The 72,089-nt window shown below is 44.0% G+C and overlaps 2 protein-coding genes, 2 long non-coding RNA genes, 1 other non-coding gene and 1 pseudogene across 5 annotated transcripts; 4 read left to right on the top strand and 2 right to left on the bottom strand.

Moving 5' to 3' along the window:
- Positions 1–20,743: 20,743 nt before the first annotated feature.
- LOC136478667 (small nucleolar RNA R71) lies at positions 20,744–20,852 on the top strand. Its single transcript, XR_010764385.1, has one exon. It is a non-coding gene; the product is annotated as a small nucleolar RNA R71 (small nucleolar RNA).
- Positions 20,853–40,627: 19,775 nt separating this feature from the next.
- On the bottom strand, positions 40,628–42,870 carry LOC136470483 (protein FAR1-RELATED SEQUENCE 5-like; annotated as a pseudogene).
- A 98-nt stretch (positions 42,871–42,968) lies between these two features.
- LOC136474539 (uncharacterized) lies at positions 42,969–44,697 on the bottom strand. Its single transcript, XR_010762936.1, has 4 exons — positions 44,560–44,697; positions 43,744–43,831; positions 43,188–43,328; positions 42,969–43,108 (listed from the first exon to the last, which is right to left on the bottom strand). It is a non-coding gene; the product is annotated as an uncharacterized lncRNA (long non-coding RNA).
- Positions 44,698–49,823: 5,126 nt separating this feature from the next.
- Positions 49,824–52,217, top strand: LOC136470482 (uncharacterized). The gene is made up of 6 exons (XM_066468318.1): positions 49,824–50,192; positions 50,821–51,186; positions 51,704–51,795; positions 51,895–51,938; positions 52,013–52,074; positions 52,179–52,217. The coding sequence occupies exons 1-6, from the start codon at positions 49,911–49,913 to the stop codon at positions 52,215–52,217; spliced, it is 885 nt and encodes a 294-aa protein (XP_066324415.1). The 5' UTR covers positions 49,824–49,910.
- Positions 52,218–53,244: 1,027 nt separating this feature from the next.
- On the top strand, positions 53,245–58,873 carry LOC136477902 (uncharacterized). The gene is made up of 3 exons (XR_010764137.1): positions 53,245–53,684; positions 58,102–58,476; positions 58,560–58,873. It is a non-coding gene; the product is annotated as an uncharacterized lncRNA (long non-coding RNA).
- Positions 58,874–68,850: 9,977 nt separating this feature from the next.
- On the top strand, positions 68,851–69,261 carry LOC136470481 (uncharacterized). The gene has a single exon (XM_066468317.1). The coding sequence runs from the start codon at positions 68,851–68,853 to the stop codon at positions 69,259–69,261; it is 411 nt and encodes a 136-aa protein (XP_066324414.1).
- Positions 69,262–72,089: the final 2,828 nt, after the last annotated feature.

Genomic DNA, 72,089 nt, shown 5'->3' with positions numbered 1-72,089 from the left:
CTCTAGTTGCAAGTGTTTGAAGTTTAATGTCAAAATCTGTCCAAGTCTGGACAGATTTGTTTCTTCGTGTTGTTTGGTCTTATTAAATGTTGAATCATCTTGAGATGATAATAAAAAAGTTATAGATAACTTAATAAGTTTTCTATAAAGTTAAGAATCATGTTTGTCGGATGAATAGAACTCTAGATAGGCATCTCTGAAGTTTATGTCAGTTTTATGTCCTTGTTTGTGCAGTTCTGCTTTATTGTGGTTTTCAACCCTATTAACTCTTGAATCAGCCCTGGGTGTAAATAATAAAGTTGTATACAATTTCTTTAGCTTCCCAGAAAGTCTAGGATCACCCTTGTTGGATGCCTATAACTCCAGTTATGGTTGAAACAGTGATTGTTGAGCTGCAGTCCTGAGAATGCTAGTTAAGCTTGATTGCCTTGCCTTGGTTGTTAATATGTTTGCTAATGTGGCTCATGACTTTGATGTTGTTGAGTTACACTACCTGAGCAGCCTTGTAGCTTGGTGTAGTAATAAGCAACTAAATATATGAGGATCTACTTATAGAACTATGTAGTCATGTATGCATGATGCCTTAAAATGCTTTATGTATATATAGTGTATGACTTTCATCATGCTTGTTCTGACTTGGTGGGCATGAGATGTTTAACCCAAAAATGAAATATCTTAATCACCTTTATCTTGCGGGTTATATGTTGTTATTGCTTAGGTTGATCTGGTGTATGCTTCCATATGGCTTAAGTTGACCTTCCGTGCTCTCTGTTGTGGTCTTGTCTGGTAGTTGCTAATGCTAGGTGCGGCATGTGCTTATGTGGCTAGTTGGATGACTATGTTAGTTTGAGTAATAGCAGCCCTAGTTCTTCTTTCGTGATGCTAGGTTTAGTTAGTTCTTGTTTAATGAATGCTTGCTATAGCTGAACATAAGTTAATTTGTATGCCATGCTTGATATGCTCCTATCTCTCTATAATAGATTGTGTGATGTTTAGTTAAATAACTTACTCTCTAGCGCTTAGGTATATCTGGTGTAACCTTGTGCTTGTCTTAAATGCTTTTATGTGATGCATCTTATGTTGCCATTCTTTGCATTCATGCACTTGCACTGATGCATCTCATCTAGGTACGCTAGATGCCCGACGCGAGGAACTAAAGGACGTGATGATGGAGCCAAACCAGAAGACGGTTTTGGTGGACCAGTCCAAAAGATGGTGTACTGGTGGGCCAATCCTGAAGATGGAAGGACCCACTGGAGTGCATGCCTGGAGTGGAGATGTTTCCCCAAGCCGGTGCAAACTAACTGACCTAACATCGTGTCAAACCCCAGGCAAGCCCCGGACCATTCTTAAGCCTCCTATCTCTCTTTTAAAAATCCAATTGAGTATATCTTTTTGTATGACGCATTAGGTTGATAGGAGTTGGATGAAACCGTTGTTGCATAAACTACCTTGTCCACAATATATATACATACATGTACCCTTACTAGTATGAGTAGGCCGTTCTATGCTTAGCCATGCCTTGACCTGTAGAAGTCAAGTGATTACTGTCACCTGCAAGATAGGTGGCTACTTATGCTACCCTGACACGGTTGTCTATATTTGCTATCGTGGAGAATAACCATGTGAGGATGGATACATCGAGACCGGGCAGGATCTGGTGATTGAGAGGCAGCAGGACATAGAGGTCTTGTGTGCATGTTTCATCCCGCCTGTGTCGGTTAAGGACCATACCATTGTTGGCACTTTTGTCGAGATTGAACACAACCTTTCACATAGCTGGCTAGATAAGTCGTTCCGACCGTGAAGCGAAGTAGCTCAATTCGGGCTGGGAGTTGTGATGTATTGCGCGCACACTAGGGGGTAGGATGTATGTGCTGGGACACGAATGGACCTTGGGCAGACCGTTGTCTGAACATCCAGGCTTCCAGTTGGTCTCTGAGTGTGCGGTTCAGCTCAAACCCAAGACTGTTCCCGAATTGTACCAAAGATGACCTAAGGCTGCCTTCACGCGGTTTGCCTAGGTTTGTGTTATGGATTCCTGCCCAGCTGGTTGCAACTGATTCGAATCGCCGTCTCTCTCGGATAGTGAGAAACTCGACTAGCTTCAACATCGTAGTAACACTTGATGGAACATGATGGTTATGCTGATTATGATGATAAACTAGATATGGTTACTATTGTGATGCTCATTAATCAAGTGATTTCTATAGAACAGGCGCAAATTTAGTTCTAAATAGCTCTACTCAAATTGATGCTAAAATATTGATAAAATATTGAAAATAAGGATTTATGATAGTAATGCTCTTTTGTAAAGTTATGCTATCCAGCTAGCTCCACCAAGTAATCCTTGCATATCCTTGAGAGTCTTTTTATTTCTCTCCTGTCGGGTAAGTCTAGCTGAGTACATTCGAGTACTCAGGGTTTATCCTACCATGTTGCAGGTGAAGTTCTCGGCCTGCTAAAGATGGTGGCTAAGTGCCGGTGGGCTCGGCTTCTCCGTATATGTTTCTCATCTACATGCTTTTGTTGTAGAATGTCATTTAAGCTAGCAATGTATTTTAACTTATGTTATTGTAACCATTTCAAAGCTATGTTGTTTTCGCTAATCAGATTTGAATTCATTATTGTATTAATTATTTGTGAACTCAATTGTAATATTATTTCCGCTGCAAACTCTATGTATGTGATGTGTATTTGCTTAATCATGCGATCTTGGTTGTGATGTGGATTTACCGAGATCATTCGTGATACTCGGCGGACTATCAGGTTTATATAAGTGAAAGTGTGTGCGTGTCAACGCGTTAAGCGGGGCCGGCCGTACTTGATCTTATATAAATTGGATGGTTCTGTCACACAGTTGAATTTGAGTTGATCTTGTATTAATTTTCTACAATTTCTGTTGTGGTAGATGGCTTAATCTGCAACTTCACAAAAATGTTGCAGGCAAGCGGCGATCGACCAGTCATGAGTTATGTTTTCAAGATATTTCATTAACCCACTGATTCACTCCTTGATTTTTTGCTAGGCTTTGAATTGAATATATTTCTAAATCTAGGAGAAAGCTAGCTGCATAGGAATACATTATTCAGTGCAGGTATGTGATGAAGTTCCTTCCTGGACCTCCGAATTGTCTCTATATTTCTGTGCAGGTAGCTTTCTCCTAGATTTAGAAATATATTCAATTATTATATTAAGCTATTATATTAGAGAAGTACTAATCCCTTCTGTTAGAAACTAATCACTAACAACCTCCATTCAATGTAGTATGTAACTGTAGCCAGAGAGTTGTTAGAGCAGCTAGGAGCAGAGGCTACACCAAAATGGAGGCCAAGGTGTATTTTTGCGATGGCATAGAATTGAAAGTGTTTTTGGAATTATCACATGAATATATAAATGTTTTCCCATCCTAATGCACGGGCATGGAATCATCGTGTGTTATTGCCACTGCCGGTCGCCAAGCACCCCTTCAGGGATCTGGGATTGTCGCTTTGTAGAGGAAACATGATGGTGGGAAATACTCCCTTCATCCCAAATTGTAAGTCATTCCAAGAATCTTGGAGAGTCAAAGTTTTTCAAGTTTGACCAAATTTATATAACAAAATAATAATATTTATCATACCAAGTAAGTATCATTAGATTCTTCATTAGTTATATTTTCATATTATACCTATTTGATGTCATCAATCTTTGTGTTTCTCTCTATAATTTTAGTCAAACTTGAAAAAGTTTGACTCTCCAAGATTCTTGGAATGACTTACAATTTGGGATGGAGGGAGTATCTGGTAAGATCGATGCAGAACCAGTAGGAAGGACCGTCGGGATGGTGATCGGTGACTGCTTTGCTGCCGCACCAGGATGTGAAAATAGAAGGGTACATTGATGAGAGCCCTATGATCAAAGTTAGGCATAGATGAATAATCAAAGGATATGGCTTGATATTTTTTGTTGTTGCCGCCCCTTGACTTGCTATCTTTCTTGCCACCCTTGGGAGCTTGGTAAGAGATGTCATCATCCCCATCTTCGGTGCTACTTGATTCTTCTTCACTTGAGGGGACCTTGCTTGCTTTCTCCTCCTCTTGCTTCTTCTTCAATTCTTCTCTTCTCTTTTAGATCTTCGGGCTTCTTTTCTTTTCGTCTTCTCAGCCCTTCTTTGCTTCTTTTCTTCTTCTTCTTTCTTTCTTTTTCTTTCTTCTCTTCTCAATCTTCTTTCTTCTTTTATTCTTGCTTTTTCGCCTTCGGACATAATGCCTGGTGGGAGAGTAGTGTTACTTGCTGTGAAGCAAGTCTCACTACTGTTGTCCATGGTACGCAAATTCACATCTTGTGGATCAACCTCTTGCAGTTGCACTCCACTTGTTTCTTCCCCTTCCTGAGCCATTACTCACGCGGTTAAGCGTCCAATGAGTAACCTGCTCTGATACCACTTGTAAGAATCCCTGCTAAGCCTAGAGGGAGGGGTGAATAGGCCTGTTAAAACAAAAACTCGAACTTACTGTTAGATTCTGCGTGGCACTGCTGCTTAGTGCCCTAGCACTGCCACTCGAGCAGCATTGCTGGTCACACGCGCAACGCTGCCGCGTGCACAGACACACTCGAGTTGACAATTAAAAATCTACCCAAGAAAATTTAGATTGGGTAAATTACTGAGCTTCCTGGGGTAGTGTTGAATCTATTCCACCGCTTGATTTGAGTCGGAAGCTTATGCATGAGTAGATCAAAACCAAACCCTAAAAACAACAACAAACAAGAGTAGCACAACACAAATTGCAAGAACACGAGAGTTCAGCTCGCCACAAAGGCTTACCTACCTCCACGTTGTTGAGAAAGCCACAAAGGCTTGGGTTTTGCAAACCTTATCCTCGTTCTCAAGTCAAGAGAGCAAGTTTCTTGAGATGAGGGGTTCTTACTAGATGTAGAGGGTGATTACAAACGTCCCGGAGCAGCCACAAGAGTTGGAAGCTTCCGAGCCTTGCCTAGCCGGCTAGGAGCCTAGCTCCAAGAGTAATAAACATAATCCACCGGCTTGAACGTGAACCACGTGCTCTAGAAGTTGAAGATAAGGTTGAGCAGCTCTCTAATGGAGTTTGGAGGCTCAGTTCCTCAAAGATTTGTAAGGGAATCAAAGGAGATAAGCTTGGGAGCTTTCAATGGAGAAGAGAGAGGTGCTCTAGTTGTTGTTTTGTGTGGAATGGTTGAGATGACCGTTGGGGTGACGAGGGAGATGTAAAATATCCCCTAGCACCTAACGGTCAGATTAAGTCGCGGCAGTGCCGCGTGACATGCAGTAGTGCCGCTCAGCCTAGACAGCCAAAGAGTAGGAATGAAATGTTTGTTGCCTTGGCTAAGTGAGTGAGGATATTTTTGGTGGGTATTTGAGCACATGGTTGCACATTGAAGCTTGTGCATTGTATCCCCTTTATAGTACTACTTTTCCTAAACTCAAATTTGAAATATAAAAGAATTTAAATGCCTTTGAGTCGGCCACCATGTCCTTTTGTAATTGAGGGCTCCACCAACACATGTATTATCCTCCTTTGCAATTTATCTACTTGTCATCTTGATAAATCTCATTAGTCCTCTAATCATGTGGTCATTATCACCAAAACCCACAATTAGGGCTTGATTGCACTTACAACTGGAAATTGAAAAATCGCCGAAATTCTCGATGAGATCTTCCAGCGTGTCTTGGCGAAGAGCTAGAGTTGCTTGATCCATGGTAGTCTCCATGAAGTGACTTTGGAGTATGTCAGAGTCGTCCACCATGTAGACCTAGGAGCCGAAGATGAAAGTCGATCCTACGGGGAATGTCATGTCGATCTTGAGGTCCATCGAGCTTCCTATCGTTTTTTTGTCGAAAGCCCCTAGCTGGCGCGCCAGCTGTCGTTGTCTGATGACCGGCATCCTTGCTACGGGGTTACCCAGAGTGAGGATTGGTGGGCTTCGGCGTAAGCTAAATTCGATGGTGAACGCAAAGTCAACGATTTATACAGGTTCAAGCCGCTGAATAGCGTAATACCCTATGTCCTGTGTAGCATGTTGCCTTACGTTGGATTGCTTTGTATGATTGATGTTACAAGGGGGGTGCCCCTGCCTCTCTTTATGTGGTCCAAAGGGCAGGTGCATAATTCTAGTCCTAGTCAGTTACAACAGAAGAGTTCTAATCTTATTACAGAGATAAACTTTCCTATAATTCGACAAGGTCGGTTGTTCTTGCCTTGGAGAGCACACCGCCTTGTTCAGCACCTTCCAGGCAAAATGTGGGCTGGCCCATCTCCTTGCTGGATAGTTGGCCCTATAGGGAACTCTTAGGATCTTGGTCCATTAGTCTCAAACTATAAAATTACTCATTTGGGTCCCTAATAATCTATTAAAGAGCTACAATCCCAGTCCAAAACAATGTCTTGGCACAATTTGTCAATATGGTTGGATCGGGGGACGCTGTTGTGGGCATTGTCGTGAAGTGTGTGCCAAGATATCTCACACAGTCATGGTGATATGGAACAAATGGCCAGCAACAACTTCCCAGGTATGCTGGCCAGTTGTTCCATGTCACTGTGAGCAAGTGACTTTTAGCACACACTTGACGATAATGCCCACTAATATGTCCTCGGTCTAACCATACTGTCGGATGGCGTCAAGACATTGCTCGATCTCCAAGATAAGGTGAAAAGAAGATGACAAGAAGTTCAATAACAAGCAAAGGCTCATAAGCCTATCTGTATCTAGCAATTCACACAACGATGAATGGAGCATGGAGAGGTTGCTTTAGACTGGGATTGTAGTACATTGATAGATGAGGGTCTCAGATGAATAATTTTATAGTTTGGGACCTAGATAAGAATCACATAATAATTTAGAGATCGTTCCTATAATTATGAGCTATGGACCCACATGTCGGTTCTATGTCGGATCATCAAGTCACCTAATGGACTGTGATGTGTCTTTTTGGACCAGGATTGTATACTTAAATAGTTTAGGATTCAGATATGCAATTGTTTGGTTGGTGCTGTAGTTTGCCATGCCTCGGCAAACTGTGGCTGCCAAAGAAAGTGTGGCGAGCAAAATCGAAGCCACATTTGTGGCAAAGTTTGGCACAAAAATAAGTCTATGACATGTGGAACAGGGTGCTAAGAAAGTGTGGCATGCCATAGTTGTGGCAGTGAACCAAACAATTACCAAAAAAACCTGTGGCACGACCCACCTTTGGCGTGGCACCTATCGTTGATCATGGGCCGAGATTGCTATACAGTTCCACCTCTCTGATCCTTGGCAAAATATGTAGTGTAAACTCATTGCCAGGTGCAAACCTGCAAACTTGAATCCTAGACAATCGGATCTAGAACATGCGCTGTGAGATGACCACGGTACCTTTTGCAGTTTACCGGCCGCACTGGCTTAGAACATTTTATAATCAGATCCTTGCAAATACACCGCCTATCCATTTTAACTGCGGGATCCCCGATCCCCAAATTTCCACTCAACCAGCGGCTCCATGATCCTGGTGGCTACCAGCTCCACCGGTGAGCTATGCCCCTGCTCCATTCTTCAAACCTTCTTCTCCATTTGATTTGAAGGTGCTACCCTATGGATTTCGGATTCCTCCCAACTATAGACGAGCGGTGCCGCTCGGTGGAAGTCCCACGGAGGTTCGACAGTGAGAAAATTGCAATTTTGCCCTTATGCTAGATGGGTTTCACTCAAATGGCATCGAAGTTGTGGGCTTCGCCAAAATGCCTCTATGAAACTGGTACTTCATGTTGTTTTGCCATTTTGTGATTTTAGACAACTTTGAAGTTTTTTAGCGTAACTTTTCACATTATGTGACCATTTTACCCTTGGCTCCATTTACCTCATCCTCTCCTCTCTCATGGGAGCACCAGCGGCCACTCTGCTGCCCCCTGCATGAGCCCCTAGCTCCCGGCCACGCCGCCCACAGGCTAGGACGCACGGTCGTAGGCCAGGACACACATCACCAGGCACGGCAGCACCCACACCTAGCCCTAGCCTCATCGTCGTCGTCCGCCCCCGAGCCAGGCTAGGCCTATAGGCACCGCATCCTGGCCTGCGTGCGCAGTGGCCTAGGGCGGCGCGGCCTGGCCACTGGCCAGCGATGCGAGTAGGGGGCCAAGAGGCATGGGCTGTGGCATCGCGCAGGAGGCGGTGGGGTGGCCTAGGGAGGAGCGACAGGGGAGGTGCCCGCTGGCGTCGGGCGGGCTCCCACATGGAGCTTGGTCATCCTCTATGCCGGTGAATGAGGATAGGTGGGAGCACTTGCTCTGCGCACGCGCCGGTATGATGAGCACGGGCGGCGGCACCGGGCGCGGCGACACGGGCGCCGACCACGCGTGGTCACTGCTGCTCCTAGAGAAGGACTCCGAGGAGCTCTAGCTGATGGGCGCCACACAGACCGCCGCTCCTAGGACCGCCAGCCCATGCGGGATGGAGGCATCGAAGATGTGGGGGCTCGCGCAGGGGAACGCTAGCTGGTGTGGGACGGAGCTACGGGGGCTCATGTAGGGGCGATGGGGTGGCCTACCGTGATGGAGATGAGAGGGAATGAGGGGATAAGGTAAATGGAGGCTGGGGTAAAACGGTCACAAAAGGTAAAAAGTTGGGCTGAATTTTTTTAAAGTTGCTTAAAATCACGAAGTGGCAAAATAGCATGAAGCACCTGTTTCACAGAGGCATTCTGGCGAAGCCCACAACTTCGATGGCATTTGAGCGAAACCCATCCGGCATGAGGGCAAAATTCCAATTTTCTCTGCGGCAGTAGAGCACGACCTCCTCCTATGCCTGGCAATATGCAACTAAGCATCTCCGTGTCTTGAGGAATGGCAATGTTGTCTCCTGTCTCCTCTTCCCTATTCTTTCTCCATCTAATGTAGATGTAGAAGCATCCTATGGCCCCTCATCAGCTTTTGTAGATTGAATGGTACGTTGCATGCCCTTTCTCGATCTAGAAATGGCTCTCAAATTATAAGACTATTTTTAATTGGTGCTGAGTATAAATCAATTGGCAGGAATAACCAAATGCAACTTGAAACAAGTGTTCAGTTCCAGTCAGCAAGCAGATCGAACGAACTGTATAGGCGCATTAGACATGTTTATTTCAATCTTCCATTGCCTGGTCCTTTTCTTTCATTTCTGCAAATGAAAACATGTAAATTTTTGCATTATCTATGCCCTCCATGTCCTTCTGCTGCATGATTTGTGTATCTATTTCTAATTCATGGAGCTAAAAATTCTAGAAAGGCTCAACTAAAAAATATATGCTGAGTATTGATAGACCTCTATAACTCTTGTGCTTATCTAGAGTAGTTGGTGGCTGTGTCAGCACCCATATCTTCTTATCCTGCTTTTAGCATCTACTTTAGTAGTTGGAATATGCTGTGATCCTTTCTTAAGGACCAAGTATGATACTCTATATGCATCCAATCCGGCCATGGTTTGTGGTATGGCTAAGTAATAGAAAATATCTAGCCCTAAAACATGTGCCTTATCTCTAACAAATGGTATCAGAGCCTAGTTCTTCCCTGGGCCTTCTGTTCCCCATCCCAACTCAGCGCCATGGCAAGTCATCCCCATTCCCACTCCTCCGCTACTACACCCAGCGACGGTCGACAGATGTAGGGGGCGTCGATGCACCAGTGCTAGGAGCCCTAGACACAAAAGCCACGCAGGCGCAGCGCAAGGCGAACACGCGCGCAGTGGCCCAGACCATGGTGGACCGGCTCAAGGAGGAGGCAATGGCGCAGGCGACATCGGTGGAGCAGGAGGCCTAGCTCGTGGCCACGGAGATGGCTGCAGCATGCGTGGCTGAAACTGCATGCCTGGCCACGGTTACAGCCAAGGAAGTGGCAGCGGCTGCTGCTGCACTTTAGACAAACGCGCGTGAGCAGGATGCCGACGATGCAGATGAGCGGGAGCGAGCTACGGTGGCCGAGCGGGAGGAGATGCGAGTGGCGCAGGAGCAGCGGGCGTAGGATGGATGCAGCCTAGGCGGACGTGACCTAGATGGCTAGGAGTAGGGCGGACTGGACTCTGGCGCGCATAGCCCTCATAGGTTGTGTGCCTCCCCTTCCCCAGATCGGCGCCGCAGCCACCATGGCCGGTGCGGTTCTCCTCTCGCCATCCACACCGTCTTCAAGGACTCTGCCGTCAGTGGCGGGTGGCCCATGCTCACTAAGACCAACTACAATGAGTGGTCCATGGTGATGAAGGTTAAGATGTAGGAGCGGCAGATGTGGGAGGCTGTGCGGTACGATGATGCTGACTTCACCAAGGATCAGCGGGCATTGGAGGCCTTTCTTGTTGCTGTTTTGCTAGAGATGTAGCCCACCCTCATAGACAAGGAGACCGCTAAGGATGCCTGGGATGCCATCATCGTGGCACGCATCGGTAGCGACCATGCCCGCAGAGCCATGCAGTAGAAGCTACGTCAAGAGTGGGATTGCATGGCTTTCAAGCCGGGCAAGGACGTCGATGACTTCGCTCTCTATCTCTCCACCCTAATGCAGCAGATGGCGAGGTATGGTGACGATGACGAGGAGAGAGCCATAGAGAAGTTCCTCCGTGCCATCCCCAAGAAGTACATGCAGGTCGCCTTGGTGATGGAGACGTTGATGGACCTTTCCAAGCTGATGATCAAGGACGTCACGGGTTGCCTCAAGGCCCTTGATAACCGCAAGCAATTACCTCCCTCAGAGCCAGTCACCATCGGTGGCAAGCTTCTCTTCACCGAGGGGCAGTAGTAGTGGCTTGCCTGCCAGTGGGAGAGAAAGAAGGGGGAGGCTTCAGGTTTGCCGAGCAGCCGCAAGCGCTGACTGTGGAAGCAGGACAAGGTTCCCTAGGCACGTGGTGGTGCTCCTGACGGCGTCGACGGCGAGCACAAGGCTACCCGCGACAACATCTGCAAGAAATGCGGCAAGACCTACCACTGGATCAAGGACTGCCAGTAGGCGAAGTGTGAAGGCCAGGCACACATCGCGCAAGCATAGCAGGGTGATGAGCTGGCTCTGTCCCTCATACACAGGAGCATCGAGCTACACTCCCCTCTCGCACCAGCCGCCATCGTGCTCCTCTGCCTCGATGAGCCATGGGCCCACGTCTTCCTTGGCCATAGGTCCAGCGGTGATGAGATTGACGGCTGGTACCTTGACATCGGCGCCACCCACCACATGACCGAGCGGCGGGAGTTCTTCTCTGAGTTCAACTCTAGTGTTTGATGCTTCATTAGGTTCGGGGTCATCTCCACCGTGGAGATCAAGGGCGTTGGCTCTGTCATCTTCACCGCCAAGATTGGCGACATCGGCTGCTCACCGACATCTACTACATCCCCGCGTTGAGGAACTCCATCATCAGCTTGGGGTAGCTGGATGAGAATGGCTCGCGCATGGAGATCGAGCATGAGGTCATGCGTATCTAGTAGCACCATTGCTGCCTTCTCGCCAAGGTGAATAGAGGGAGCAATGGCCTTTATGTCCTTCATGTGCAGGTGGTGTGGCCCCTTTGTCTTGCAGCTCACCACGACGACGACGCCTGGCGGTGGCATGAGTGCTTTAGGCACCTCAACTTCGAGGCCCTAAAGCAGCTCAGCAACAAGGAGATGGTGCAGGGCATGTCGCACATCGACCACGTGGAGCAGTTCTGTGACACCTGCATCCTCACCAAGCAGCGGTGGCTCCCCTTCCCTCGCCAGGCGAGCTTCCATGCCAAGGAGAAGCTAGAGCTCATGCATGGCGACCTCTGTGGCCTTGTGACACTGGCTACCCCTAGAGGTCGGCGCTTCTTCCTCCTCCTCATCGGCGACGTGTCTCGCTACATGTGGACGGTCCTGCTTGACACCAAGGCAGTCGTGGTGGATGCCATCCAGTGCCATCAAGCTGTTGTGGAGGAGTGCGGCCGCAAGCTTCGGGTGCTGCACACAGACAATGATGGTGAATTTTCGGAGGCTGAGTTCACGGCGTACTGCACCAACGAGGGGATCCAGCGCCACTTCTTTGGGCTGTACACCCACAATAGAATGGCATCATCGAGCGGCACAACCAGATGGTGGAGGCCACCACGTGTGCCTTCCTCAAGCAGAGGGGGATGCCAATGATCTACTAGGGGGAGGCGGTGATGACTGCCATCCATCTCCTCAACCGCTCGTCCATCAAAGCCCTTAATGGCAAGATGTCGTAGGAGGCCTAGAACAGGCGCAAACTGATGGTCAACCACCTCCACATCTTTGGCTGCCTAGCGTTCGCCAAAGAGCTCAACCATGTCAGCAAGCTCGATGACCGGAGCATGCCAGGGGTCTTCATCAGTTACACAGAGGGTGTCAAGGCCTACCACATCATCGACCCCACAACACAGCGCGTCCGCATCTCGTGTGACATTGTGTTCGACGAAGGGCGAGGCTAGGCGTGGGACAAGGCGATGGATGATGGCTCGACTTCAACTCACAGAGACTTCGTCATTGACTATGTCCACTTCGGGGGAGCGGGAGGAGCTAGCAGCTCATCTTCACCGAGCTCGCCTACTCAGCACTTGGCTCACCATCAGCTCTGGCGAGTCCTCCACCGCCTACACCACCAGCGAGTCCTCCACCACCTACACCACCGGCTATGCCCTGCTTTCCAGCACCGGCCACGCCCCACTCTCTTGCACTCGCGCCCACACCTCCAAGATTGGCATCGACAACTTTGGTTCATGACGAGCAGTGCACGGTGGGGTTCACCACTCTGCTGTCTAACGACGAGGACCACATCGATGCCTACCATGACGACAAGCCTCTACGCTACTGCACCATGGACAACATCCTCGGGGAGCAGCCCATCCTGGACTAGCAATGCATGACTTTGAGGTAGAGTTGCACCTGGCGCATGATGATGGTGAGCCCTGCTCCTTTGCTGAGGTGGAGGGAGATGCGTCGTGGCACACCGTGATGTAGTAGGAGATGGATGCCGTTGAGAGGAACTAGATGTGGGAGCTGGCGGATCTTCCTGTTAGCCACCGTGCCATCACCCTCAAGTGGGTCTTCAAGCTCAAGAAGGATAAGGCTAGGGCGGTGATCAAGCACAAGGCGCGTCCGATGGTACATGGGCTCGTTCAGCAGGAGGGAGTCGAGTTCGACAACGCCTTCACGCCCATCGCATAGATGGAGTCCATCCATGTCCTCCTCACACTAGCAGCCCAGGAGGGCTGGCATGTGCACCACATGGACATCAAGTCTGCCTTCCTCAATGGTGACTTGAAGAAGGAGGTCTATGTCCGCCAGCCGCTGGGATCCATCATCCTTGGCAAGGAGAACAAGGTTCTCTGCCTGTGCAAGGCCCTCTACGGCTTACGACAGGTGCTGCGAGCATGGAACACCAAGCTAGACTCCATCCTCAAGCAGGATGGGGTTTCGGCAAAGCCCTCACAAGGCTGCTGTCTACTGGTGGGGTAAGGGAGGCAATGCCCTACTGGTAGGTGCCTACATCGATGACTTGGTGATCATTGGCACAAGGAAGAAGAGGTGGAGGCGTTCAAGGCTGAGATGAAGGCCGCCTTCTAGATGAGGACTTGGGGCTCCTCTCCTTCTACCTAGGGATTGAGGTCCACTAGGATAGCTCTAGCATCTCCATTTGCCAGACCGCCTATGCCAAGCGCAGTATTAAGCTAGGCGGGCTCACCGACTGCAACCTAGCCCACACTCCCAGGGAGGAGAGGTTGAAGCTGAGCCACGATAGCACGGCGGAGGAGGTTGACGCCATGCAGTACTAGCACATTGTGGGCAGCCTTCGCTACCTCGTCCACACGCGGCTGCACCTAGCATTCGTCTTTGGCTACGTCAGTCGGTTCATGTAGCAACCGACAATGGAGCATCAGCAGGCCATCAAGAGGATCCTACGCTACGTCGCTGGTACCTCCGACTATGACTTGCACTACCCGTGGTGCCCCGGCGTGGCACACTTCATCGGGTACAGCGACAACGACCACACAGGCGACATTAACACAAGCAAGAGCACCAGCGGGACGCTGTTGGTATTTCTTAACTTCACTACTAAAGATGTAATCTTCAGCAATGACCCCAAGAAATACTTATGGTATTTTAATGTGACTTAGAAAGATATGGAATTCTGCAAGAGCACAGATATGCCATTGTAGCATTTCACCGGGAGTATTCCAGGTATTGTTATTTATATTTTTACCACAGGGAAGGACTGGCAAAGATATATTGATAACTTATTCTTATGATGAATCTATGAACCAAACACTTACTCTTAAACAGGGGTAAACCAAGAGATCGAATAATATATGAATGATAAATGTAACACTCAGAGTACTCCATAAGATAGCAGTAGCAAGTCTAAGTAGATACAAGAGAAAGATTAATTCCTAAGTTACTCCTAGTCACAAGTCAAAGCATACATTGATGTGCAATATATACTTAGTAAAAGCAAGAGATTAACTTCTATCTATGCATAAGGGACATTACTAATGAAGAGCAAGAACAGAACTTGACTACTACCCTCGCAACCGGGTCTAACTTGGCCTACAGACGGGAGGTGGACTACAAAGGACTCAACGAGGCTGTCACCCTCGCGATCTACCACATGATCTGGAATGTAGGTTGCATCCATAGGTAAACAACGTATAAGCACCACGCTTATACAATGTCGACCACTCACCCTGTTCGAACATAAGAGTGAGCGCTTTGCGATCCTATGCATAAACATAATGTTAACTCCAACTACACTAAGCATATAATTAAAGTAAACAATGAACATGATAACTATGAATATGATAAATATGAAGAACAATGCCATATCAAATGTATAAGTAATGAAGGATACAAGGCTATACCAAGCCACACTCTGGACAAGATCAGGAATCCAAGCATGAAGCATGACTCTCTCTAGGTCTAACTTAGCTAGCTATGCCTATGAATATTTGTGTAGGGAGCTCTGAGGTTGTGGTTTCTCTTCTTGGTTAATCCTTCTAAATGATCTCTAGATGCCTCTTGGAGGAGGTATGGGGGTCCTTTTATAGGGGGGGATGGAGTAGCGGGCAAGTCAGTGCCATGTCATCGATCCGCGTCAATCCCTTTGATCACCGTTGGATAAACCGACTCAAAACTGCCTTAGAATCAAAGGTCTAGATCATAGAAACATGCATGAGGTGATGGAGGGCGAATGGGCCCAGCCACAGGCTGGCCAGCCTCACCATGGGGCCGGCTGGCCTCCCCAATGACAGGTGGACCTCCTCTTTGGTGAGGTGGGTCTACGCTCCGTCTTGAGTTGTCTTTCATAGTTTTCGCCAGTTGAATCATTTGTTGATGTCGGTTTGCTTGTTTGGAGTGTATGACGGTGGGCCCTAGGACCTATTTTCTGGATAAATCCTCCTACAGATATGAAATCACCAAAACTCATGGAATTCATTAGTTTAAACCTTTAAACCTATGTTGATGATCATATTCATTTATTTTTACAAGTTATATTGCCGATTTATGATGAACATTAACTACCGTCAACAAACTCTCCTAAGCTTAACCTTTGCTCGTCCCTGAGCAAGGCTGAACTCAGTAATGGATCAGGAGTTGCATCAATGCTTTCACTCCTCAAAAGTACACATGTGTTCAATCAAAAATTCTCCTCCGGATTAGAATAATCTGATCTGATTTTCAAACTCACCCATATTACCTTCAACTTCAATGGGGCTTCTTAGCCTTCACTTGGGTATTGAGTAATTGAAAGACAGAACGATCAAGTCAAGCACTATATCTCAAGTTCTTTGTTCCACCACTGTTCTGGAGTTTTTTTTATAAGTTTTCAAAATAAAACTTAGAGATTCCATTATATGACACTCTCAAGTCTCTCAATATATGTGGTATTTGTGGATCCTTACCAAAGCAAAAATGATGATGTTGTGCATTTTCTCTTCCTACAACTAAGGCTTATGTGGACCTCATAGGTGTGGAAACAGCGCATACATACTTGCATAGCATATAGTCAAACCTCGGATCTAAAGAGAAATTAGTCATACAATCAAATCAAGATGTGCATGTGTGTGGATATATCTAGTGGATATATATATATATGGTGGAAACATAATTCTACTTTGCTCCTTGAAAACATATCTCTCTCTTAAAACTTTGAAACATTTTTACAAGAACAGGGGCTATCTTTATTCTTTCTCTCTCTTTCTTCTTCTTTTTTAGGCGGGTATCTTTGTACCCATTGTTTTCAATATTTCGGACATCTTTGTGTCCATTTTTTTCTCCCTCTTTTTTTCTTTCAATATTTTTGCATAGCCCATGTCTTTTTTTTGCAACAAAACTTTTCAGAGAGATAGCAACAAGAACTTAGAGAATTTATTTGGTGGATGGAAAACCTATCAAGCATATTTTTGTTTACTCTCAGTGTAGGAGTAAAATATTTTTGAGTGGATCTAAATGGAATGACATGTTTTTGCGCCTACCCCTAGTATAGGAGTAGTGCATATTTGGGTGGTATGTATGTGATCTTAATTTTAAGAGCATGATAAATTTCTCATAAGGGTTAACAAAGCTTGACAAAACTCAATGCAAAACAAGCAGCATAAATATAGAAGTTTTCTAGCCTAAATAACATGTATGTCTATGGTAGGAATTCAAGCTTTGTCATACAGGAACGCATCATATAGCTTTTTTATGTTTTTGAAAAAGTGAATCTCCAGAACTCTAGTGTCACTTAGAACAAGATAAACAACAGCTCAGACATTCTCATATCATATCCATCAACTACCTAGACTTAGATCGAGCATATGCTACCCACGAGTTTCAAGTTCAGAGTAAATCTTCATATCAAAACAATTTTATCCAAAACTCAGGAGAATTCAAGGCCGACAACTAGGTATTTGAAAGGAATTATAATAGAGTAACTATTCATCATTTCCATTCTCAGAGATTATGTAGAGTCCTATTTATTTATTCAGCTCCTAAAACAAATAGTAAAGCAAATTACAAACACACTCTTTTTATTTTGTTTTTAGTTTTTATTATTACTATAGAGATAACTATTTATTTTGCTTTTATTATATTTTTTATTATTATGAAAAGAAACTAAAAAATAATAAAATAAGGAAAAAGAAATACTTAGCTGGATACTTAGGGGTGCCTTTCTCCCAAACTGGTTGTTGACGTGGTATTCAATGCGGTGGAAAGTCTCCTGAGAGTCATGGTCCTTACAGCCAGAGAAGGACATCTGTCCTCCATGTCAGAGCCTGCACGAAATGATGAAGACATGCTTCTCACAGTGTGGGAAGACGATGATCAGAAGATCCTGTTCTTCCATATTCTGCAAAAATCGAATAACACAAGTCGTGGAACGGATTAGAAATAAAAAGAGTTAGCTGTTTAGCCGTCCATAAGGGCACGTACAACGCGTGTCTCCGGCCCGTCTCCACGATGTGAATTTTGCGCAAAACACCCCGCCGACGCCAGGAGACGGGCTCGCCGTCGTCTCGTGAGGCGACGGGGAAATCCCGTGGCCCGAGGCCAAGACGCCGTCTCTAGCAGCGTTGTATGGGTAGCTGGCGTCCCCAACCCGAGGGCGTGGATCCAGTGCGCGCAAGCGGTCGTGGCCTTCCATCCTTCAACGCCGGCGCCGGTGTCCGCTCCCGTCGTAGGCCGCCGCTGAGCCCTGCGCCGCCGCGGCCCTCGTCAGGCCCCAGCGCATCCGTACGTTGCTCGGCGTCTACATGTTGCCTGCCTAGCTTCTTGCGCCCACGTGGGCAGCATGCTGCAGATCAGGCCCGTCTCCGCTCCCAGGGAAGGCCCCCGGCTGCAGATGGCACCTATGTCGTCCGTCGTGCCTCGTGTCCTGGAGAAGAGGAACTGCTGCTTCATAAGCAAACCCACTGCTCGTAACCTTATTCAGTTTGGCGGATTCAGGGAACCGTGTTCAGTTTTTCAATTTGCTAGTTGTGATTCAAGGAACCATGTTCAGTTTTTCAATTTGCTGGTTGTGATTGTGTTCACAGGAAAGAATCTCCAAATTGGTGGGATGCAGGCTTCTCAATTTTGCTGTGATCTGAGCCATCAACTCAGGCAGATTCTGTCCAGGTGACAGGATGCATTCCTGCAGATTTATCAATCTTGACAAACCTACATCATGGGTTTCATATAAGGCTGAAATTCAGAAGTTATTACTAACAATCAGTATACAAAAACACTGAAACAGAGTGTCTGATATTATTTCAAAAAAAAGAGTGTCTGATCTACTAAAGTTCTCGTAGATGAAGCTTTTTCCATGGCCTGTACAGTTGTTCCCTTTGGCTTTCAGTTAGCTTCTAATTATGCATCTGCTTTATTTAGATGAGGTATGGACTATGGGAATATGTTGCTGCCAGTATGTTGTTTAAGTTCTGAAAATTACGGGTTAAAAGTATGTTGATTGCAATTTTGGCTTCAAGTGACAGCAGCATCCTTGTGTACGTCTCGGTGCGAACTAGCTTATGTACATCTTGCTGACAGCATCCTCGTAAGAAATGATATTCATGAATGATCTTAGCAACACAATGGTATACAAAATGATATTCATGAATGATCTTAGCTACATGCAAAGCATTAAACAGTTTGCGGATGACTCCTTGTCTGTGGGTTGTACGATCTATCTTTCTAACTGTCTGTACATCAAATTCGAGGCCCTTACAGATGACCTCCCGTCTGTGGATTGTACATGCCCTAAGTTAGTCGTCCTTGTGGTTGATATTTTCTTTTTCTAAGCAGAATTTTAGCAGAATCTCTAATTTATATAATTTCCACAGCACTTTTATTTGTGGATTTTCTAAACTTCATAGGAAGATTTTGAACTGGGAAGGCTAGCGGCTGAAATTAAAATGTGAGTGAAGAGAGTTGCAGCCTGAAGGTTCGAATTTATAGGCAGAAGGAGCAGCAGGTTGGCCGACCAAGTGGTGTGGCCCAAGTGTCTCCTGTGGGTTCGTAAGCCTGTATTTCCTTTGTATACATTTGTATATACGTGCTATGCAGAAAATATTTTATGATGCAATAAAACATTACTAGATACATATATGTTACTTTTATTTTTGTGCCACCACAGTGAGTATTCTTATGAGTTATTACACACCACAAGATTATTCACATGGGGTTTAAGTTTTTTATAGTGCAGAAATAAACTTTTTATTTTCTAAATGCAATGCAATGCAGAAAAGTAAACATGCTAAAGGAAAAATAAATCATGCAATTTAAAAAATAAATATGGATAACTACCGATTTTACCTCCCGACGAGGATTCAGTATTTTGAAATCTGCCGAACCAGACTTCTCTAGTCTTGTTCATTCTTTGGGTGCATCAACTGGTCCCAGAGATAGAGACTGTGATGGTTGCACCTCTTTCTTGCGCTACACCGGCTGTAATTGTTTTATCTCCTGAGGTTCTTGTGCCGGTGGTGCAATCTTTGACTTTCTTTTGTTTTTCTGGACCTGTTCTTCTTCTTTTTCTTGGTTGTTGTGTCCTCAGTTAGAGTCTGTACCTGTGGATGGCTAGGAGAATGCAATACACGATTCTTGAAAGAGAACCACTCTTTTTTGTATTTTATTTGGAAGCAAATTTTGGCACTTTCGATGTAGATGATGGCTTTGGTAGTGCTTAAGAAGGGACGACCCAAAATAATGGGTGCCCTTATATCTCGACCGGTGTCCAAAACCACGAAGTCCATGGGTACGTATAAGCATCCGACGCATATACAGACGTCATCAAGAATTCCTTCGGGGTAGCAGATTGATTGATCTGCAAGATGTAAACGCATGGATGTATATAGCAAAGGTCCACCATGAATCTTTTCATAAATTACCATTGGCATGATATTGACACTCGCTCCGAGGTCGCAGACAACTTCTCGGAACTGATGGGGTCTAATCCATATGGGGATGACGGGGCATCCAGGATCGCCTTTCTTGATGGGCAATGATTCATCTCGCCATCCTCCAGTTGATGGTTCTTTGTAAAATCCTGCATTGTGAATCTCGATAAGGTTTGTAGTTTCGGGATCTTTCGGTTGCCCCAGAATCTTACCTTTTTCAGTCGAAGGAACAGCAACCGTCAGCTGAGCTATTTGTGATTCTATCATTTTATTAAAGCTATGCTAGTTTTTAATGGCCGAAGAAAAACTATTCATTTTATTATTTAAATTTTCTAAGACTTTGTTAGTGGAAGCTAGTTTTCTAGATAAACCTTCTATAATTTTAGTTCGTCCATAGACTAAATCTTTTAAGGATGGTTGATTATTGTTGGAATTATTGTAATTGTTACCTTGATAATTACCTTGGTAATTTGGTCTTTGTTGTTGTCCCCATCCCTGATTCTGTTGAGGGCGATAATTGTTGTTGTTGATGAAGTTCACATCTTCTTGGGTTTTGGGACAGTTGTTTCCTGAATGCTCAGTGTTTTCACATTCTTCACATGTCATGCGAGAGTCATAAATGCGCATAACATCGTGCTTCTCATTAGCTTGATCTTCAAGTCTCTTCATTAGCAGATCCATCTTGGCAGACAGCATATCTACCTCCTTTAGTTGATGCATACCTCCACCTCTCTTGCAGGATTGAAGACGTTCTTCAGACCACCCTTGGTTGGAGGCCATCTTCTCAACAAGAGAAATTGCTTGTGAAATTGTAAGTGATAAGAATGATCCTCCAGCAGCAACATCCATATTTTCACGGGTGCTGTTAGTCAACCCATGGTAGAAAATCTGCATGAGTAGCCAATTCTCCATCCCATGATGAGGACATTCTGATATGTAATCTTGATAACGTTCTCATGCCTCAGGGACAGATTCATCATGTTGTTGCTGAAAGCTTGAAATTCTCCCACGTAGAGCATTGGTTTTGCCCATGGGGAAGAACTTTGATAGGAAAGCATTGGAGCGATTTGCCCATGTGTTGATGTTTTCTTTATTGGCGTAAAACCATTGCTTTCCTTTCTCCAAAAGTGAAAATGGGAAGAGACAAAGTAATATGGCATCCTAGGTGACTCCTTTGATGGTGAAAGTGCTGCAAATCGCCAGAAAGTGTTGGAGATGAGCACTCGCATCTTCATGTGCCTTTCCACAAAACTGGCTGGCTTGTACCAAGTTGATGAGAGCTGGCTTAAGTTCAAATGCATTATCTCCGATGTTGACCATTGGTCCAGTGCGGATGTTGGCCGCATTTGGAGCAAAGAATTCACAGAGGGTCTTGTCAGCCATGGCCTCAAAAACTGGTGTTAAGATGCGCCTTGTCTAGTTATCTTCCGCTTCTGAAGCTAGAACTTTCTTGAGTTTAGATTTGGTCTTTCTAAATAATGCTTCTGGATTTTCAACGTAGTTTTCCGGAAGGGCAAACCTAGACATACATTACCTTGCATAAGATACAAAATAGACAAAACAAGGGTAAGCCTGCTTAAGCAGAGGTAAATGGTTTTTTGATCACATCTATAAGTAAAAGTTTATCAATACTCTTTTGATTGCCTAGCTACCTTCCACGGCAACGGTGTCAGAAATGTTTGTTGGTATTTCTTAACTTCACTACTAAAGATGTAATCTTCAGCAATGACCCCAAGAAATACTTATGGTATTTTAATGTGACTTAGAAAGATATGGAATTCTACAAGCGCACATATATACCATTGTAGCATTTCACCGGGAGTATTCCAGGTATCATTATTTATATTTTTATCATAGAGAAGGACTGGCAAAGATATATTGATAACTTATACTTATGATGAATCTATGAACCAAACACTTACTCTTAAATAGGTGTAAACCAAGAGATAGAATAATATATGAATGATAAATGTAACACTCAGAGTACTCCATAAGATAGCAGTAGCAAGTCTAAGTAGATACAAGAGAAAGATTAATTTCTAAGTTACTCCTAGTCACAAGTCAAAGCATACATTGATGTGCAATATATACTTAGTAAAAGCAAGAGATTAACTTATATCTATGCATAAGGGACATTACTAATGAAGAGCAAGAACAGAGCTTGACTACTTCCCTCGCAACCGGGTCCAACTTGGCCTACAGATGGGAGGTGGACTACAAAGGACTCCATGATGCTGGCACCCTCGTGATCTACCACACGATCCGGAATGTAGGGTGCATCCGTAGGTAAATAACATATAAGCACCATGCTTACACAATGTCGACCACTCACCCCTGAAAGGTCCTAATATGGCTAGAGGGGGGTGAATAGCATATTTACAAATCGCCTCGTAGAGAAGTGAACCAATCACAACATGAAGACAAACTCAATTACCGGGAGAATACCAAAGGGCAATAGACAACCAATTTTCTCCCGAGGTTCACATGCTTGCCAACACGCTACGTTCCCGTTGTGTCGACCAACACTTGGTGGTTCGGTGGCTAAGAGGTGTTGCACGAACCTCGTCCACACAATTGGACACCACAAGAACCTACCTACAAGTGAGGTAACTCAATGACATGAGCAATCCACTAGGGTTACCTTTTGGTGCTCCACCGGGGAAGGCACAAGTCCCTTCACAATCACCGGAGATGGCCACGAATAATCACCAACTCGTGCCAATCCTCCTCCGCTGCACCAAGCTGTTTAGGTGGTGGCAACCACCAAGAGGAACAAGCGAATTCCACAGCGAAACACGAACATCAAGTGTCTCTAGATGCAATCACTCAAGCAAGGCACTTGGATTCTCTCCCACTCTCACAAAGATGTTGAATTAATGATGGAGATGACTGGGACGCTTTGGCTAAGCTCACAAGGTTGCTATGTCAATGCAAATGGCCAAGAGAGTGAGCTAAAGTCGGCCAAATGGTATTTATAGACACCCAAAGAATAGAGTTGTTGGCTCAATTATTGGGCAGACCGCATCGACCGGGCACGTAGGTCGTGTGCACCGGACGCATCGATCGTGTATACTGAATGCGTCCGGTGTGGCGACCGAACACGTGTCCCATTTTAAATGAAGTAGCCATTGCTGCCATGAGTCCCATGCGACTGGACACGTCCGGTGTGGATAACCGGACGTAGGACGGGCAGCGTCCGGTCGAGTCTAGAGAGCTCCCAGAGCCGCTCTGGGCCGACCGAACGCGTCCGGTCACACTGGACCAGATGCAGGAGACTCAACGTTTGGTCGAGTCCAGAGAGCTCCTAGAGCCGCTCTGGGCCGATCGGACGCATCCAGTCACACTGGACCGAACGCTCCCAGAGTCCGATCAATTTTAGTTCTAAAACCCGACTAGCTGGTTTATACTGGACGCGCCCGGTATGATGACCAGACGTGTTCGGTCGCTTCTCTGCAAACCTGAACCGAGCTAAGTCACTTTGACTGGACACTAAAATAGTAACTCTTCACTGTCCGATCACTCCACGGAGCTAGAGTCCGGTCGTTAATACCGGACGCATCCGGTCTCCATACCGGATGCATCCTGTCACTTAGTGACCAGCGCGACCAACTCCTTTTCAACTCTATCTTCTTTACACTTGCACAAATGTGCCAACCACCAAGTGTATCACCTTGTGCACATGTGTTAGCATATTTTCACAAATGTTTTCAAGGGTATTAGCACTCCACTAGGTCCTAAATGCATATGCAAATGAGTTAGAGCATCTAGTGGCACTTTGATAACTGCATTTCGATGCAAGTTTCACCCCTCTTAATAGTACGGCTATCGATCCTAAATGTGATCACACTCTCTAAGTGTCTCGATCACTAAACCAAAAAGGTCCTATCAATTTCACCTTTGCCTTGAGCTTTTTGTTTTTCTTTCTTTTATTCCAAGTCCAAGCATGTTATCATCATCATAGCATCACCATCATCATGTTATGATCTTCATTTGTTTCACCACTTGGAATGTGCCACCTATCTCATAATCACTTTGATAAACTAGGTTAGCACTTAGGGTTTCATCAATTCACCAAAACCAAACTAGAGTTTTCAATCTCTCCCTTTTTGGTAATTGATGACAACCCTTACACAAAGATATGAATTGAATTTTAATTGAATCCATGTTGCTTGCCCAAGCATATTTACCATGTGTAAAAGGATATGGACAAGTTTCATGAATCCCAAATGGTAGCAATTGCTCCTCCTATATATGTGCTAAGAGTTTGAATTGTAGCTTGCACATATGCTTAGATAGGAAATATAGGAGACAATGTCTACCAAATGATGCTAAGGTATAAGAGATGGACCTTTAAAGCATGATACCAATCGTAGTGTACCAATATATCATCCTTAGCACCATTAGTAACTAGACATACACAAAAACTAGAATACCCCATGAGATCAACATTAGAAGCAAGGGTCTAGTTTCCATGAAATGAACATAAAGTCTAGTTACTTAACCTCTATATGCTAGTTTTTCATTTCATCATTCAAACCTATAACTAGCATACACCACACAAGCATGGATATTGAAATTTAAAACTTGTTCCATGCAAGCAAATATATGAAATGCACATTCAAAATGCAACATACAAGTTTATGAGCTTGCTCCCCCTACTTGTGTGCAATTTTTTATTGATCCCCTTACAATGTCATTTCATTAGTTTGCTCCCCCTATCTTACTATCTTTGTGAATTTCTCTCCCCCTTTGTTAATAATTAACACAAAAGGCAAGTTTAAATTTTAGATAGGTTGGGGTGAAACCATGTGAAGTGAGGATCATTTTTCTAATTTGGTTCAATCTAGATCACTTGCAAAAGATATTTAACTCGGTTTGATCCAAGGACAAGCTTCTTCATACCTCCAAATAAGGGTTATCTTGTACCATGTTGAGTTAAACACTTAGAGCTCATTTTTGATATCAAACACTAGGTTTACAAGCCCACAACCATGTCATATGCTACCACTAGTTCATTTCAAGCATACAAGCAATAGTGGTACCATACAAGCATCAAATTAATTTGATTTTCATGAATGAGCCTAGGACATGATAGGAATGACTAGATGCACTAAACAAATCCTTAGCAATGGATGAATGACATGTCAATCAATTTTACCTTGCTCTGCTCGAAGGAGTGGCATGTCATATAATGGGGGGTGCATCAACACATATTTGAGAAGTCAAGTATGTTCAATTTATTCCTTAGCTTGTAAAACCTCTTTTCATCAAGTGGCTTGGTGAAGATATCGGCAAGTTGATCTTTGATGCCCACACTCTCAATGCAAATGTCCCCTTTTTGTTGGTGATCTCGTATGAAATGATGGTGATCAATGTGCTTTGTTCTTGCATGTTGAACCGGATTGTTGGTTAACTTGATTGCACTCTCATTGTCACATAGGAATGACACTTTTTTGAACTTGATTCCAAAGTCATTCAAAGTAGCCTTCATCCAAAGTAATTGAGCACAACAACTACTGGCCGAAATATACTCCGCTTTGGCGGTTGAAAGTGCTACACTATTTTGCTTCTTTAATGATCAAGACACAAGTGATCTTCCCAATAGTTGACATGTGCCCGATGTGCTCTTTCTCTCAACTTTGCATCCCGCATAATTGGAGTCCAAATATCCAATCAACTCAAATCTTGCTCCTTTGGGATACCACAATCTAATATTTTGTGTATGCTTCGAGTATCTCAATATTCTCTTTGTTGCCTTCAAATGACTTTCTCTTGGTGAGGCTTGAAATCTAGCACACATGCATACACTAAACATCACATCCGGTCGTGATGCGGTTACATAGAGTAGGCTTCCAATCATAGACCGATATATCTTTTGATCCACCATGTTGCCACTAGCATCACTATCCAAGCTTTTATTTATCCCTATTGGTGTACTAATAGCTTTAGCATCATCTATTCCAAACTTCTTGAGCATGTCCTTGATATACTTGCCTTGACTCACAAATGTGCCATTCTTCATTTGCTTGATTTGAAGACCAAGGAAGTAACTAAGCTCTCCAATCATGGACATCTCAAACTCACTTGCCATCATCTTGCCAAACTCCTCACAAAAATCTTGATTTGTTGACCCAAATATGATATCATCAACATAGATTCGCATTACAAACAAGTCATTTCCAAGCTTCTTGATGAAGAGAGTGGTGTCTATCTTTCCCATCTTGAATCCCTTAGAGAGTAGGAAATCCTTCAATCTCTCATACCATGCTCTTGGTGCTTGTTTCAATCCATACAAAGCCTTTCTCAACTTGAAAACATGGTTGGGTTTCTTTTTATTTTTAAAATCGAGAGGTTGCTCAACATACACAAGCTCATTGATGTACCCATTGAGAAATGCACTCTTCACATTCATTTGGTACAACTTGATGTTGTGGGCACAATCATAGGCTAATAAGATCCTAATTGCTTCCAATCTTACAACCGGGGCATATGTTTCTCTAAAGTCAAGACCTTCAACTTGAGTGTAACCTTGAGCTACTAATCTTGCTTTGTTCCTTATTACTATCCCATCTTGATCTTGCTTGTTCTGAAAGACCCACTTGGTTCCAATTACATTATGATCCATAGGCCTCTCAACTAATTCTCATACTTGATTTCTCTTGAAGTTGTTTAGCTCTTCATGCATAGCATTGACCTAATCAACATCCTTCAAAGCATCATCTATCTTCTTAGGTTTAATGGATGACACAAATGAGAAATGTTCACAAAATGATGCCAATTTAGATCTTGTATGTACACCTCTAAAAATATCACCAATTATAGAGTCCAAAGGATGATCTCTTGCAACATTGGTTAGTTGGAGCACTTGCATTTGATTGCTTGCATTTGATTGATTATTTGGTTGAGATGATGAACTAGCCACTTGTTGTTGATCTTTTACTTTGTCGTCACTAGTACTTGCTTGAACTTGATCATGAGAACCACTAGCTTGCACATTTGAGTTAGAGAGCACTTGATTCTTGTCATCTTCAACATCAATCACCTCTCTAGGCCTTATATCACCAATGTCCATGTTCTTCATTGCATTGACCAATTGAGTGCCTCTTGCATCATCTAGATTCTCATCTTCCTCTTGGGAACCATTTGTTTCATCAAATTCCACATCATGAACCTCCTCAAGAGTACCACTAGCCAAATTCCAAACTCTATATGCCTTGCTAGTAGTGGAGTAACCAAGCAAGAAACCTTTATCACATTTCTTTTCAAACTTGATCAATCTAGTGCCTTTCTTCAATATGTAGCATTTACAACCAAAAACCTGAAAGTATGCTATATTGAGCTTTCTTCCATTCAATAGCTCATAAGGAGTCTTTTCTATCATGGGGTGACAATAGAGTCGGTTGCTATAATAGCAAGCCGTGTTGATTACTTTGGCCCGAAATGAATGACTCACATTGTACTCACTCAACATTGATCTTGTCATGTCAATGGGTGTTCTATTTTTCCTCTCAACAAGACCATTTGATTGTGGAGTATAATTGGCCAAAAATTGATGTCTAATTCCAAATTCATCACATAAATCATCCACTCTTGTGTTCTTGAACTCATTTCCATTGTCATTTCTCACTCTCTTGATGGTTGATTCAAACTCGTTGTGAATGCCCTTGACAAATAATTTGAATGTTGCAAACACATCACTCTTGTCAACAAGAAAGAACACCCATGTGTATCTAGTAAAATTATCCACAATCACAAATCCGTATTTGTTTCCACCAATGCTAGTGTATGTGGTTGGTCCAAACAAGTCCATGTGCACCAACTCAAATGCCTTGGATGTGCTCATCATGCTCTTCTTAGGATGTGTGTCACCAACTTGCTTTCTGGCTTGATATACACTACATAGTTTATCCTTCTCAAATGTGACATCTTTTAAGCCTCTAACTAAGTCATGCTTGATCAACTTGTTTAATTGTTTCATTCCAACATGACCAAGCCTTCTATGCCATAACCAACTCATGCTAGACTTAGTGATCAAATATGTTGACAATTGAGCTTCTCTAGCATTGAAATCAACCAAGTATAGATTCCCATATCTAAATCATTTGAATACCAAGTTAGAGCCATCTACACTTATGATCTCTACATCATCCACACCAAATATGCACTTGAAACGAAGATCACACAATTGAGCTACGGACAATAGATTAAAGTTCAAGCTCTCTACAAGTAGCACATTGGAAATGCTCAAGTCATTGGATATTGCAATCTTACCAAGCCCTTTGATCTTGCCTTTGCCATTGTCACCAAATTGGTACTATCAATCTCATTGCTCTTATTTTCATTGATTGAATTGAACATTCTTGGATCACCGGTCATGTGTTTTGTGCACCCACTATCAAGCACCCAATGCCTTCCTCCGGCTTTATAATTGACCTACAAAAGGAGATCAATTTCTTTTAGGTACCCAAACTTGCTTGGGTCCTTAAAGGTTAGTTACCAAGGTCTTTGGTACCCAAATGGCCTTCTTCTTTGGGCCCACAATTGGTGTACCAATGAACTTACCCTTCACACCATTGGCACCATTAACAAGCATGTAACAAGAATCAAATCTAATTGAGGATACATTAGGTAGCTTGTTCTCGTTAGTCTTGCAATATTGCTCTATATGCCCAACTTGCTTGCATCTATTGCAAAACCGACCATTGCCCTTCACAAAGCTAATTTTGGGAGTGACAAAGGCCACCTTGCCTTTCTTGGGGGTATAGCCTAATCCCTCTTTATTGAGAGAAAACCTTTGGCTACTCAAGCACTTTAGCAAGCGGGCATCTCCACCATAGGCATTGCCTAAGGCACGAGTGAGCTCATTCACCTCCTTATTGAGGGTCTCATTTTCCACCATTAGTGAGGCATCGCAAGTGGAACCATCATTCAAAGGTGAAGTTGAAGTGGAAGTGCTACAATAAGTATTAGTGGGGGCAACTACAATGGGTTTATAAAAAGATTCATCAATAATATCACATGTTAGTCCCACATCATAAGATATAATCACTTGCTCCTTCTTGGCTTCCTCCATTTTGATTTGCTCGATGAGAGAGAAGTGAGCCTTTTCAAGCTTAGAGTGAGCTTTGACAAGCTTCTCATGGGCTTCCATTAGCCTCTCATGAGTGGCATTGAGCTCATCAAGAGATTGCTCAAGAAATTTGACTTTCTTGTGCAATTCTTTGCACTCTTTTCTCTTCATCTCAAAGCAAGTGTGCACGTGCTCACACATATCCATGAGCTCCATCTTGGTGTACTCCTCATTATCATCATAACTCCTACAAGCATCACTTTCACATTCACCATCATCACTCACATCATATTTTACCTTGGTAGGCTTTGCCATGAGGCATGCCGATGAAGTGTCGAAGATGGAGGGCTTATTGTTGATGGCAATGCTTGCTAGTGCTTTCTCGATAGATTTCTTGCCATCATCACTAGAGTCATCACTATCCGAAGAGCTATCACTATCCCAAGTGACCATATAGCCTCCACCCTTCTTCTTCTTTTGTAAGGTCATCATGTTCTCCTTCTTTTCCTTCTTGTACTTCTTCTTATCCTCATCATTATCACTATTGTAGGGACAATCCGCTACAATGTGATCGGGGCTCATGCAATTGTAGCATCTCACATATTCTTTGCTCTTGGTGTGATCTCTTCTCTTTCTTGCACCATAGCCCTTCTTCTTCATGAATTTGCCTATCTTGCGCACAAATAGAGCCATAGCTTCATCATCAATATCACTAAGATCATCATCATCACTTGATTCTTTCTTGGACTTGTCCTTGTTCTTGGATGATGAGCTAGCCTTGAATGCTACACTCTTCTTCTTCTTGTCTTCATCTTCCTTCTTGTCATGTTTTCAACCCCCTCCCTTTCCACACGGTATGTCTCTTGTATCATGACATCACCTAGTACTTGGTTAGGGGTAATCTCTGTCAATCCTCCTCTTATGATAAGTAATCTCAACATCTCAAATCTTGGAGGTAGGCACATCAAGAACCGGTGAGAGACATCATCGTCATTGATCTTTTCTCCCAATGCCTTCAAATCATTGACAATCACTTGCAATCTATGAAACATCTCTGGAATGCTCTCATGTTCCTTCATCTTGAACCTTGTCAATTTGTCCTTGAGAATATACAACTTGGCACTCTTCACCACCGGTGTGCCCTCATATGTTTCCTCCAATCTCCTCCATACCTCATTAGCTCTCTCACAATCCTTGATTTGTTCAAACACCCTAGAATCAATGGCATTGTATATGGTGTTGAGAGCCATTGTATTGCATTGCTTGTTGGTCTTGTCTTGGTTGGTGAGATTGTCGGGATCAATGATGGCATAGTGATTTTCGGTCACATCCCATACTTGATCATTGATTGAACCAAGATACATCCTCATCTTTCTTTTCTAATAATCATAGCTTGTGCCATCAAAGAACGGTGGTTTACCCCCCACATGGTTGAACACTACTTGAGCCATAATTTGACACTGAGGTTGTTAAGCCTTCAATCAAACGATGACCACGGCTCCGATACCACTTGAAAGGTCCTAATATGGCTAGAGGGGGGTGAATAGCCTATTTACAAATTGCCGCATAGAGGAGTGAACCAATCACAAGATGAAGACAAACTCAATCACCAGGAGAATACCAAAGGGCAATAGACAACCAATTTTCTCCCGAGGTTCATGTACTTGCCAACACGCTATGTCCCTATTGTGTCTACCAACACTTGGTGGTTCGGCGGCTAAGAGGTGTTGCACGAACCTCATCCACACAATTGGACACCGTAAGAATCTACCCACAAGTGAGGTAACTCAATGACACGAGCAATCCACTAGGGTTACCTTTCGGCGCTCCGCCGAGGAAGGTACAAGTCCCCTCACAATCACCGAAGATAGCCACGAACAATCACCAACTCATGCCAATCCTCCTCCGCTGCACCAAGCCGTCTAGGTGGCGGCAACCACCAAGAGCAACAAGTGAATTCCATAGTGAAACACGAACACCAAGTGCCTCTAGATGCAATCACTCAAGCAATGCACTTGGATTCTCTCCCAATCTCACAAAGATATTGAATCAATGATGGAGATGAGTGGGAGGACTTTGGCTAAGCTCACATGGTTGCTATGTCAATGCAAATGGCCAAGAAAGTGAGCTAGAGCCGACCAAACGGTATTTATAGACACCCCCAAAGAATAGAGCCATTGGCCCAATTATTGGGTAGACTGCGCATCGACCGGACGCGTAGGTCGTGTGCACCGGATGCACCGATCGTGTATACCAAAAGCGTCTGGTGTGGCGACCGGACGCGTCCGGTCACTGCCTAACCGCCACATGTCCCATTTTAAATGAAGTAGCCGTTGCTGCCACGAGTCCCATGTGACCAGACACGTCCGGTGTGGACGACCGGACATAGGACGGGCAGTGTCCGATCGAGTCCAGAGAGCTCCCAGAGCTGCTTTGGGTCAACTGGATGTAGGAGACTCAGCGTCCAGTCGAGTCTAGAGAGCTTCCAGAGCCGCTCTAGGCCGACCGGACGTGTCCGGTCACACTGACGCTCCCAGAGTTCGATCAATTTTAGTTCTAAAACCTGACTAGCTGGTTCATACCATCGCTTCTCTACAAACCTAAACCAAGCTAAGTCACTTTGATCGGACACTAAAACAGTAACTCTTCAGCGTCCGATCACTCCACTAAGCCAGAGTCTAGTCATTAATACCGTACGCGTCCGATCTCCATACCGGACGCGTCCGGTCACTTAGTGACCAGCGCGACCAACTCTTTTTCTACTCTATCTTCTTTACCCTTGCTCAAATGTGCCAACCACCAAGTGTATCACCTTATGCACATGTGTTAGCATATTTTCACAAATGTTTTCAAGGGTGTTAGCACTCCACTAGATCCTAAATGCATATGCAAATGAGTTAGAGCATCTAGTGGCACTTTGATAACCGCATTTCGATATGAGTTTCACCCCTCTTAATAGTATGGCTATCGATCCTAAATGTGACCACACTCTATAAGTGTCTCGATCACTAAACCGAAAAGCTCCTATCAATTGCCTTGAGCTTTTTGTTTTTTTGTCTTTTATTCCAAGTCCAAGCATGTGATCATCATCATGGCATCACCATCATCATGTTATGATCTTCATTTGTTTCACCACTTGGAATGTGCCAGCTATCTCATAATTACTTTGATAAACTAGGTTAGCACTTAGGGTTTCATCAATTCACCAAAACTAAACTAGAGCTTTCAACCCCGTTCGAACATAAGAGTGAGTGCTTTGCGATCCTATGCATAAACATAATGATAACTCCAACTACACTAAGCATATAATTAAAGTAAACAATGAACATGACAACTATGAATATGATAAATATAATTAGCTGGCAGTCGGTCAAGCAGTAGGTGGTGGCACTATCTAGTTGTGAGGTGGAGTACATCACTGCCACTTTCGCTTTGACTGAGGCTCTCTGGCTAGCTCGGCTGCTGGGTGATCTCCTTGGTAGAGACGCAGAAGCAGTGGAGCTCATGGTGGACAGCAAGTCCGCCTTGGCCTTGGCAAAGAACCCCGTCTTCCATGAGCGCAGCAAGCATATCCAGGTCAAGTACCACTTCATCAGAAGCTGCTTGGATGAGGGGAGTGTCCAGGCCAATTACATCAACACCCAGGATTAGCTCGCCAACTTTCTCACCAAGTCACTTGGGAGAGTCAAGTTCTAGGAGCTTCTCGCCAGAATTGGGATGGCTCAAATTCCCCAGAAGGCGCCACACAAGACTTAGGGGGAGAATGATAGACCTCTAAAACTCTTGTGCTTATCTAGAGAAGTTGGTGGTTGTGTCAACACCCTTATCTTCTTATCCTACTTTTAGCATCTACTTTAATAGTTGGAATATGCTGTTATCCTTTCTTAAGGACCAAGTATGTGTTGGCACAAAAATGTGGCAATGCAACCAACACACAGCAAGTCGGACGATCTGAATGGAAATGAGGCTGGAGATCTTGTTGGCTTCAACACAGGACCAGTCGATTCTAAAAACCTAACGTCGTGCCAGTCAATTTGACCTACAATTGACAAGGAGAGAAAGTCTTATCAGTAATTTTAGGTGAAATATGTCGGTGTTGTTCCAGACAGTTCCAAATATGCGGTTGAAACAACCGATTCGATAGGGCTATCGACTAAATAGTCGATATCCAACACACCAGTAAAGCAAGGGTCGCTGAATTGAGAATTATCGGCTAATATCAATGATGATGGTACGAATCCAAAATAGCCGATTTTCATGAATCATAGCAATTTCATTATGATTGATAAATCCAGACGAAACAAGTACAACACACCCAAATATAAGTAATATAAGAAAACTTCATCAGCTAGGTGGATATAACCAGTGTAAAGCATTGAGCCGATAAGTTTAACGAGAAAAGATATAACATACAAACAAATCGACTATCTAGTACAAATGAATCTACAAACACTCTGAATCTAATCTGTTACCATCGACAGTGAGGTTCGATCAGATCGATACAGCTATGATAATAGTATCAAACTAAAGCCAAAGAGTCGATAAGACCATCCATATATCGGCAGGTTCATGGAAACATGTTATATGCATGAAGTCACAAGCAAATCGGCTAAAATAGTCGATTGTATTGCATAGCAAACAAACAGAGTACACGTCTCGATCCTGGACAAAACCATTAATCGATAATTTCCAATCTAAAGTCTTACTAGTGAGGTTCGACCGGATCAATGCAGCTATAGTAGTATCATTAGATTGGATCTCATTAACTAATGAGTTTATCCAAAATTTTGAACATGTCTTTGAATGCATACTATGTTCGATTGGAATAGAGATAAAACAGTCAATCTAGCAGAATTAGCCATCAATCATAAGATTTAAAGCGTGACCAAACTAAAAGATGACCAATTAAAATGATATGATGCCGATTTATCTCTATCTCAATAAGGTGATTTGTTATAATTAATAAAACATTAATAATAACAAGATCGATAACTGGTGAATCAACCAAAAACAGCAAGGAAAATCTTATTAATCTTAGCAGATTCGATAACAGGTGTTATTGTATTAAACAACAAGTTATTTAACATAAGATTGGTAACTTTGATTTATATTATGATTTGTAAAAGATCAATCAGCTGATGCAGCCTTACAAATAACAATATGAATCGATAACTAACTTATATTACAGCTCATAAAAGATCAATCAGCTGATGCAGCTTTACAAGCATAATACAGGTCGTGACGGTACTCACAAGCAAGTCGGAGGTCGATCAGTCGATGTAGCTCTGTTTGCTGAAGAACTCGTTGAGATCTATAGTACTCATACTCCTAATGCGATGGCGAAAGCCGAAAAGATTGTGTTGATTGAATGTTCCCCCCTTTTACAATAGCCAGGGTCTAATATTTATACCCAGAACCTAAATGTGAATCCTACTCGAATACGACTCATTACAATACTTGGAATAAAAGAAAACATTCCTATCTTAAATAACTTGGACCCTAATCTTTTCCTTTTTGTAGAGTCCGAAATATCCTTCTTCCGACACCATCTGTAGTCCATTAACGTCTTCTGCTGACGTCATCCCAAAAAAGCCGATTCTAGTACTACATCTGAATCAGCCGATACCGATCTTTACACAATCGATTCCTCGATGACACAATCCTAGAAGCTTTGAGTTCTCGCATTCTCCTTCCCAAATTTTGGTGTAAACAGTATGCTACTCTATATCTATCCAATCCCGCCATGGTTTGTGGTATGGTTAAGTAATAGAAAACTCTAACAAGTATAAAGTGTGTTGTACTCTTCGCTAATTTGTTTTAAAATTGCTCCTGTTATAACTAGATATTGGGTATTGTGTTCTAGAGTGTGCTGAGAACACTTGTCTAAAAATGTTGCTCCTGTTGTTAATAGCTATCCTGTCTTGTGGTAACTTTTATTATCTGTTCTAAAGTTGCTCATGTTATAAAACTATGATGGTACATATCAGGTTGCTTAGTCTAATTTAGAAACATTTAAATACATGTCCATGTTTTGTGGCATAAACATAGATATCTCATGCCAGACTTTTTAATTCTAGTGGTGGCCCAATTCTTATGAAGCTGCAGGCAGAATAAATTTTATTTTTCCTGAATTGTGTCGACAGAGCAACTCCATTTTGGCCCGAAGCCTGAAATCTGTCATGCTATTTCCAGTCCTATTCTGAATATAGTTTTGTGCCACCTTTTTTTTTAAATTCTAATTTCGGTTCATGTTATCATAGGGTCTATTGTATGGGCCTCATCAAGGAAGTTTTATAACACCCAATATCAGCATGATATTCAACAGTTAGCAGGAAGGCGAAGAGTACTCGAGAATATATACTATGATGCAGGATCTTGTGTTCATCGAGGGCCACAAAAGCAGTCAAAGATTGTGTTCCCATGTTTAAGGGATTTATTCCATGCAAAATTTGTTTCAGGAGATCATTGAAGAATTCAGGAGTATGAGATATGATAAATGTGGATGCAACACTGTGCTTGGTTTCAACTTTCGAAAGATAAGATAATGGTACAATTTAAATCATCCTTCTTGTTGAAAGACACACACGCACACACTCCTGCCCAGAGGATATTAAGACAACTGAATGTCAAGAACGAACGCGACACGTGTTGCCCACGACATGGTGTGCTTCTCTAGAAAGAACTGATAGCAGAAGGATCAGAAGTTCAGAACTGATAGCGGATGGACCACAAGTTCAGAACAAGTATATTTATTTGTGCAGCTAAAAATTTTAAAAAAGTTCCATTGAAAAATAGATGCTAGGTATAAAGAGTGTATTCTTGCCAAATTACTTCGTTCCAATACTTGGACCTATCTATGTCATGATCAATGTTTTCAAGTCGTCCAGTCAAACCTAGTCTTCATGGGACCGACAAGAAGACTAATCGCGATTAGTCGTCGACTAGGCCGATTAGTCGAACCTAGTCGACCCCTGGTCGTCCTATATATTAGGATATATATACCTACTATATATATACCTATATATACTATATAGTATACACAATAAAGTAAGCATCAAGACTATATTAGTGTTTAGCTGGTGACTTACTTGTGGGAGTTGTTTTCTTCTCTTTTCTGCCATGTCCAGAGATCCATATTCCTGTCCCAAACTCTATTTCTTTGTTGACTTGCTGCTGGAAGCCTAAAATACCAAAGAAGACTATAATTAGCAATACTAATGTAGTCTTGATCTTGACACAGCTCAACAACAACACTGCTGCTACAGTAGCAAATACCTAGCATTTAGCAAACAAGTTCAGCACACATAAGCTAAAGTGTTCAAGTTCAGTACACATAAGCTAAACTGCTAAAGTGTTCAACACAGAGTCATAAACATTGACGTTTAACAGTCCAACAAAAGTAGGCAACTAGCCATCTAATTAAGCAAATCAACATTAAAAGTGAAGCCTCCATCTCGATCTCCAGTTGGTCCATCTCCAGTTTCACTTGGTGCAGATTCTTGATCCTCCTCCATTACTATTGCTGAATCTATATGTTGATCTTAGTCTTCATCATCAACTTCATCAATATCTTGAGTCACTGTGTTCCTTGGATGCTTCGTGTTCCTAGCATAAGTACGCCTCACAGGGGCAGCAACAGCAGCATGAGTAGCAGCAGCCCTAGGCAAGTTATGTCCCTCTAGACCCTGAGTTGCACCAATAGCCTCATCCACAACAGCCCAAGTCATAGCATCGCCACCACCTTCCTGAACCGGTTCTGGTTCACAATTTTCATTGACCTATTTATTTTCCCAATGAAATTCATCAAGCAAGAGTGGATTGCATATCTTTCCTTTGGAACCCAGCTCTCTAATTTTTTAAAAATCTATTTTCCATCTTGCGGTTGTAAGTGACATATACCAACTTATTTAACCTTTGGTGCTCTAATCGGTTTATCTTTTTTGTATGGACCTACACAAAATATAATGCAGAATCACATATCAATATTACTAGTTTACTACCATATTTAATTACTCAGCAGTAGTACACTAGCACTTACAGCAGAAAATTTACTCCAACTACGCTCGCATCCAGATGCAGCGCAACAAAGGCTAACAATCCTTTTTGCTAAACATTGGAGCTCATATGTGAGGCCACCATATGCACCCCACCAAAGCACTATAATTTCCATAATTCCATTTCAAACATAGAATTCCATTATTAGTTCATTGTTGATTGCTTTTAGAAAAAGGAAAGGAAATAGTTATTAGAGAACTTACAAGGATTTTTTCTCTCTGCCTCTTATTGCTCCTGGCTGTGAGAAGGATTCGCCTTCAGCCCTCTCATAGTCTTCTGCCTGCTTGCTTATCTTGTTCTGCTCCTCATCATCAGTCACCATCTTCCACATAACTTGATTAAACATGATTCTCAGCTTTCCTGCTTGTCTCTTATCCTTTTCCGTTAGGGCAAAGAACTTGCTTGGATTCAAGTATAGGGCTGCTCCATACAGCTGCTGTTCCATTTGGTTTTTCCATCTGTTGTCATAGTATTTTAATACCTCTTTGAGTAAATCTGGTTTGCGTTGCAAAGAATCCTCGATTGCGGCCTTTGCAACATACATGGCTGCATAATCTTAGGAGCTGCTGGTGTCTCATCTCCATCTGCTATCCTTAGAGCTACAAGAAGTGGTTGTGAAGCTCTTAGGCATAATTCCACTTTATTTCAAAATGGCATTGAAAGGATAATGTTCTCAACTCGCCAGCCTTCTTGAGTGGTAGAGAAACTGGTAGCATGCCATTCATCACTAACCACTAAATTCCTCAATCCACTCCTGTTCTTATGCAGGCTTGCCAATGCGAGAAATGAAGTGGCAAAGTGAGTTACAGCTGGCCTCACAAGATCTCCTCCAATCTTATTTCGCATTAGATCTAGAACCCTCCCATGCTTGTACATGAATCTGGTCACCTTTTGTGCCATGTTGATGCAAGTGTGGAATTCCTTGATCTTCCCAATATCCTCCAACAACAAATCCAAGCAATGGGCTGCACATGGTGTCCAAAATAGATGTGGGATCCTCTCCATTAAAAGCCTCCCTACTGCCTTGAAGTTGGCTCCATTGCCAGTGACAATCTGCACCACGTGTTCCTTCCCAACCTTATCAATTTGCTTCTCCAACAAGTCAGCCAACATATTCGCATTTGCTATCTCACTTGAAGCATCAACAGACCCTAGAAAGAAAGTCCCTGCTAGACTGTTAGCAAGGAAATTGATGAGATGGCGGTGGCTTGTGTTAGTCCACCCATCGGACATTATGGTGCAACCATATTCCTGCCAAGCCTCCTCATGTTTCTTCCTCAACTCCGCTGTTCTGTTCATAGCTCTTTCAAGCAGCGGAGTCCTAACATCATGATATGATGGTGAGCGGTACCCAGGACCATATTGTCCAATTGACTCAAGCAAAACTTCTCAGCTTCTTGAATTAATGACGTTCAATGGAATGCGATTCTCATAAAAGAAATCGGCAACATGATCATCAACAATTACTTTGGCCTCCTTATTTTTCTTTGTGCACTGCTCAAATGTAGGTTGACTTTGCTTGGATTTGTGCCTCTCTGCAACTACTTCTTCTGGTGACTTGCAAAGCATGGAACTCACTGACCTGGACTGTTTTTGAGTTGCTGGTTTTGCTGCAGCAGATATAGTGAAAGAAGTGATGGCAGCCTGAGCAATCTTCTTCTTGGCTTGCTTAACTTTTGTTCCAAAACTTGGTACTGGTACAGCTGCAGGTTCTTCTACACCAGCAGCATCTTGTTCATCTTCATCTTCTGCAGGTACCTCCACAAGAACAGTCCTTGAACTCTTTTTCAGGTAAACAGCTATCTCGTTCCTAACTATTGCTGGAGTAATAGGATATTTTATTGCATCTCCATACCCCCCAGCAAGGTGCTGCTTGAATCTACATATTCCGGCTGGGACTACCTTCCTGCAAAATATGCACTGCACAAAGTCCTTCTTGGAAGGATCTGGCCACCACCCATACTTCCATCCTGGGTCTTGAGATCTTGCCTTTCTCTTTTTGTCAACAGCTTGGGCAGCAAGATCTGGAGGTAGTTTTGCTATAGCCCTCTCAATTAGGGAAGGAATATCTTCTAGAGTAGATGAGGAAGCCGTGGCAGCAGGATCTGACCCAACTGATGAATCTGGAACACCTCCTTCAAGGTCAGGCGGAGACATGTACACTTCCACACTTGCACATCGTTGGTCCACATCTGCAGAAGAACAACTTCTTAGGATGGACGATGGAGAGCCAGAGAATATCAGAGGGACAGTAGTACATCACAACAAGCAACCTAGCAGTTTAGTAGAGAGCCATAGAGGCTGTAGAGTGAGGGATGGGGGAGGAGGGAAGATGGAGAGGGGAAAGACACATACCATCGTCGGAGCAGCTCATCACGAAGAACGGCGACCGGAGGCGCACGGGGAAGACTGGAGGCGTGTGGAGAGGAGAAGAGAGAAAGAGCAGAGCAGCAGCAGCAGCAGCCGTCACGCACAGGAGAGAAGAGAGAAAGAGCAGAGCAGCAGCCTCATGTATATATATTACAGACCCTAGTGGGCCAAATTGGCAGCCCAACTACCCACCTGGAAGCCCAAAGAAGGCAGTGCCCAGCCTGGTCGTGCAGCCCCTTGGTCAGACGACTAATCGTGATTAGTCGTCGACTAGTTGGACGACCAGGTTTCTAGTCGAGCTAATCGAGTCGAAGTCTCTAATCGAGGTCATGGTACCGACCAAACCGACTAATCGCGATTAATCGTACGACTTGTAAACATTGCTCATGATAGCTTTTATCTATTCTAAAATTACTCCTGCCATATATAGGTATTCGATATGTTGTTTTGAAGTGTGCTGAGAACACTTGTCTAGGCTACACATACAAGTACAAACTTGTCATGGTTGGTAACTCTATTTTCCTATGCTGTAATGAGCTCATTTCTTATCATATTTTTGACAAATTTTAAAGTTTGTTTTTTCTGTTCTCATAGGTTCACAGGTATCTTCCTGATTGCAACATTATCCTAAACCTGCCGTCGGCATGATCTTTGAGTAGCTTAAAGAACACTGAGGATTTTTTCAGCTTGTATGCTTACCATGTTGGGTTTCACCTTGGCCAACATAAGGAAGGCAAAGCGCTTATTTTGTTCAAAGCAAGGTTGCACGAAGGAGAAACAGATGTCAGAAATGAAACACAAAAGGGAAAAGGATCGGAAAGCCTGCAACGCATGGGTGTGACCATGTGAGGTCATGATTGAATTTCAAGAAAACAGATGATGACACATATCAGGTCGCTCAGTTTGTTGAAATGCACATGCACCAGCCTCCCCTCCATGAACTAGGACAAAGTTGGGTGCTCATGCATGTTACTTTCAAAAAGTGGTGCTTGCTAAAATTAGTGCATGTGTAATAGAAATCCCCTCTAGGATTGACTTTATATATTGAATGATGCCCCGACATGGTGTAATGTTCTGATATTAATGTTCTGTGCAATGGGTGGATGATTCATTGCTTCAGATTTTTTTTTCTACCAAGATTTTGTGTTTGCTAGTTTCTCATTTCGGTACAATGGAGATCTGTATAAGACTTTTTTGGTAGAATGGAGATATGTTTAAGACTTTAAACCATAGCTCTGCTATCATTTAGAGTCACAACTATCCTTCAACTAATAGATGTCTCCATAATCAATCTGAGGATGCTAATGTCGGAATCGCCACTTATAAACACAAGCCCATACAAAATGCATGTAACAAAAAATGGCCTTATAAATATCAGCTTTAGCGTGTTATCTAAATGTTTTGACTTGTATCATGATACCAAAGTTAATTGTTTTAGAATTATACGGTCATGTACCTTCTATCATTGCTGTGGTGCTCTATTTGGGCAGCTGCGTGAATCACGTATCACAACTTGTTTGCACGTCTTGCACTTGCGTGGCACCCTCTGATTTTTCTTCCCTTCTCATTCTTGTTTTGTTGTGCTCCCTTGTCAAGATGCCCTTTGATTCTCTTGACCCTACCCCTAGAACATGTGTCATTCGGTGGGTGGATGTTAATCTGATTTGGAATGGAACATCCAAGGTATGACTCAAATTCCTCAACCTAGCTTGCTTCTTTTTTTGGAACCATCTCACTGAGTTTCTCACCAATTGCAATTAGTTCATCCCTTAACAAACGCATAGCAGCACGTGACAGCTTAGCTTGCATGATAAGTTTTTCCATCTGGTTGCAACTCTCTGAAAGCAATTTCTGCGTCTCTGGGTCATTCCTATTGCTAGTGTTTTCCTCCAACAAGATACCATACACATCAAACACTGGAGTTTTCTTGCAGCCTTGCATAAACCTTTCTAATAAATAATAGCTTGGGAGTTCATTTATCTTGGCACTTCTTAGAACTGGAATAATATGGCGACATTTTATGCCATGAGTTTCAAACAACATACATGTGCATGTTGCAACCATGGTTGATCTATTGTAGTGTACAACTCTTGGTCTCCGAGAACCTTCAATGATGCCAGTGATTTTGACATCATCCTCTTGTTGCACAGTGTAGATTAGGCAATGGTCCCTAGCAGCTATCACCTCTTTCTAGAAATCATTGAAAACTTCATGCGTGAAAACCTCACTGCCATGCTTCTCTATCCCCCATGACGTCTTTAGATTGCGGGATGTGTGAAGGGTAACATTATCCATTTCTAGCTCCTTGTTCCGTTGCTCTTCTAGTGCTCCATCAAACCTCAGCCAAAACTCAACCAAAGAAAGTTTCCACCCAATTAGACGAGAGAAGAAAGAATTTGCACTCTCTGACCTTGAGGTGGTCCTCAACAAACCTGACAAAGGTATGTCATTGAAATAAGCTGGCACCCATGATTTTTGTTGTTCAAATTTTGTTGTGAACCATTCATTTCCTTGCAACCCATACATGGACATAATACATCCCCATTCTTCCTCAAATTCTATTGGTGTTTCAGAGGACTAGACACACCGGCTCAAACGTTGGTGGAATTCTTCATCTTCTTTCAATGTTGGCCCAACCTTGTCAAGAACCTTCATTAAAATATGCCACATGCATAACCTATGAATAGTTGTGGTAACAACATCTTGTATTGCAATCTTCATACTTACAGCCTCATCCGTAATAATCAGCTTAGGTGCAACACCTCCCATGGCTTTCAGAAATGTATGAAACAACCAAACATATGACACTGTCTTTCATTTGATAACATTGCTGCACCAAAATCAATACACTATTCTTGTGGTGGTTAACACCCATGAAGGGTGTAAAAATCATTCCGTACTCATTAGTGTTGCAAGGTCACCAAAATGAGCATAATTTTTCCCACATGTTGCATCAGCCCAAAACACATGGACCAACCTACCTTCATCATCCACAACATAGTCAAAATAGAAACCTGGGTTTGCGAGGCTCTTTCTACTCAACTGATCAACAAACATTTGAGCATCAGAAGACTTTATTAATACCCTCAGAGCACTATGGTAATTCTGCAAGTCCCTTTTTAAGAACCCAACATTCTCAAAACCCCCTGCACCAACACGAAGGTACCTATATGCTTGTGATGTGCCAATGCTTGCTTTATGGCATGTGAACAATGTGTTTTTGGCCGCAACGTAACCTTTCTGTTGGACCTTATGAATTGCTGCTGGGGGTCACAAGTGCATGTGTATGGTCTTCCTCAAATCTTGTCACAATGTACTTACGGTCATCAGTCCGCTTAATAACAAGCATAGCCTCACACACACCTAGTGATTCTTTTCTCATACCTCTTTCGCTTGCTACCAGATTGCATATTCTTGTCATTACGAAAACCTTCTTTTGCACAAAAGAAACGCTTGTATAAGACCACTCCATCAACAACCTTATGCTGCCCAACACGAACTAAAAAACCCACATGATGAGCATAGCGCTTATAGAACTCCCACTACTACACAAAACTTTTGCACAGCGTTTGGGTTTGGTCCTCCGAGGCGGGCGGGCTGGTTGCCCGCCTCCGTTATTCGGTTGCCGGGCAGCCGGCCCAGCGCCCATCTCCGTTAATCCGTTTTGCCCGCCTCGGTTAAATTTACTGTAGTAGTGTCCTTGGCTGATTCAACATCTGTGAAAGTCATCCCAATGTTTGGTTTCAAGATGTCATCACAATCTGGAGTATAAGATGAACCCTACAACATACATGATAGATGTCAAATAACACGCCTCTTCTAAAAAGGTATTGAAAGTACATAGTTGCATGACACACACAAAACGGGATGGTGAAGGACTTCTATGGTGCGGTACATTCACGAGCTGGAATAATAGGAGCAATTGACTCAACATCAGAGTGTACATCATTAAAATCCAATCGCCTTGTCATGCTCACTTCAGCGTCAAAGATCATTGTAGCTGCAAGATTACCGAAACAAAGGGGAGAAATTATGAAATAAATAAGGTGGGCACAACAGAAACGAAGTGGTTGATTTATGCTTGACTGAACTAAGAACATTGCATTGTGGTCAACTACTTTTTTCTCAAATAGAAGCAACAAAGAACTCAAAGGTGGTAAACCAATCATGGAATGTACATCATACATGCCAAGCTGTGGTGAGAATTTGCACGAACAAATAGAAAAAACAACTTAAATTAGCATAGAAGAATTTTACTCCAACATAACACATTGTGATCTTGACATTTCGTCCAGGTTTTGTTAGGAAGTACATAGTTTAACATTATTTGTTATGTTCCTAAAAGGAATACAAAGGATCTTATTAGGAAGACTATATTGCTGTACTGGACAAACAATTGAGACAAAAAGTCTTACGTGTTTAACAGGTTTAGAACCAAAAGAGGCAAGAGAGAACAATCCAGTCCTTTCACCAAGAACCAACAGCAGGCAGGTTTGCAGATAGCTGATCGTTGACGAATAGGTTGCACAAATAAAACAGAACTACTGAGTAATGCTTGGCTTAGAATTAGAAACACATAACTTTGCCTACCTCTATTTACTAACAAACAAAAGTACGGGAGGTTCACCAAATTGCCCAACAGCTAAAAAAGTATGGGAGATTTATTAAATTGGCCAACAGCTAAAAAAGTATGGGAGATTCATTAAATTGCCTCTTGCACAGAATAGCTGACTAACAGATTTATACATTTGCTTGCATGCATGCTGCTAGCATACATGAGAACTCACTTGAATCAGGAAACGCATAATGAGGGAAATTTGTTTTATTCTTCACCAACAACTGCATATGATAGAAATAAAACAAAAATAATCAAGATAGGACTGGGCCATAATAATTAACAAAGCACTCATTTTTGAATTTGTAATACCACCCAACCTAGTTCCTAGTTGATCGTGAAGTTGTGTGCTACATGAAATTAATGCCCCACAAAAACGATATTTAGTATCTTATTTGCCATAATCATGCAGGTGTTCATGTGTTCATCCCAATACCAGTGTTAACACATCCACACCGAAATACTGAATACACACACTGAGAGTACAATAACCTTACCAATTGAACAAGGACAATAATATAGAGATGGGAGAAGGATAACTTCAAATTGGTTAGAACTCGCAAACTACTTGAATCTCAAAGAGCAGCAATAATGGATGAAGGTGGAATGAACTTACTGTAACTAGATGAGCACCAGAGTGCAGGAGGCGCAACCCATGTACTGTGACGCCGGCGAGAGTACGTCCACTGCCCTGCACAGCCCCAAAGAAGAAGAGCAGAATCCCTAGGTCTTCTAAAATTGGGTGAAAACGCGATATCGAGGGAGGTCACATTTGAGATGAAAAATTGGGAGGAGGGGTGTCGAGCGGAGGAGGAACTCAGGTACCTGCAGTACCAGCGAAGGAAGCTTCGGTTGGAAGGAAGCTTTCTGAATCGATTCGAAGGGAGGTGGCGGCACATTTTCTCTCTAGTTCAGGGTTCCTATAGGAAAAGGTACCGAGACTATACTTGCAAACGGCGCGGGCCACGCCGTCAGCCCGCTGGGCTAGACCGCGCCGCGAGCAGACACCAACCCGCACAAGAGCCCACCTATCCGAAGCGGGTATAGGCGGCGGACACACGAAGCCCAACGGCGCCGCTCCAACCCGTCACGGGCGACTCGTCCCCGCCGCCGTCGCCACGAGAGACTCCGCCGCTGTCGCAGCTATTAAGTTGCATGCACCGACCAGTTCAACCCAAAAGCTTAAGCTGATGGGGAGAGGTGGGCAATTCACTTATATTCCAACACTCCCCCTCACGTGGAGGCTCCCTCAGGCCTCAGACGTGGAATAGGAGCGAGCAGCAATTATTTCATTTAATTGCGCTAACCAGAATTCGAACTCGAGACCTCTGGCTTTGATACCATATTAGTTCAACCCAAAAGCTTAAGCTGGCGGGGAGAGGTGGGCAATTCACTTATATTCCAACAGCAACCTCCACGGGCGGCTCGTCCTCCGCCGCGGCCACGGGCGACTCCGCCACTGCCGCCATCGTCCCGCGCCGCGGTCGCCCTACGCCCTGACGTCCAGGTCTTCGTTGGGCCCTTCGCCGGCGATGAGCAGCCATCAGGTATGCCCAGCCCTCCCCTCCCCTCCTTTCTGCGCGAAACTGCGTCACCTGCATTGGGGAGAATGGACGGAGGATTCACATCGCAATCGATTGATCAAACGCCACCATGGTTGATGCTCAAAACCACGGTAGATGAGCCTGCCAGACGCCCAATGCCGTACTACACCAGTGAAAAAATCTTCTCAAAAAACATTTCAAAGAACCGGATAAAACATGGTACTTAGGCAGCTGATGAGATCGGGTCAAGGCACAATTTTTACATTGTTTTATGGTAACACAGAAGCAGCATCACACAGAACGGGATCAGTTTGTGCTTTTACCTTAGACAGGAGCGCCGGCTCTTCCTACAGACTGTAGAAGAGGGTCGGCTCGGCTTGACAGTGGATGGAGCGGGGCGGCGCTGCTTTCCGCAGATGGCGAGAGGCGGCCTCTCTAACCTGCGTCGGAGGCCCGGCCACCGGCTCTTTCTCTCTTCCGTCGGATGAAGCTGCAGCAGTTGGGTGCTGGCAAGTAGCAACAAGGGAGCTGGAGAGGAGCGACGAAGGGCCAGGGGACGGAAGGAGCGGCGACGGCCGGCTCAGGCGTTCAAACCCTAGCCGCCGCCATGCTTTCCTCTGCGATGGGCGACTGGGCGAGCTGACGACACCGCGAGCCGGCGATAACGACCTGCAAACTTAGATCGTGTATCGTTGGATACCAGATGTGCAGCGTACAGAGTCCTTTAGCACATTTTGTATCTACCTCCCCACATTGTCTCGGTTCAACTTGCAAACGGCGCGGCGGCGGGCAGCCCGTCCCGCGTCCACAAGCGCCGCATACTCAGTTCGCGGGCTTCTGCGGCGGCCCGTTTTCAGCCGCGTACGCATGGCGTTCTCGCGGCGGCCGCAATCCCGTTTGTTTGCTACCTTCATGGAAACGAGAATAGTGACTCTGGTTGTGTACGTGTGTGTTCATTTTTTTATTTACTTCACAAATTTTTCTAGTGATCCATATGTTAGCTTAAAAAATATACGTAAATTACACAAAATACTATGTATCGTTAGGATTATGTGATTGATTTTTTTTACATTTTTTTCACCATTCACGAGTTATCAGAAAAACATGCAAGCTAGCATCTTTTTTGCGTTCTGGAACGAAGCAATTGGTTCTTTTCTTTGCATGCTGATCTTAGAGCATCTCCAAAAACTCCTTAAAAATTACTTGGTAAACCAATGATTATGTTAACAAAATCAATAATCTAATTTTACCTTTCTCTAATAGTTAGCTTCCTAAAACTCAAAACCAAGCGGGAGGAGGAAAAACTGGGTGGGAGGGGGGACACGTGAAAACCGTGGCAGAGTGCAGAAAGCCTGGACGAATGGCAAGTGCAGAAAGCATCACATATTTGTGAATTGAGGTGGAGATTTACCAAGTGCTTGTTTTTAGCGAATTCAGATACAAAACTGTTGGAGGGCTGTTTTCTTTTTCCATTTTGCTAAGAAAAATGAATTAGGGAGTTATTTTAAGGATCTCTTGGAGACGCTCTTAGTCTTTTTCTTCACAGTCCGGTGTTCAGTCTGCATGCTGATCCTGATCTGGATTAGGTGGTGTTCTGAAATTTCTTGCAAGTCAAGACACAACTGATGGTTGCATTACAGGTTCGAGAATGCATTATCTCACAGTGACCTGCTATGTTCAATGGGTCTGATTGGTTGCCTCCATAGTACAACCTGTCCCTATTTGGCTACCTGCACAAGACCGTATGCAGGCAAGTAACTCCTCAACGATTCAGCCAAATCCTGCATATCCAGATATGCACCCTGCCCCCCGCACCCGCTGTGCAGCCCAAGGCCCAGTCTGGCCACTTATGTAGGAAACCAATCACACGCATAACACTGTCAGCTTCCTATCGAGGTGAACCAAACAACGCAAATTGCATTGCCTTATCCAGGTTAATGGTATGTTGCATAACCTCTAGTGCAATGCAATACTAGTGCGAGGAACCAATCAGACCCAATATGAACTGGTAGACTGGCTTAGTGCCCGAACGTGATGGATAAATGATTTGAATCACGCAGTGGGCACATGCCCTGAACTGTGTTCTGTAATGTCTGTGTCTGTCAATAGAGGTTGGCAGTTCTCAGAGTTCAGTACTGTACTGGACTCATCATTGAATCTTTCTAAAATTTAGGATTTATATGATCTTCTGTGTTATGATCTGTTTTTATGATCTTGGGATCACAAGTTGTACTTTGAACCAATTCCATCGGGCATGGTTGTAGTGTTCCTGTATAACTGCAGCCAATCAAATACTGTTCCCTTTTTAATATGGGCGCTTTCAGCCTGCGTCCCGTCATCCAGGATCTACGATGCAGCTATACAACCCCTTCCAGCAACCAACCAGAGTAACAGACTCAAAATGTTTCTTACTTTCCTCCATTGCAATCCCTTTATCATGGACAACTATGTTGCTACAGCAATCTCTATTTGATTCCCCATAAGGTTGTCTACCCCGTGCAACATCAATGGAATCTTCCATCGATCTTTGGTAATTTATGTCCACCATGGTGTAATGTTATGATTGCCAGCTTTTTTTTAAATTTTAATTAATTCGGACTTGCCTTTGTATGTTGTTACCTTCTCAAAATATCAATCTTTTCCGATGGGAGATTTGGAGCAGTTGTAGGCTGCTTGGTAATCTAAAGTTGGATCAGTAGTAGGTCACAGTACACGGATCTGGATTGGACCAAGGCGTAGGTTAATTTGGGTTGTTGCACATAGATCCATCTACTGCCTGCAGGTCTGTTGGTGTAGCTCAAGTGCTGATTGCTACCATAGTTTTATGGAAAAAGGGCTATTTGTTTCCTTATCTTATGCTGATTCACCACTATTTATGTAATCCATGTGAAACAAAACCAAGGGTTTCGTGCCTCTGTATTGAGCTATTTTTAGAGAAAAGGCATTGATCTTATCCTCTAAATGGGTGTGACACTAGTCCTAAAACCGAAGGTTAGCTTAAATGCTGCTGATCTGCTTCATCTCTACAGTATGTGTTTTGAGTTTTGACAATGTGCATAGACTGTAAGTTGTATTATATGATCATGGGGGCTGCCATGCAATCTTTAAAGTGCATATCTATGATTTTATTCGTGCCACCCCCACCCCCAACCAACACCACCCAAAATGGAAGTTGAGCTCCAATGATAGTGCACACTTCAATTTCTTTACTTGCCTTGGTGCTCTGACCTGAGATCCAATGATCAATACTGTCACTTGCAGGTATTGCATGTCAAAATCTCTTATGATGCTGCAGTGGCCATCAATACATGCAACTTATTGATGATAATTTAACTAATCAGTAACCAGTGAAAGTCTGGTGGAAATCACGAGTCTGAACCTTTTGTGAATCCAAAGAGTTAATAGGTTTTGGTCGTTCAATTTTTCTATAATTACTATGCATTATACTTTCTAGAATTCTGTTCAACTAATATGTGAGAAATTCAGTCTCAGTCAGATGCTCATGTTATGTATAGCATTGCAAGTTTGTCAGCATATCCAGATATGTGGAGAAAATTTTGGTATGCTTGTTAATTTCCTTGGCGATGAATGTTCTGTTTTTAAAACGCAAGGGCCTCATTTCATGTTCTCCAGGATCACTATTCGTTCATCAACATCTTAGTGATAACGAAAAAATATAATATTATTTGGGATCTAATTCTATGTTAATTCCTTGTTTCAGAAATAAACAATGGAATTGAACCTTCAGGGAAGCTCTGCTCCCATGCATGAAATATGTAGAAAAGAGACCAGACAAGCTGCTGATGACAAAAATCATGATGAAAATAAAGATGGATTGACCACGGATGAAATAGAAGATCCATGGAATCCTCCATTTCTTGCTTGTCCTTCTTGCAAAGATGACACAAAATCACATTGGGAACAAACGGATGAGGTATTCTAACCACCCATCTTATGGTATTTCTCTCTTATATTTTCCTGTGTTAGCACTGGCTCTTAACATTCTTGTTTTCAGTGGCACCATAAAACAGCTACTTTTGTTGCTAACTCCAGAGCAACCAATATAATCATCCCAGACCGAACTCCCCAGGTTTTTGTTATCCTCATTTACATAATTCAGTTGATAATCTTGTTAGTTATGTTTCTTATTTCGTTCTAATCATGGTGCATTTTGGATTAATTAACTTCTGGGCTGAGACAATATGTTTTTTTGGGTCATAAAAGGCACCTCAGTGCGATTTTGTTTATTTTTCTTTGCTTTTATCTGGATATAATTGATTCCCTTTCACCCTTAGCAATTTTGTGTGGTTCAATACAGTGGGTGAGTGATGCCTTGTGGCACAAAGCTCCAGCTTTGTTGTCCATCCTCGAAGAGGATGATGTCCAGCGCTTCCTCCACTTTTTTGAGAATAACAAGAGGTGCATGGCATGGGGTTTTATCATCACCCCAGAAACCTTCAACTACATTATCAGTGAGAATGCCCTGCGATGTGCCAAAGCTGTGCTGGAGGGAAAGGCACCTGAACTCAGTGGGCATCGCGCCAATCCCAACTGCATGAATCCATATGGATACTTTCCCCTCCACGAAGCTGCTGAAAGGTTCTCTGTTGACATGGTCAAGTTGCTCATAAAGTATGGTGCATCAGCCAATACACGTACAGCTGGCAATAAGATCATTGAGAATCTACTTCCACTACATGTCGCAGTTGAGAATACTTGCCTTCATAAATATCTTGAAGACAATCTATCTCCTAACTAGTTGAGTGGCTAGCTGGTCGGCAGTTGTACTGTAGTTGAGGGTGGTGCTGGAGCACCTCATCTAATCCGTGGTGTTTGTGGTTTTTGGGCCCGGTTTCCACTTAAAAACTGGGCCGACCTTTGTTTTCCTTTTTCTCTACTAATAAAAATTACGGCAAAGCTTTTGCCGTCCTTTCGAAAAAAAATCTATCTCCTAACATGGATCATCGGGATTATATCTACAAGCTCATCCAACTCCTGTGCCTACCTGAAATGGTTATTCTCACTTCCCACTCTAAAACAATGCTGTCACTTCCAAATTACTTTGTAACAATATTTATAGGCTAACCTTACTTACCAAATAGACATTGTGTATTTGTCCATATATGTTTTGGGACTTGTTCTACTTAGAAGTTAGAGGAAAAAAGAGCCAGCAACTTTGCATTGCTATTAATTGATTTTAATTGGTTTAGATGTGATCCCTAATTCCCAGTTAGTTTGATTGGAGGAAACAAGGGAGATAAAGTAGGATGGATTAAGCGCTATTTTCTCATGTATATATGCTAAAAATCACATTTTTTTCCTTCTGTTTACAGAAGATTTTTTTGGATACGACTAGATTGTTAGCAAAAAGGACAAATAATCTACTTGACGAGATCTGGAATTATGTGAAGGATGGCAAGCTTGTCCAGACTGCAGTTTTACTCCTGGCAGGTCAAGAGCAGATCCGTGGGGTATCTTTCTCCAAGAAGAGAATTGGTATACGTAAGCAAGACGGGTTTGACACACTCATGACTCGTATGATGAAACACTCGGTTGCCCTAAAATGGAAGATAGGTGAACACAGAAGCTCACAGAATCTGCCTGAGGCCTGTTCAACTCTTGACAGTATAGCACTGCTTGTTGATATAATTTCGCAAGCTGGTGAAGCTCTTGATGCATACATTACAACACATTCTACGGTACTGCCTTTTACCTTTTAAGAACAGAAACCTGAGCAAGAAAAATGCTTCTAGTTTTCTTAATGGATTCTTATTGGACCACTAAATTCTTTTTCTCTCTCCAAATTTTCTATATGGATAATATTTAATTACAAAAAAACTCATTTACATGATCATTGCTTGTAGCATTGCCAGCATTGATTGATTTGTTTGTCCTGTTGGACTTTTCAGTTAAGCTGAATACCCCCATTGTATTAATAAACCTGAAGAAAATACAAAACATTCGCTTTGGAGAAACCCAAAACAAATTAATGTAGGGAAGTTTTGTCCTAAAACTTTTTTGCTCGTATCTTGTAAAATAGGGCATATATGTAAGAATGAAATTTGATGTTGTTGCATGTTTTTGTTATTTTGTATATATGGAGATTGCTATTTTGCCTTTCAAGTCATATGGTGTTAGTCATATGGCTTTCCTTTAATATTTCCTTAACTTTTATTTTTTTCTCAATGTTATATAAGAATTTAAAATGTCATGCAGGTGCCCCATGTGGAGGTCTTTGAACGGGTTGATTCTATTATTAAGGATTATGGATTTTTCCCTAACGGAGAAGGCATTGATGTTGGAAAACTGTACTTCTCTTTGTGCATTGCTTCAATATAATAACTTTTGTATGAAAATACACTTCAGGTTGTTGATTATTTAATTGTTTCTTCTACTTGTTTCCGAAGCTGCCCTTATGACTGTAGAATGTTCACTAAAGCTGGCGAACATGGTGAGTGTGGGCTTGTGTTTTTCATTACAAACTCCTCAAAACGAGCCCTAACTAATTCTTTTTACGTGAAACAGAGGATCTGGATGCAACCAAGGTAACTGCAGAAAGTGCTTATCCACATGGTACAGCAGAAAAGGTAAACATATCCAAATTGTACTGGAGAATTCATTTTTTCCCTTACAAAGTGCCTCACCTTCTGTTTCTCTTTTAAATGTTTGAAGATGTATACTCCTTTTCTAGGCAAAAAATGATTCTGCACTATATAATCATAGATCTTAATACACATGAATAAATTTAAAACTAGCTCAGCCAGGTGAGAAATGTTGGCTTTACTTTGGATCTTTGCTGTACTGTGATACATCTTTTGCTCATACATATATATTTGAGTTTATCTCATGCTAAGTTGGTTGTGCAAATCTTCGCATTTTGTTGCTTTTCGTCATATTTTTTTTCATGACTGCTGATAAAATTGTCATCTATAGTATGATTAATAGTGTTTTAGTAACCTGCATGTAGCTACCAGATTTTTGGTTTATTGGGTGTGGTACGAATTCGCAGTTCCCTACTTTCTTAAAATTTAGGTTTATTAGAGCATACCTCGGCGGTTCAAATCAGGCCTTGGGTTTGTGAATTATAGTTGGGGTTCACTATCCTGAATTGTATGGATTGAAAAATAATACACGCCAGACATTCATATATTGATCTTATAGCCTCACACTACAAGCTTACACACCCTTGCTTGATCTTCACAACCAAGCTTTATTGGGCTGCTATCAGCTGCTGCTTGCTGGTGCCTTTACTTCTTCGGCGTGTTCGCTGGTTGGTTTCTGGGCTGGTTTGGGCTGACTGGTGCTGGTTTGTTGTGAGAGAAAAACACTGTTGACTGGTTGAATAAGCCTGACTGAAACCAACAAGCGAACAGGGTGCTTATTTATAGCTGAAAAGAGAGTAAGAAAACAGCCCCAGTGGCTTTCCTAGGTACCGTATAGTTCCACTTCATTTTGCAAAATTTTTCAAGATTCCCCGTCACATCAAATCTTTGGACGCATGCATGAAGCATTAAATATAAATAAAAAATAAAACTAATTACACAGTTTAGACGAAATTGACGAGACGAATCTTTTAAGCCTAATTAGACTATGATTGGACACTAATTGTCAAATAACAACGAAAGTGCTACAGTACCATTTCGCCAAAATTTTTGCAAACTAAACAAGCCCTAGAAATTACCTAGTGACTGGGAATCGGGATAAAAAGTATCTCTGTCGATGTCCAAACGGGGGAGATAACGGCAGGGATAAAAACAATCCTGCGTCCAGATTATGAGAATCCTGGAATCCATCTTGAACTGAATAACACAAGATTCTAGCATAGCAAAACTGTAAAAAGACATTTTTGGCCCTGTCTTATCTTATTCCCGTCATTCACGTTCATTCATCCATTCGAGTCCGACATAGCCGCTCGGGCGGACGATTCTCGATGCCTCCGCCCCGCCCCAGCGATTGGCAGGCTGGCGGCACCTCTGCCCCCTCGATTTGCACTGCCTCCGTCCCTCCGCAGGTAGAGCGGCCGCCATTTGCCGCTCCCCAGTCCATCTGTTACGTGGCTGCTAGGATTGAGAGGGAGAGAGCTGAGGGAGATGCGGCGACGGCGACGGATGGGCTACAGTACCCGCTGTGCTACAGTGGCGACTGGGGGCTGCGAGGGAGGCCGGAGGCCGGGGGCATTGTCCACGGCCGAGCAAGAGTAAGGGATTTCCTTCTTAATTCTGGGTTGATTAGATCGATACATCTCATTTCTTTATACAGAGAGTTTTACTTGACTCCAAAATAAGGCTTATTTGACCCTTAGGTAAGTGACATTTATCTCTAATTAACTCTAACACTAATAAGCTATACAGCCAACCCACATTCAATAGGCCCCCTGACGTACTCTAACACCATCCCTGTCATCGTCGCCGCCGCCGCCACCTAGCTCCGGCGCTGGCCACTTGCTGTTTCACTCGACTTCTTGCGCCCTGCTGTTTGACTTCTCTGTGCTGCTCGCTGATCTCAGGATGGATAGCAAAGGGCAGCCCTGTTGTGCTCTTTGGGGGCGCTCATACATCCAAGCAAGCGTCGTTTTGTGATTGAAATTTCAATTACGTCTAGCTACTAATGTCGTTCATTGGGGCAGTGGTAGCTGCTTGGATGAGACTCAGATACTCTCATATTGCTGTTGGGGCAGCTGCCACAGTTTTATAATCTGCTTCTATGCATTGGTTTTGTTTGATACGGTGAATTACTATATTATGTGTCTTATGGTTCACTCTTAGTAAAGTCAGGCTTGTACCGAGATGATAATGCAGATAGTATTTCATCTGATCCCAGCCAATTAATTACCTTGATTTTTGCTGTCATATGGGTGTCCTAGACAATATATTATCTGAGTCTCATAGCTACCGTGTTAAGCAGTATTGTGCTTGAGGGGCATTATAGAGAAAAGAAGTTTTCAATTAGCTAGAATCCTAAATTAGAATCCATGATCCAAACGGGTAGAGATTTTTTTTTATCTAAAATCTAGATTCTACAATCCATATCTAGAATCCAGATTGCTAGAATCCGTGAGGGATCCAAACGGGACCTAAGAGGAAGACTAGAGTGAGCTGACTTACTTCACTGTCCAGACCTTGACTCATTGACTAGACCCACTAACAAAACACCATCAGCAGCTAGGATTATACTAACACTGGTTTCATGTAGCTCTTCATCCATACATGACAAGATTAGTCCTAACATACAAGGAGCATTTTACTTTTCTGATTTGACTCTTCCCAGTGCTTGTTGGAAATCACTCCCTCTCTTGTGTTTATCACAAACACACACTGGGAAATCACTCCCTGCCCTTCTTTTGGTTGATGCAGCTCTCACAGCCCTCACTATTTTGATACACCTGCCCATGATATCCTTCTAACTACTGCAGCCATAACTCCTATGATTGCTTATTATTCTCCTTAACTGCTAGCTGAAAATCTGCTAGTACTAAGGACCAAGGTTCAAAAAAAAAGCTAGGCGCTACGCAGGTGCTCAGCCACTGTCTAGCGCCTAGGTAGAATAAACGTAGATTAAACACGATAGGCGTTTTTTTATTTCTTTTTATTTTTGTTGTTGTTGGGAGAGGTACCAGCACACAAATGATGCAGTGTATATCCGGTGGCATTTAAAGACAAACAAATTGCTGTATTTATATACAAGTGAAAGAACACATTCTTATCATTATTTGTGACAATAATTCATCAATCAACTTGCAGTCTTGCAGAGAATATAGTGAAGAAGAAATCACCAGATAAGCACCTGGTGGGGCAGGGCTCTGCTGGCGACAACGCTAGTGGCCTATGCTCTGTTAGTCCAGTAGTTAGGCGTAAACTGCCGCAAATCTGGTAGCGCCTATGTTTCCGGAACAGAAACGACCCCAACTCCAATGAGAGCAACCAGCAGTAGCAGATCAAGTAGGAAAAGGAGAAGCTAGCAAAGGCGTCACAGCGAACACGAGAGTTGGGGATCATCCGGATGGAGGTGTGCACCCATGGACAGATCCGCGGAAAGCCGCGAGAAACAAAGAAATTGCATAGTCGGTGCGTACCTGCCCAAGGCAGTGGCGGAATGAGATGGGCTCTGATGCATGGCGGCAGCGGCAGGTTTGATCAGATATGTTCATATCGCTGGCAGAACAACCAAGGCCTTGTTTAGATTGCAAGTTTTTTCACACTCTCTCCATCACATCAAATCTTTGGACACATGCATGGAGTATTAAATGTAGATAAAAAAATAATTAATTACACAGTTTGATTGTAAATTACGAGACGAATTTTTTGAGCCTAGTTAGGCCATGATTGGACAATAATTGTCAAATACAAATGAAAGTGCTACAGTGTCCAATACTGATTCCTAACCCCAATCTAAACAAGGCCCAAGTTCCAATTTTATGAGGGCAGCGATCAGCAGCAGAATGATCAGGATTGGGACGGCCCATTGGACAAAGAGCATGGGCATAGACGGGATTGACCTTATCTACTGGCTCCTGCCCGTGCTCTGTTTTCGCGATTCCCGCCTGTGGCCGCCCGCGCTCTGTTTTCGTGATTCCCACCCGTGGCCGCCTACGCTTTGTTTTCGTGATTCCCTCCCGTGGCCGCCCGCGCTGTTTTCCCGCGCGTGAGCCCACCTGCCCATGTGCCAGCGATGCCTAGCTCCCGCTTTTCTCCACTTCTGTGCCGCTTAACTGACTCCAGCGACGGCAACCCAAACCCAGGACGCATTTCATATTTTAGGTAGTGTACAGTAAAAAGGTTGCGTACCAATAACATCGTCTCTCCAACGGAGGCACTGAGCAGCAACCCCAAATCTCTACTCTCGTTCTTCGCTCTGTACTTCTTCCCAACCACAAAGCGAGCGCGCGCGGGGACAGCGGAGCGAGCGAGTGCAGCGGTGGCGGCCGGCGAGGGCGGGGCTAGCGCCGCGAGCGAGCGCACGGTGGCGGCCAGTGAGCGCGCGGCGCGGCCAGCAGAGCGAGCCTGCGCGTCCTGCGCGGCTTGGGCAGCGAGCTCCGCCGAGCAGAGGCCCCGCCGGCGAGCTCTTGACCCGCGGCCGGCGAGATCCAGGCGCGCGCGGCGGTGGCCCCCCGGATCCAAGCGACGGCGTCCCCATCCAGCGTGGCCCCCTCCTCGCCCCTCTCCTCCTCCAGCCGTGCGTCTCTCTCTCTCTCTCTCTCTCTCTCTCTCTCTCTCTCTCTCTCTCTCTCTCTCTCCACCAGCCCCCCGCGGTGCTCGCCCGCCGGCGCTCCAGTGCGGCCAGGCCTCGGCACAGGCGCGGGAGCCCTGGGCGAGCGCCCCCTCCCCTGGCGCGGCGGCGCCCACCACCACAGGCGCAAGATTTTTGCGTCGTCTCTCCTCGACGACGCTTTTTTGCGTTCTTGCCGGCGTCGGACCCAAAATGCGTTCTTTGTATGGGTCTTCGGTTGGAGTGTGATTTTGATACGCAAATGTACTGTGCGCCACCGATTTTGCGTTTAGGTCTCCTCGTTGGAGACAGTTTAGACGTCGCCTTGCGCGTATGCCTTAAATGAGACGCTGGGCCTCCGACTAGCACTGAAGCGTGTGTAAACGTACGTTTGTTTACGTTTTCCAGAACACTGCTAAGGACTGCACCTAGACACAATGAACCTGGACACATGCATGGACACATAGGATTATAACTAACAATCTCGCCCTAATCCCTGTGTGTCCATTTAAAGTAGACCATGTTTGCCGTGTCATAGATATTGGTGCTTCCAGCTGCTTCGCGGCTCAACCTTTGCGCTTCAGCTCAATCCAACATGCTTTGCGCGCTTCACATGTATCGCCTGTTGTGCTTTGTTTGCACTACACACTATGTCATTCCCTTTCTTTTAGTTGATGCAGCTCTCACAGCCCTCACCATTTTCTCATATATATAGCTGATACACCTGCCCATGATATCCTCCTAATTACTGCAGTCATAACTCCTATGATTGCCTATTATTCTCCTTAACTACTAGCTGAAAATCTTCTAGTACTAAGGACTGCACCTGGACACATGCATGGACACACAGGATTATTGCTAACAGTGCTATGGGCCTGCACTTTGTTCTCATTTTCTGCATGCGGTTCTGAATGTGCTTTCAAGTTGGAATGGTTCATTTGGAATAGTTATATCTGCAGACAACATCCTCTTAGTCTTAGGATTTATCTTTACCAAAGAACTAGTGCCCTCAGTCCTCACACAAAAAAAAACAAAAAAAAAGTTGAGAACAATGCAAATAACCGTGTTTAACTAGTTCTTGACCAATCTTTTTGGGGAAATTGCGTATTTACACCCTGATCAAGCATGGTTCACTTGCTGTGTTTCTGCCATGCAAGCTTACTCTTTTAACAGCTTACTTATTCCAAAAACATGGTACTGTCTGACTCGGTACTCAATTCAGTATCATATCTGATTAGTTGCTTAAACTGATATCATATCTGACTGGTTGCTTAACTGATATCATTGTTTATATTAGCAATTGACATAACATGCCATGTCAACTAACCGCTTCTTGGTGGTTGTGGTCATTGGAAAATGTAGACATTTTTTGGATTTCTAACAGTTTTGTTTTTGTTGACCTACGCAAGAGGGCTTGATGAGGAATAAAGTAGCAAGAGGATTCAATCTGGATTTGGAATACACAAGGAACAGTTTCTTCCCATATTGGAGATCAGTATTACTGTCTCATGTTGATGTCACGATTTACCCAGCTTACGCAGCAGCTGACCCTAAGTGTAGTCTTAACATTAATAAACAGCACAACCTGGCTGACAAAGGGTTTTCTCCAACAGCTCCAAATCATAGTCTTGGTTTGTTGGGAAGGACTCTGCAAGCTACAAGGTATCATACATGTAGTAGGCTACAAGGTACCGCTGTGATGGGAAAACTGCAGGTCACAAGAAGACTTTTTGGTACTGCTGCTTTGACACTGATGAAGATGTTAAAGAATGCATGAGTAGAAGGTACGCATTAAATTTTTTTTCCATAGTCTGCCTTCCCCCTACTAGCTGGCTGTAGATTTACCGTGACATCTCTCTTTGTGCAGGTGGCAAGAAGTCGCTCAATTTCTTCCAAGATATCGCAATCTCCCTGCATTTCAAGCTGGCTGTTTCCTTCTCCAAATTGGCATGGGCCTGGTATCCGTGATATGATTTATCATGCCTGATAATAATTATTTTGGTGTGCAATAAACTGGTGCGGTGTAATTTTAGCATCCAATCTTTTCTGCACCGGTATTGAACTCACTGTGTTGTAGCGTCACTGGCAGCACTACCTGCTCTCTCTACCTTTGATAAGTTTGTAGAAGAAGTACACCATCTACAAATTACTGTAATTGTTTATATTTATGTCTTATTTATTACTTGTGTCAACAAATGCCTACATGTCATCTAATTAATACCATCTATCGGGGTAGCCTATTGCAATGCGTATTTTAATATCAGAGATAAAAGCTAATCTCGTTGCATGGAATCGTGAGTATTTAAAGACTGGTCTCGTAGGACAATTTCCTGACTTGTAAGGAATTATAGAAGAAAAGATAGGAAAATACTATCATCATAATGATAAAATGATATTATTTAGGCTCGATATTTGTGAACAAGCTTTAGACCTATTGTCGTGGATATAGCATGTGAAATAATTAATTGACATGTTTTTAAGAAACAACACCAAAGATGCCATACATTGCTTGGGTTGTACTCCCACTGTTCATAGTGTCAAATTTGATGAACAGTGAGTCAAATTATAGGAAGTTTAGGAAACTTGCGTCAATAGATCTGTTCATAGTGTCTCTAATATGATATTGAATTTTTTAGCAATTGACAACATATTGTCATTGTAATAAAAAAAACTAAGTCAAAGTATATTTTGTCTGAATTGTTTTTTGGTCAAAAGACATTTATTATTTCTGAACAGAGGGAGCATCTCCATTGGTGGGAATGTGATTGAGTGTTGACGTTACATCGATGAAGGGTAAGGATTTAGGGTACGTTTGGTTCGAGGACGAAGTTGGATGGGATATACGGTGATCCATGAATATTAGGATAAGGATATCTATGATGCATGTTTAGTTGGATGGATAGAACGAGCCATTTTTATGTTTGGTTGGATGGATGAAAGTGGATGGGATGATAATAGTTGACTAATTATATCTATTATTTAAAATAATAAAAACTAATTAGACACTAATAAATATGCATTAATACTAATTTTGTCATGATAATCACTAATTTAAAATAAAATATGTTAATTAGCACCACTAATATCCTAATTAGCAAACAAAACATGTACTAATCAATGTATTAGCACTTATCAAAACTAATCCTACCATCATAATTACTAAGTAATAATATAACACACTAATAATCCTTAATTTATTTATTAATGACAAAGATCAGAAGACATGGATAAGCTGGCCCGCCAGATTTTTTCGGCCCAGAAAATCCAGCATCTTGTGGTATATTCCATATCCATGAATTTTCTTGTCCTATTGATCCACCAAACCAAACACTGCATATTCATAGATGGTCCTATCCCATCCATAGATATCAAGCAACCAAACGCACCGTTAATGGTGCTTTGGAATGTGAAAATAAAAGGGTCTCCATGCAGTGTTTTATGTTGCGGTTTCCAAGAGTAATACATCAGCTTTAGATGTTTAGACTAATAAATGAAAAAAACATCTCTTAGTGCATTGCTTCATTTCATGGTTTCATAAGCAAACCACATCATTTAGTGTTGCATGAGATGGTGATCAAATATATCGTATGGATTATGTGCCAATGTTGAGAGACACTGATAATTCAGAATCAATATTTAGAGTCCAGTAACTAGGAGTGTCGCACAAAAATTACCCTTTTTGCTTGAATTTATCAGCCGTACTTCAACTTATTCTCTCTCACATAAACATTATTGAATCAGCCGAAAAACCACCAGCTGAACAGACAAGCTTTCACATGAAGAATTCGGTTTGAAACAGACGAGCTTTCTTTGGCCCCAACAATTTTTAAAAAGACATCAAGCTCTGATCTGAACCACCCAATCTTCCTTTGGCCACAGCTGAAATATACTCATCCAAACATGTTCGTCCGGCGGAGGAGAGTATGCCGCCGTTCAGAGCAATGTAAGCATGCAAACATGTTCAGAGCAATGTGTTATTCACTTGTTCTGTAAGCATGCAGAGACATGCTATTTGCTATCTCAGGCAATCAAATCAATCATCAGGTGCATGCATCAGAAAGGTTCAGATAGAAAGGAGCACTGGAATTCAGTGCTTGTTTAGTTTCAAAAAGTGATACAGTAGTCATCACATCGAATTTTACGATACGTGTGCATGGAGCATTAAATATAGACGAAAAAAAACTAATTGCACAATTTAGTTGGAAATTGCGAGACGAACGTTTTGAGTCTAATTAGTCCATGATTGAACACTAATTGCCAAATAAAAACGAAAGTGTTACAGTAGCCAAATTCCCAAAATTCGCGACCTAAACACGCACTCAGATAGAAAGTTCTGCAACCATACCCAAAAATGACTGTGAGATAACATCTGGTGCTTGGCCAACTGTTCTTTTAATACACACTTAAACAGAAGTAGTAGCAATGTAATCCAAGCCATGTTTAGTTCCACCAAAATTCAAACTTTGGCACTATACAAAAAGAAGATTCCCCGTCACATCAAACTTGCGGTACATGCATGGAGTACTAAATGTTGACAAAATAAAAAACTAATTGCACAGTTTGGTTGTACTTTGCGAGACGAACGTTTTGAGCCTAATTAGTCAACGATCGGACAATTTTTACCAAATACAAGCGAAATGCTACAGTGCGCTACCGGAATGAACAGTAAATCAGGCAGCGGCGAGTTCGGCGAACTAAACGCGGCCCCACTATCTTTCAATCCAATCCTAATCATCCAACAGACACAAGTATGTGTCAGTTTCTTAGAATGACACAAGCATCCGAAAAGCTAACAAGACGATATTTACTACGGATTTTGGAGTGGGTTGCTTGGGGGATTGGAGATTCGAGTAGCTGCCTCCACATGCAGGACACGGGCGCAGGAGAGTATGCCGCCGTGCGGTTGTAGTGGCTACTGCCACACACCTTAGCTCGTCCGGCGGAGCCGCACCGCGCCGAGGTTGCCTCCGCCGTAGAATCGTCTTGATCGCGTCGTGCCTCCGGTCCGGAGTCGTAGACGAGGGGAGATGGCAGGAGAGAAAGGGAGATCGCAGGGAGCGGTGCAGGCGCAGGCAGATCGAGAAAAAAAAAAGGTGGAAGATATAACTGCAACGCCTCAGTGCGGGTTTCACCCGATTTCATAGACATTGGAAAGGGTGTAACTTGTTTCATGTCTATAAAACTCTCGTCTTCTCTTTCTTCCTTAAAACAGTGCCACATTACCAAATTTGCTGAGAGATGCATATTATTTAATATGCACGAAACTCTCATGAAACATGCATCGAGACTGCCCTTAGGCTATATTCATTTAATACGGTGGCACGCACGTCGCAAAAATGATGAGGTGACAAAGAAATTAAGGCCCTGTTTGGTTATCCCTCCTAAAAGCTTTAGGAGCTAAAATCTGGATAGAATCTGTCTAAAGAACCAAACACCCCCTCCTAAAACCTCGTAAAAATTTTAGGAGGCTGGTTTTTCTTTAGGAGCTCCACCCCCTCCTAAAACCTCCTAAAGTCCTTCCTGGACCTCCACTACCCCTCATTTATTGTCCCCTCCCCCTCTCTCTCCTAAAGAAGGGTAAAAGTGTCTTTGTTCAACAACATTTATTGCTTTTAGTCAGTTTTAGAAGGTGCAACCAAACACTCTTTTAAGAGGTTTTAAAAGGCTACCTAAAACTTTTAGGAACTAAAGTTTTAGGAGCTCGAAACCAAACAGGGCATAAGAGAGGGGATGTGTTTCATCCTAGTGAAATTGGGCACTATTTTCAAGTAAAAGAAACTGCAACAGAACCTTAGGCCAGTCTCAGGGAGGGCCTCACATGGGTTTTATTCTCATTTAAAGCTATGACACATCAGCACATTTGCTACTTAGTTGGCATGATATTTATAAGAAAAGAGAGAAATAGAGTTTCATTAGAATAAAATTCATCCATCAGGTTTACCAACACAATGAAACGCAATGAAATCTCTATTGAGATTGATTTATTTCATTATCACGTGCTTTTGTGGATTTTGTGCATGAGATAAGCAAATAATTGTATGTAATTGCAAGCTATACATATTCAATCGAGTTGTTTACAACACAGAAAGAGAGAGAGAGGTGGTAGGAGAGTGCTGCGCTAATGATCTAGGGTTTGATCGTTTGATCTGGGATCTGGGATCTGAGCCCTTCTACAGGAGTCCATGCCCAGTCTTATATACCGGAGGGCCATCGGGGAGTTTCTAGGTTTTCGTGTCCTGATCTTCGGTTGGTGGCGGCGCTGGGTGCTGTCCCTCGTCCACGTCATGGCCGACAGTCCCAAACCGTCCCTGACATCCTCTGCTGGAGTCTGGAGCTGGCCGCCAGAAGTCGAACTTGCCATTGTGCCATGCCCGGATTCGTCTTCCTTGTGGCGTCCATTGCACACCAAGGATGTGGTCGTCCTTGTCGTGTTGCGTCACGCCTCGGGCATGACCCTGTGCCGGGAGTGGCCGACACGGCCTCGTGGGGATGAGGGAATAGAGCCTCAATAGGGCCTGGCGCCCTACGACTCGCGTGTCAGGTTCGGGGCCCGAGCAACGCGAGGGTGCCCGCAGCTATCCTTGGTCGGCTGTCGCCTCCCAAGGCCGGTATGAACTTAGACTGTGTTTAGTTCGCGAAATTTGGGAATTTGGCTATCGTAGCACTTTTATTTTTATTGGGCAATTAGTGTTCAATCATGGACTAATTAGGTTCAAAACGTTCGTCTCCCGATTTCCAACCAAACTGTGCAATTAGTTTTTTTTCGTCTACATTTAATGCTCCATGCACGTATCGTAGAATTCGATATGATGAATACTATAGCATTTTTTGGAAAACTTTTTAGGAACAGCCTTACCCAATTCCATTCCAGCTAACGATCCGACCAAGCCACGGGCCCAGTGTGCACCTGCGCCCACCGTTGCATGCTGTGACGTTATTTTGAAAAAAAGCGAAACATTTATTTGAGAATGCTATAACTTCTAAATGGTGCATCCGTTTTCAATTCCGTCTGCATCGGTGTGTTCTGCGCGACGAGGTGAACAAAACTAGACCCCCACTTGCATATATTTCGAAGAATTTTTTTCTAATAGCAATTTATATATATTAAGAGCTTGTTTGGATTGGAGGAACTTTGGAGGAATTTTAAAGTCTATTGTTCCTCTGGAAAGGAAGCCCTTAGGGCATTTGGAATAAGGGAAAACAAAATTCCCTTCCGGAGGAAAGGGTGTGAGGTGTGTGCATTTTGGAAGAAAAAAAGCATCCATCTAAAATCAATGGAAATCTGGCGATTGGCGTGCCCTCTCTGTCTCTCATCACGTGGCTGCTCTCGCTTGCCTGTTTCTCTCTCCTCTCTTCGTTCCTGTGTTCCAAACAGTCTAAATTTTCTATTCCTGTGTTTTGAAATTTCGTAGTTTTTCACTTTTCATCGTACCTTATTCCTGCATTTTTTCCTATTCCTGTGTTTTGGATTCCTTCGTTCCAAACAGGCCCTAACTTATAACTTATAACTTATGCGCATAACATGCATTGAATAACTTATGTACATAAGTTGTATAGAGTAATTTATGTACACAAGTTGTATTTGATAACTTTTGTACATAAGTTGTGTTTCGTTACTTTTGTGTTTCTATGTTTTGGTATAAGTTACAAATTAATTCATTCTTTTGTATTTAAGAACTTTTGTGTTGCCAACTTTTGGTATAAGTTATAAATTAGTTCATTTCTTTGTGTTTAATAATTTTTTTGTAAATGAGTTGTGTTTCATGACTCTTGTGTTTCCAAGTTTTGGTACGTTATAAGTTATATGTTCTAAATTATATGTTATAAGTTAGTACACATAAATTATTATAAAAAAATTCTTCAAAATATATGCAAGTGGGGTCTAGTTTTGTTCGCCTCATCGCGTAGAACATACCGGTGCAGATAAAATTAAAAATGAATACATCATTCAGAAGTTATAACATTTTCAAATAAATGTTTTGCTTTTCTTTTGGTTGTGTCAGTGCTGACATCACAGGCTAGATTCTATATCCCCGTCGCACGCGCGTCTGAGCTTTGCGAGAAAAGAAGCAGCGCGCGTTGTCCAAAACTAGAAGAGAAAGCGGTGTGGATTTGTTTTTTTTCCAAAAAAATAAAAGAAAATTGTGGAGGTGTCGGGATATCGTTCGTCACCACCGAATCGGGTGAGCGTTCCCCAAATAGTGCAGCTGATGAACTTCAGCCTCTTCGATTGGCTGGTTCGTATCGTTACTGATTCGTTTATGTGAAAGAGACGTACTGCTGGCTGATTTATGTGAATAGTATCCATGTGAGGAGGCTGGCCAGCCAGCCCAGCCAGCCAGCCCCAGTCGATCGGGCTCCTTATCCTCTAGGCTTATCTTCCGGGCACTAAGGCATTTCCATGAAGTGGGCCGCCTCAGGCCCATCATGCCGTTAAGATGGTTTGGAGTATGCGCACGAGCGCACACGACAGGTGTAGCCCCTGACTGATTAGGAGAATCAGTCATGGGGTTAATTGTACTATCATGGCATTAATCCTAGGGTTTAGGTAACCCCTTGTTTGATACTCAACACTCCTGGCCATCGTTGGATACGAGCGAGCTGCCAGATGTCCGGCAACTGTAGAGAAAAGTCATCCGTTGTGACTGTAGATCTAGTTCCACCGGGCGAGATGGGGAGAGGGCGATGGTGGGTACTCGGGGTAGGTATAAGTTTGTTGGGTAGAAGAAAAACGCGAGGGGATGGGAGATTTCAATGGCAGGCACCCTATAAACGGATTAGTTTCTGACTGGGTCCGTTTGTCAGTTCATGGTAAAAAATTTAGATGCGTTAGATCAGATTTAAAGTATATCTAAAGGACAAGAGTTTAGATGGATAGGAGATAATAGGGTGATAGACTATTTTCAATTATTTTGCGTTTATAGTGTAGATAGATAGATAGATTTTTTATTTTCAATTATTTTGCGTTTATAGTGTAGATAGATAGATAGATTTTTTTTCTAAGTTATTTTATTTAGTTAATTAATTTCTTATAAGTTTCAAAAAAAATTGACGGCTGAGATTCTTCTCAAGCTATTACTCTCTGGAGGTAATTGGTGGCCTAGTATGAAATCTGTACGGATGGTAGACTGTAGATTCTTGATGGGCTTACCTCCGTCACTTACCTTATTTTTTCTTACTGTTAATTGGGCCGAACAGTTTGATATCGAGCCAAATTGAGTTGAGATAACATTTGGGCCTCGGCTCATAAGTTCACGAGTTTAAGAGTTTTCATTTTTCGATAGTTCTTTTAACAACATTTTTTTCGATAGTTGTCTTGTGGGATGGGCAAAGTTGTGCATTAGGCGGCACAAGATGCGCAATTATGGTGTGTTTGTTTACCTAGCCATGGGTGGGAGCCAGGTGACGAGAGTCTAACATAGAGGTGTGTCAAGTCCCCAAGAAGGAGATAGGAGATCGACAGAACCCCCTACCGACTCTGCGAATCGCTCGGGGGCTATACCCATCGGGTACACTCGCGCATACCCTCTAGTGGAGTCAGGAGGAGCCCGAGCACGCCAGCAACCATCACTCGGGGCTCGGGGGCTCTGCCACGGCACCAGGATCCCAAACGACGGGGTGCTCGGGCCAGACCTCCGCCCTGGCCATCACTCGGGCCTTCGCCCGGGCGCCAATTGACGTCCCGAGCCAAGATCAGAAGCTGACTTAGGAATCTGTCAGGCGTCCAGAGCCTAACAGGCGCAGAGAGGTTGCACCGTCTACCCATTCCACAGCCGCGAGTCACTGTGGGCCACTCTCTTGGCAGGGTCACGCAACGGGTGTTACGCATCAGGACAAGGGACTCCCCAAGCCCCAGGGGTAGAGGGCTCCGGGCCCACTCGTCAGCCCCTCTAGGCAGGGGAGGCACCTTGCGCACCAAGGAAGCCTTGAGAAGGCTCACCCAGGGGAGGTCGCACAACGGCAGACAACACCTGACGGTCAAGCGCCAGACTATGGCAGCATCGTCAGGGAGTGGTTGCGACATTGTCGGCTCCCTCCTAGATGACAAAGGAGTACTAAGTGGCACCAAGACGAAGGAACCGCAAGCACTCGGCGGAGAAGCCCTAGGTTAGAACCAACCCGATTTATACACCCCATGCCCTCCTCGGCATATAAGGGGAGGCATGGGCTCCTGTAGGAGGGGATCAAAACCATAGAGAACCGAAGGGCTAAACGATTAGCCCAAGGTAGAAACCCCTAGGATAGCACCGCACAATCCCCTGCCAAAACTCTCTCTCAATTCCTCTGTTGTAAACCCCCGATTGGGCATTCCTAAAACGAAGAACACCATACTGCTGGAAGTAGGGCTCAGAAGCCCGAACTAGGATAACCGATTGTGTCCCTTGTGTGTTTTGAGTGTCCGAGCCACCAGAGACCTACACATCAACCTCCGATGAACAAACTCGATGCTTGTCGTGGTTCCGAACCCATGACACCAGGCCCAGGGGTGCAGGGGCGCGTGTTTGTTTACTTGGCTGGGGTGCGAGCCATGCCCGCACAGGTGTTAAAGCACCCTCCAGCCAGGCCCTGCATCTCGTAGAATCAGTTCGTCTGTGCTCTGCCGTTTCATTTTGGTCTTCTCTCTAGGTGGCTCTCGGTGGCTCGCACGTGAAGGGGGGGAAATCCCCCTGCGCTAGGGTTTTCAGCCACCCTAATAGCTAGCTCCGCCGCAGCCTCTGCTCCCCACTCTTCCTCGCGCTCTCGCTCTTCCACTCCTATGTGCACTCTTCCACCCTAAGGGACCGACGGTGTTGAGTGCCACTTTGGGTGTAGGCACTTCGCGGCAGTGCACCATGGTTCGGTCTCCTCGTTCGTCTCGCCGGTGGTTGGAGGTGTCGATCGTCTTCCACTTCTTCGAGTGGCGTTGGTCTTCTTCCAGTACATCAGATCTAGTGACTGTGGTGATGGTGGCCGAACCTCACCTACATCGCTAGATTTGGTTGAATCTGGCATGTTTACTCCTGTAGCTACGTAGACCTGACTGCTCCTCTTCATCTCCTTCTAGTGCTCCTCTCTGCTCGAACAAAGGTTAAATCCACACCCCCTCTAATGATTTGTAATGAAATGTGGGCGCTTTTTGCGATGCTTTGGTTCAGCTAGCTTCGAATCTATTGGTATTTGTGCTTGATGTGCTTCGATCTATGCTTGAGCGTTGCCAATCTAGGTTATTGCAGGTATGGTTGCACGTTTATGGCTCAGTTATGGTTTACTGTACATGTGCTTCATGTTCTAGCTTCATTTGTTAGTTCATTTTTTGAGTTAAGGGTTTGTGTATATCTACTCCATGTGCTTGCTTTTTCTGTGAGTTGTTGTGTAGTTCTGGATTCTACATACATGTAGTTCAAGTTCTTGTTGTACATGTGATTCATCTTCTAGCTTCAGTTGTAAGTTCATGTTTTTAGCTAAGGATTCCTGTATATTTGCTTCATGTTGTACCTTCATCCGTGGCCACTTTTGGTCAACTATGCTTCTCTGTGCATGTGCTACATGTTGATGTACATGGTTCATCTCTATAGTTCATGTTCTCTGTACACGTGTTTCATGTTGAGTTGTGCATTTTGCTTATTTGTGCACCAATCTAGTACCATTTTGCCCACTGACACTACTATAGTAGGCCTATCACAGCCAGTTCGTAACCCCCCATTGCAGCTGATTTTTGGCCTCGGCAGTAAATGATCGACGATGATAGTCTAGATCATCACCGTTGGTTAACAACCGACTGTGATGGACCCTAAACACCGCCACATTGGTCAATTATCTGTCTGTGTACTAGTCATGATCACCGTCGCCTTGCACCATGACCCAACTGTGTGCAGTGCGGGTTCATCATCGCTTTGACATCCGACACGTCTGTGTCGAGGTGAACATCACCGTCGCTTGGGCGTATGAACCGTTTGTTCAAAGGTCATGGTCACCGTCGCCTTGCAGTATGATCCGCCTTTGATGATCCTATAGTCGGTGTTGGGTTACTAAACGATTTGACGAGGATACACTTTTGATCCTTGCCGCATCATGCGTATAGCGGCGGTGTTGGATGTTTGCTTCACCATCAATTATTGGTGCAGTCTGACGGTGACAACCGTTTGGAGGTGGGCCGATTTTCCCTCGTGGTCAGCACCATGGTGGAGAACGTGAGGATGACGAAGATCCTGATGGACGGAGGAAGTGGCATCAACATCCTTTGCAAGGATGCCTTAGAGAAGCTCAGCATCGACGCGAGCAAACTGCGCGCCTCGCAATCACTGTTTCACGGGATCGTCCTAGGGTGGCGGGTTATGCCTCTCGGCACCATCGTCCTCTTGGTCATGTTTGGCAACTGGGTACACTACCAGAAGGAGACACTCTCCTTCGAGGTCGTCGACTTCGAGGGCCCTTACCACACCATCTTTGGGAGGCCATGCTACGCCAAGTTCATGGCAGTGCCTAACTATGCCTACCTCAAGCTCAAGGTGACGGGCCCGTGTGGTGTCATCACGATATCTGGCAACTTTCGGGACGCATACGAGTGCGAGAGGGAGGCCATCAAGTAGGCCGATCGCATTCTCCATCCCGAGGAAGGTAGGCTAGACTTTGAGATAAAGCGTAGGATGAGCTTGGGAACCACTCGGTGTGCGCTCTCATCACTAGAGCACCAGACGACACCAGCGACCCTGGCAGGCATATCTCCCACCCTGCTCTTGCTGTCGGCCTCACCGGCGACTCCAATACCTAAAGATAGGCCAGAGGAAACGCAGCCAAAGGAGCAGGGCGATGATCGTGACAAGGGTGAAGACGGTTGGGTTGAGGTCTAAAGCACAAGAGGCCCCCACTCAATAAAACTCGGTGCGGTCCCGAGCAAGTCATAGGCACCAGGCGACAAATGAACTCCAGCAATGTCATTATTGCGCCTACTTTTATTTTGTAATCTTTTTCCTAAGATTAGGCAGGTTACCATTTACAATAAATAAAAGTTTTGTGCCCCCGAAATCTCATAGAGCACCTCTTTGAGTTCCTCGAGGGCTAGGTTATCATTTTCCACAATGTTGCCTTACAACTTGTCTCAATGCCTCAATATGTCATACTAACTTATCAAGGCATTCGGGGGCTACTTACTCCAAACTTTTTCATTTTGGAGCTGTCTCACGATACGGTTATACTAATCTATCAAGACGTCCGGGAGTCATAGTCAATCTGGCCCTAAATCAGTTCCCCAAACACCTATACGCATTATACTAACCGATCAAGGTATTCGGGGGCTACCCGCTCATTGCAAAATCTGTAACTTGCTTCAGGGTCATGCCCCATCACGGGCAAGCGAGTCTATCGGCACGCCCGGGGCAACCGAGAATCGATTCAATGAAGTGTTTGCTGGTCTCAACACCTAGATACATTAAATTAACTAATCAAGGCGTTCGTGGGCTACAATCACACTAACACGCATTGACATCGCGAAAAAAAAGAAATCCCAAGAAACAGCAGGAAGCAGAAGCTTGCAAATTCAAACTAACTTTATTAACATCTTTTTACAAGCAGGGTGGATCTATAGGTAAATCACCCTTTGTGAGGAGCGTCGCGCACGACCTGCTCTACATCCACCACCGCCAAGATGGCATTGGCGGCAGCGGTGAAGTCGGCGACCAACTCCCCGACATCCTCCGGCGCCTCCACCGGGAACCCTGGTTCCACCGCATGTAAGTCCACCCCCGAATGGAGGTGGGCGGCAGCCAGGACCGTCGCAGCCCCATGGCGGATGCCATGCGTCACCACTTCCACAACCCGCGCCAGCAGAGCGCAAGGCGCTGGATGAGATTCGGCCCCGCCGACAATACCGCACGAACAGCGACAACTGCCACCTGCTCGAGGGCAGCGTAGTGATTGCCGTTGGCAGTCGACATTCGGGCGACGGCACATGCCATGTCCTCGGACTCATCTCGGAGGCATGTCGCCTCCGCTATTTATTGGGCCAGATCCTCATTGGACCGGCGTAGGTTCGCCGCTTCACCTTGCGCGGCGTTCAACTCCTCTTGGACGGCTGAAAAGAGGAAGCAAAAAAACCCTACAACTGAGACATGGCATCACACAAGGCAAGTAGGCAAGATCATATCAACACCTTACCAGCAAGCTGCGCCTGGGCCTCAGCAACCGTGGCCTCCACCGCGGCCGTCTCCCGCTCGGCTACGGCAAGTGCCACCTCAATGGTGAAAAGGCACAAACGCAACTGCTCCGCCTCCCGGCTCTCTTCACCAAGAGCCTGGTGGGCCACGTCTAGATCCTGCACCAGAGTGCGGACGTCCGCCTTCTCCTTGTCGCTTGACGAGCTGCAAGAGGAGGAGTCCGTTGAGCGCGAGGACTGGGCCACTGGCCGCCGCGACGTCGAAGAGCCATCCCCGCCGGTGGAAGGTCGCGACATCGGTCTCGCCATAGAGATGGCACTGTACAAAAAGGAGAACATCAGAATCTCCCAAACAAAGCTAAGGGCGAGATTTGTACTCACCCAAACTCCCACAGCCTCGCACGAAGACGCGGAGGGCCTCCAAACGCCCTCTCCTCCATCGGCTCCCCTGAGCCCTCCTCCCTTGGGCGATTCTTCGCCGCCAACGGTCAGGTTTGCAAGATTAAGCGCTAGGGAGGAGGCGGCGAGCAAGAAAGTTGAGTTTGCAAGGCTATAAGGCAACAGTACTGACTCCCCTCTTTTTCTCTATATTTTATAGCAGGAAATGCGCACGACCGATGGAATTCCAACAGCTTTGTCGAGCGATAGCGAGAGTTAAGGCGAGGCCACGTACCCACGATCTCTGAGGAGCACACCTTTCCGAGAATCATGCGTGGGGAAACGAGCCGCCAAAACCGATGCCCTGACTTCGCCGAGAAGGAACCCATCCACGTGACAGCGGCGGCCGTGGGGCCTAGACACCCCAAAATTGACGAATAGTCATGCAGGCCGGTGCACCCGAGCGGTCCGATACTTGGACCGAGTACTCGGCCCGGTTTGCATCCCTTGGTTGGTGTAAGCGGTAATATTATTATTATCTACCCAACCATTAATAGACTCAGGGGGAATTTGGGAGGGCTACCAGTATGGCTCAAAAAACCTCTGGCACCAAGTGTCACGTATATCTCCCGAATACCCGAACAAGCTCGAAGTACCTTAATTTCGAAGGAGGCAGGCCCCTTGGGGAAACTAAAAACTTGATTGATTAAGTTCGGACCAAAGTACGAGCTCCCAAATTATGGAAAAAGAATTTTATGACGTGCCCATAATGGTCAGGCTTTGTCCTGCCGTGTCTTATACTAGGACACAGGCGTTCACTCGTTCTATCCATTATCAGCTCGAAGAATAACATGCGCAAATGCCTTCAGCTGCTCACACGTTCGTTAC

This window comes from Miscanthus floridulus, chromosome 8 (genome assembly GCF_019320115.1).
Source record: "Miscanthus floridulus cultivar M001 chromosome 8, ASM1932011v1, whole genome shotgun sequence".
In the NCBI taxonomy this organism is placed as follows: Eukaryota; Viridiplantae; Streptophyta; class Magnoliopsida; order Poales; family Poaceae; genus Miscanthus; species Miscanthus floridulus.
This window is presented reverse-complemented; position numbering and strand designations above follow the sequence as displayed.

What these genes read in the sequence shown, in the direction of transcription:
- LOC136470481 (XM_066468317.1), top strand. Translation starts at nt 68,851, where the DNA reads ATGGTGGAGAACGTGAGGATGACGAAGATCCTGATGGACGGAGGAAGT.
- LOC136470482 (XM_066468318.1), top strand. Translation starts at nt 49,911, where the DNA reads ATGGCATGGGGTTTTATCATCACCCCAGAAACCTTCAACTACATTATC. An exon ending in TACTTCCACTACATGTCGCA is followed by an intron (nt 50,193 to 50,820) that starts GTTGAGAATACT and finishes TTCTGTTTACAG; the next exon opens with AAGATTTTTTTGGATACGAC. An exon ending in GGCATTGATGTTGGAAAACT is followed by an intron (nt 51,796 to 51,894) that starts GTACTTCTCTTT and finishes TTGTTTCCGAAG; the next exon opens with CTGCCCTTATGACTGTAGAA.